Source organism: Ictalurus furcatus, unplaced genomic scaffold, assembly GCF_023375685.1.
Source record: "Ictalurus furcatus strain D&B unplaced genomic scaffold, Billie_1.0 scf1, whole genome shotgun sequence".
NCBI lineage: Eukaryota > Metazoa > Chordata > Actinopteri > Siluriformes > Ictaluridae > Ictalurus > Ictalurus furcatus.
In genome coordinates this window covers 827,318-899,112 of record NW_026521050.1, presented here as the reverse complement: position 1 = coordinate 899,112, position 71,795 = coordinate 827,318, and the positions used below count along the sequence as shown (strand labels likewise).

The 71,795-nt window shown below is 41.5% G+C and overlaps 2 protein-coding genes, 1 long non-coding RNA gene and 4 other non-coding genes across 13 annotated transcripts; 6 read left to right on the top strand and 1 right to left on the bottom strand.

Moving 5' to 3' along the window:
- The first annotated feature begins 4,562 nt into the window (after nucleotides 1-4,562).
- On the top strand, nucleotides 4,563-8,324 carry LOC128604688 (uncharacterized). Of its 2 annotated transcripts, XM_053619799.1 has the most exons (4): nucleotides 4,563-4,828; nucleotides 4,924-5,967; nucleotides 6,075-6,222; nucleotides 6,330-8,324. In XM_053619799.1, exons 2-4 carry the CDS (start codon nucleotides 5,647-5,649, stop codon nucleotides 6,893-6,895), a joined length of 1,035 nt encoding a protein of 344 aa, XP_053475774.1. In that variant the 5' UTR covers nucleotides 4,563-4,828; nucleotides 4,924-5,646; the 3' UTR covers nucleotides 6,896-8,324. The 2 variants fall into 2 exon arrangements, with proteins under 2 accessions (XP_053475774.1, XP_053475775.1); XM_053619800.1 differs by having other exon boundaries at nucleotides 4,563-5,967.
- Nucleotides 8,325-13,237: 4,913 nt separating this feature from the next.
- On the top strand, nucleotides 13,238-23,063 carry LOC128604685 (E3 ubiquitin-protein ligase UBR2-like). Of its 6 annotated transcripts, XM_053619794.1 has the most exons (10): nucleotides 13,238-13,609; nucleotides 18,216-18,264; nucleotides 18,357-18,496; nucleotides 18,637-18,739; nucleotides 18,815-18,924; nucleotides 19,412-19,489; nucleotides 19,612-19,784; nucleotides 20,196-20,401; nucleotides 20,494-20,587; nucleotides 21,583-23,063. In XM_053619794.1, exons 3-10 carry the CDS (start codon nucleotides 18,413-18,415, stop codon nucleotides 21,971-21,973), a joined length of 1,239 nt encoding a protein of 412 aa, XP_053475769.1. In that variant the 5' UTR covers nucleotides 13,238-13,609; nucleotides 18,216-18,264; nucleotides 18,357-18,412; the 3' UTR covers nucleotides 21,974-23,063. The 6 variants fall into 6 exon arrangements, with proteins under 6 accessions (XP_053475769.1, XP_053475770.1, XP_053475772.1 ...); XM_053619795.1 differs by lacking the exon at nucleotides 18,357-18,496; XM_053619797.1 differs by lacking the exon at nucleotides 13,238-13,609 and having other exon boundaries at nucleotides 18,226-18,496; nucleotides 21,583-21,627; nucleotides 21,953-23,063.
- An 8,146-nt stretch (nucleotides 23,064-31,209) lies between these two features.
- LOC128604687 (uncharacterized) lies at nucleotides 31,210-38,206 on the top strand. Its single transcript, XR_008385257.1, has 3 exons — nucleotides 31,210-35,735; nucleotides 37,371-37,496; nucleotides 38,017-38,206. It is a non-coding gene; the product is annotated as an uncharacterized LOC128604687 (long non-coding RNA).
- On the top strand, nucleotides 32,866-32,938 carry trnav-aac (transfer RNA valine (anticodon AAC)). The gene has a single exon. It is a non-coding gene; the product is annotated as a tRNA-Val (tRNA).
- A 2,240-nt stretch (nucleotides 38,207-40,446) lies between the features above and the next one.
- On the top strand, nucleotides 40,447-40,528 carry trnas-gcu (transfer RNA serine (anticodon GCU)). The gene has a single exon. It is a non-coding gene; the product is annotated as a tRNA-Ser (tRNA).
- Nucleotides 40,529-44,182: 3,654 nt separating this feature from the next.
- On the top strand, nucleotides 44,183-44,264 carry trnal-gag (transfer RNA leucine (anticodon GAG)). Its single transcript has one exon. It is a non-coding gene; the product is annotated as a tRNA-Leu (tRNA).
- A 2,356-nt stretch (nucleotides 44,265-46,620) lies between these two features.
- trnag-gcc (transfer RNA glycine (anticodon GCC)) lies at nucleotides 46,621-46,691 on the bottom strand. Its single transcript has one exon. It is a non-coding gene; the product is annotated as a tRNA-Gly (tRNA).
- Between the last annotated feature and the right edge of the window lie 25,104 nt (nucleotides 46,692-71,795).

The window sequence follows — 71,795 nt, the reverse complement described above, 5'->3', positions numbered from 1 at the left end:
TTGGATGTGTTTGCCACCTACACCTACGTGCAACTGGCCTGTGCGTGTGAGGCAAACAGGATAACCACTACACTACAGAAACCACGACAGGGCAGCCCTTTGGCTGTTGCCTATGGTCTTCTGATGAGAAGAGCACATACTTAAACTTTTGTTCACCACGGATACACGGATTGTAACTTGAAGGTTCAAGTGCTACTTTGTGGTAGTTGGCACAAAAGGAAGCAATCATCTACCTGAAAATAAATTGGTCACCTGAATGTGCCATAGTCTTCTCTGTAGGCCTCTTAGATCTCTTTCTGCTTCCCACTTGTACTGATAGTGGTTCTTTGCTGTTTGTAAACACATCATTATCCATCAGGGCACGTTTGACCCGTGAACAGGGGAGAAAATGTAAGAAGATGGGGTCTCTCAATGTCTGTCTTTTGTTAGCGACAAGCTAGCATGCAAACTGTGATGAGAGGTGTACATTTTCTGCAATCAGCCATCTATATAGTCAATGTTTTATATTTAATAAGCAAATATGTCTATATGCTGATTGGTCTTAAGCAGCGTTGTCCAGTCTTCAGGTTTTCGTTCCAATCTAGCAGGAGCCACACCTGATTCCAATTGTTTGATCTGCTGATCTTGGCTTTCAATAGACTAAAGTGTGGCTTCTGCGTGGTTAGAATGAAAACCTGCAACCACACCGGCCCATTCTGGATAAGACTGGACAACCCTGATCTAAAGCAAATAACCACTAAGGTAAGTGCCATTTTGTGAGTTCAGAATCTGTCATGCTGACTCGACGTCACTCGATGAACAGGGAAGGAACTGGTAGATGAGGAGACTTCCCACTGTTGACGTATGGCAATTTCAAGTTGAGGATGCGTTTTCTTTGCGTTTTCCTGCTTGGAGGTGGGGAATTACAAGCTGCAACCTCGAGTCAAGCGCATCATTACTCTTGTCTTCTTGATGAAGGAAAGAGCCAGGCTTCCACGTTCAGTGGAAAAGCAGAGACTGCCTGTGATTTTGCAAGCAGCTGTTATCTGCCTTGCTACAAAAGGCTCAATGGAAGGGAAACCGCTCCCAGCCTTTTCCGGGCGTAGACCTCTTGCTGATAGGTGAACTTGGTGACCAGTACTTTACGGAAAATTTTCCAGTCACGTTCAGAGTCTTATTGAGCAACGAAAGAGCCAGGCTTCCACTTTCTGTGGAAAACCAGAGACTCCCTTTCATTTTGTAAGCAAACGTTATCTGCTTTGCTACAAAAGCCCAAAAAAAGGAAATCTGCTCTGTTCAAGGTCTCGCTTTCTGGCTGTTCCTAGAGGACCTGATCCTACCGTGATGACGACCGGTCAGTTATTAAAGCAAAGTTCAAAAGTTCCTAGCTTGTTTCTGCCCGGTCTCGAACCAGGGACCTTTCGTGCAGGAGCCGAAAATAGTTATGCTTAACTTTCCCAGTTCATTCTCTCATTCGCAATATACTTTTGGCCACATGTTGAATCCATGGCGTTGTTCCTAGGCTTGGTTTTTATCACTACAGATGACTATATTTTAAGATCTCGCGAATAAACTATACTTATCGGCTTTATTTTTTCGGCTTTCATCTCTTTTTGATTAGGTCTTTTTTTCTTCCAGACGTCAAATTAACATTCATCGTTTTACCTGAGAAAAAAAGCGCAATTAGGGGGCAGGTAAAGTGAACTGTACACTTACATTTACATTCATTCATTTAGCAGATGCTTTTATCCAAAGCGACTTACAAATGACAAAATTACTTATTTATTCAAAAGAAACATCGGTATATTATGAATATCATTTGAATGGTTTGTAACTATATATGTAGGGTCAATTCAGGAATATCATTATACGCTTGTATGCCGAGTGAAATTTCTACTGTCTACTGGTCAGTGTCTGTTGTTTGTTCAGTAGTCAAACACACAGTAAAATAAAGTCTTTTGGTAACAAGTGAGCAGATACAATTATTTTAGATTAGGTTAGAATATATTAGAGTAGATGTGTATCTTTTCAGTAGTTGTATAATTAAATGTTGGGTCATTGATCTTTTAATCTAACATGAAACCTGTCAAGTCATTTTAAAAGAATCAGTTACCATAATTTTACTTTACAAAACATTAGCATAACTATGTAAATGCTTTTATATATTTATTTATGTCAATTGTTCGTGTCTATGGGTACTATTCAGGCTATCAGCATGAAGAAAAAAAAATTCCCTGGGAGAATCAACGTGTCCTTCAGGAGAGGTCCATCAGGTCATTTACTTCGGGGCTCATCTGAAGAGGCAAGAAGCATTAAAGACAGTCCTTCTTTGCAAGACAAGTCAACACCTCAAAGAGAAGATGTGGTCAGGAACAATGCCCGTTCTATTGTTTTACAGAGGTCAGGGGATGTTTCAGACAAGCAAGAAGTGTTAGGAGAATACATTCTTCAATTTGGGAAGTACAAAGGGAGGTCCTTCCGGTGGATAGTGGATTGCAAGGAGACCCTTCTTTCCTTTCTTGAATATTCAAGATGCTTTAAGGAAATTGAGGATCTCCGGCGATATCTTTCAGAGAGACCAGACCCAGTGCCAGTTTTGTCAGATGATGACAATGTTGTTGGATTTGGGGCATGAGCACAAGACACCTAGAGGAAGATCTGGAATACCAGGGCTGATGGGTATGCTGCCTTTATAATGGGGAAGAGCTGTGTTCCTGTCAGTAAAATGTACCGCTTGCAGCAATATCTTTTAAAGCAGAAAAAACAGGTGACCACAGCCCCTTCTGCTACATTGTGCTGTAGTGCTGTATTAATTCTTACAGTCTACTGATGTATTTGTTTCATTTCACAGTAATGGAGGAAGATGAGGAACTGGAGAAGATGATGCTGAGTCTGTCTCCACCCAAAAGTCCTACACAGCAGAGTAAGTGAACCAAGAGGCTGCATTAATGTCATGTCTGTTATGTCCAGAATTATCTAGTTCAACCTGTTTATGGCATATTAAATTGCACATACTAGAGTTATACTAAACAAATTCTATTGTATATTTCAGAGTCACCTGCAGCCACTGGGTGTCCAGTCTTGTTCACAACAAGAGGGTATTTTCCACATCAGTTTTGGAGGAGTATCCTATTACCCACAGATTTATCCTTCATAACTCTTTTTCACACCTTTTTTATTGTTTTGGCAGTGTTCTTGCCTGTTCTAAAACTTGTGTTCTTTTGTTATACTAACTATTGGTAAAGGTTGAACATACCAGTGATGAGGGTGAGTGCACTTCATGAATTTTATGCATGCTGTTTAACATGTTTGTATTGTCTACTCAAAGCTTTACCTCTTTTTAAAGAGTAAACTTTCAAATTAGGGTCAATTTGTGATCATTTTAATTTTTTAAATAATCTGTACAACTCAATCATATAGGTGAACATTATTTGAACTTGCATGAATGGAATTTTTAAATAAATATTCTATTGATGTAAGTTCTAACTAATCTAACAAAAGAAAAGACAGGTAAAGACATCTCATTCATGTCATTTACATGAATGTTTTATTAATTTTTTAACTTATTGTTCCATGCAGTTCTGCCACAGCCAACACCACATGTGGTCTGCCATCCTCACATACCACCACCTTCTGTGCCTAGCACTTCCTCACAGAGTAAAGCCCCTGCATCACTTCCCAGAGTACCACCACTAGCTGCACAGTCAGTACCTACAGCACCTCCAACAGCTGCTGCGCAGTCAGTACCTACAGCACCTCCAACAGCTGCTGTGAAGACAGTACCTGCTGAACATGCACCAGTGCCCTCCACACAGACAGACGCCCCTGTATTCAGTTGCATCCAAGATATTAACTGCTGGAACTGCTCCCTCCAGCAAAAAATCTGGATGAAAACAGCGATGGAAGCCATGGGACTCTGGCCCGGATCACGACCCGTGAGACACCTTATGAACATGGTTTCCTTGTGGCGTTATCCTCCTCAGCCTGAGCTTATAGAAACCAACACAGGCCTGCCATCACCAAAATACTTCCAGCTCCATCCATTCTTCATCTGGAAACCGGAGCACAGTATTATGGAAAGGCTCAGGAACAATTACATCCTGCCTTGTCTTTACAGCTGTCCACATCTTCAGGTTGTTTCCTCTGGTGTGGGAAGACCCAGAGTGGTTCTTGGTACCAGCGGGCAATATTATATCCTTTCCTCTCATCTGTGCTGTAAAGCATGCAAAAAATACTGGTTCGCTGATAAACTCCAGTGGCTAGACATGCTACCAAAGCGTTTTACGAACATCTTGCCAGTGATAGATGAACTGCGGCGCTCTGGAACATCACCAAATGATATGGCCAACCAGCTGTCTGAGCTGCTTCACCTGAAGTACGAAAGAGCCCACCTAGCCTACCTGCTCAGCATGCAGAACACCAGGGATGCTGAAGCAGGGCTGTATGGACAGAGGACCATCACTGGGGCACTAAGGAAGGATGACACACCAGCACCGTTTGGGGGTTATGAGGACACTGATGGGTGGTATGGGGTGTCTGTGACTGCACACTATGTGGTGGAGTGTCTTCTTCAAGAATATCAGCGGCAGGAGGCAGCTCTCACTCAGGTTCTACAAGGCACTTTTGGACAGGTGTTCAGTTCAGATCACACATGCAAAATTGCTAGAAAAGTGACTCTCTCATCTGGCACAATGTCATCCTACGCTGTGATGAATGAGAACTGGATGATCCTGTCCTGGGTGATGCTGCAATCTAAAAGTGAGCGGTCCTTAGAGTCAATGTACTGTGGGCTGGCCAATCGCTACAGTGCTGCTGGTATCCCCAAGACCAAGTACCAGTGGGTGGACAGGTATGTATCATCACATCACGCATCACATCAAGTAGTGTATGCGAAGGTAATGAATATATTTAACTGATTTTTTTATTTCCCTTTTGTGTACTTAGGGACTGCGGTGCCGCTTTCAGAGTCATGGACCCAGCACCTTATGAGCACCTGCAGTGGGATGCCTGGAGGACCACTGAAGCTATCGTGGCAGAGGTTACCTCAGAGAACCTCAAGAATTTGTGTGCCGCTTGCCTGAAGTGCAATGAGAACATCACTCTTAAATTGGACTTATTTCACTGTATGCGGCGGTTCACCAGGGAGTGTGTGTCGGAGCACCATCCTCTGTATAGCTCCTTCTGTCAGTTCCTCTCTGCTGCCTTCCTCTGTAGTGGATCAGAGCGACCTGGTGAAACTGAATAATGCATACATATTCTGTGGTATTGTGCCTGCTAATCCCACCAAGCAGCACATCAGACAGCACTGCAGGACAAAAGTGCCAAATCCCAGAGAGCTGGTCCAGAGAGTGGAAGAAGTGCTTCAACATTTCCATCTTGCTAAGGATCCCAACAACATCTTCCTTTTTAAACCCTCCAATGCTAAAGGTGTGGTGGATTTAGCGTGTACACATCCTTAGAGGCTGCCTGAGTGACCCTGAGGTGGAGGAAGGAATCCTCTACAGACACGGGGGAACCTTACAGCTCAATCATGTAAAGGGTGATGGAGCTGCTGTTCCCATTTGGATCCCTGTCAGAGGCACCTCACAGCAGGAGGGGTTTCATTTCCACCAGGCCCAGTGGGTAACAGGCAATCGTGTCTCTCCTGAGCTGTTCCAGGCACAGGGAATGACTGGGGTGGCACACTGGAATTATCAGCGGCTGGTGGACCTGAAGCAGCCTGGGGTCATCCTACCTGCAGTGTTTGACCCTGTGTTAATGATGAATTTAAACAGTGCCTCTGTGAGCGTGACAGGACAGCCCAAATATCCAGCCTTGCATATATCCAGCAGGGACACAGGAGAGCGGTTTGGCCTATGGTATGTGGAGCCAGGCTGTCGACCAGTGCCTCTTGACTTTGCCAAGCATAAGTGCAGGAAGTCAGCCTTAGGAGATGTGGAGATTCCAGAAGAGTCTTCATCTAGCTTTGAATCCTCAATTCCATCTAAGGTAGTCCTTTACACTATGTTTTTATTTGATAATGGACAAAAAGATTTGTATTACTTCATAATTGATTGTTTTTCTCACTTGCATACACTCATTTTGCTCAATTTCAGGAATGGTTGGATGATTCCTCTTCTGCTGAGACCCCTCTTGCTGCAGAACCAGAGGCCAGCCCACAGACTGTCATCTTTCATCAGTTTTCCAGTCCAAGTCCTGTGACAGTAAAGGAACAAAAGTCTGACGAATTTCTGTTAGATGCAGGTAATTGCATTATTCATACAGGCACTAATGTGTGTAATCTGTCTGTCTCATATATGTACACAAAGACTCAAATACTTTAATTAAGTAATTTTGTGAATCTCCTCTAGAACTGCTGAGCACACCACCACTGCCTATGGTTGCTTCTCCCCGTGCAGCTCGCATTGGACCCATAAAGACAGGTCGTCGAGTCTTTGTGTTGGACCACAACAGATGGACGGATCCAATGAGAAAGGCCATTGACGGTCTCCTGGCCAAGCACCACGGGAGCAAGGATCTCCTTAAAAGGGTGAATGCTGATTATGCTGCTATGGTACAGAGTGCCTGCACTGACCCCAACAGCCTTCTGCACTCAACCACAAAACAACACATAAACAATTACATAAAACACCTTCCTAAAAAAAAAAACACAAATGTCTCTCTCAACACCAGCCCAGAAAAGCTCCTGGAGACACAACAGTTATGGCATCGTCTTAACTCATGCAGTGAAACCATCAGTGTCCCAGTGACGATACTGCCACCCGCTCAGTTCAATCCACCTGCAAAGAGTGTTCCTGAAGACGTCCCTCTGACACAGGCAGCAGTTGAGAAGATGGTTAAAGACATCCTAGAGAAGCAGCAGGCAGCCCTGCAACAACAACAACAGCAGCAGCAGACACCAAAAAAAACAAATTAGATCCTGTTTAGCTTGTGGTTAGCCAAAGTCTCGTTATCTGGGTGATGGCTCCTCAGTGCATTTCTTTTATCAGGCTGGTGATGTTAAATACTTCTAATGCTCCAGGAAAGTCTTTGAGGCATACTCTGCAGAGGGCCTGACCAACCCCAGGATGCCATTTGAAGATTTTGCAGACACTCCCTTCTTTCAGCTGGAGCTTGAGGCCGCTAAGCAGAAGGGGGCAGAGAGGAAGAGGGTGATTGAAGAGAGAGGCAAGAGGAAATCATTAGTGGAGCATCCTTCTAGTCGTCTGTGCAGGTTCTGCCACCAGCCAATAAAACAAGGACCCAATAGCCCTCATATCCACACTGGTTTCCCTGGAGTGGCAGGCAAATACATTTACTGTCCTTCTAAAGTGCTCTCCCTGTATCAAGTACAGGGAATGAATGCAGAGACGACATGGGCAGAGTTTCAGCAGTCCCCATTCTATGAGGCTGAGAGGCAGAGGTGGATTGTTGAAAAGAGAAAATAACTTTGTTGTGAAACACAGCATTTAAGGTCTGTGCATGGCATGTCTGCTTCCAAGCCAAGCACAAGCTTGGATTTTGGTAAATAGTTACAAAGCCACAAACACTGTGTAATACTGTTGTCCATGAATCTCATTCTATTTGTTCTGCGCTCTCTCTCTCTCTCTCTCTCTCTCTCTCTCTACCATTGTGGAATTGTGTACAGACTTTGTATTTTTTTATTATTTGTCTGGTGTTTTCGTAAATATGTTTTATCTTGCTTGTATTTGTAAATGTTTTAAAACTCTTAGTCCTTATTTGCAATACATTTTCAAAAACTTACTATAACACACTCTACATATATTATTTAGAAAGTTATTTTAATTTTGACAAACTGTGAATTTCATGTTCTCCTTTAACAGTTAATTTTACACACTGAATGTGTATCAAAATAGTAAATGTTGACAATGCCTCTTTTTTAAGAAGTTACATAGTTACAATATGTAACATCTAATATAATAAAAATAAACTAAAACATGATCAAAACATCAAAATGTTGTGTGGTGTTTTAATTTTAAATATAAATATTTGAAATAGTAACTACTAATGACAATGTCCACATCAATAATGGTTTATTAATGATCATTTTTACATTTTGCTCACCTTACACAAAGAAAACTCTTGGGAAATAACTTTCATAATTTATTTTTAACATCATATTGTTTTCATATGTTCATCATATTTTTATGGATTCGACATTAAAACAAGTTTTTTTAAATCACATTTTAGCCAAGGTGGGATTCGAACCGTGTTTTTACGATAAGGTGGTCCAACCCGCCTCCTGGGTTTTCCTCACCTTCTATTGGCAAGTCAGCACTCTACATCTACGTGCGACTGGACGCCGCGTGACGGTTGGAGATACTGTCCTCTATACTAACGAGGAAAGCCTGGCGGCGCGTGAGAAGACCCATGACACTTTGGAATGTTGAGACCATGAGCGACCAAAACGTAAATGAGCCTTGGAGTCACTCTTAAGCCTTGTCTCATTCTCCATCGCGGTTACGGCTGGTAAAGAAGGTTGGCACATTGAAACGATCAAAACATAAACCATCAGAACATAAATGAACCAAGGAAATGCACTTAAGTCTTGTCTCATGCTCCCTTCCTCTGATGGCCAAGAGAAAATGGCACTGGACTTGGAATGCACTGGGGTCTCCCCTACGCAACTTGAAGCCTGCTCAATTCATGTCAACGGTCTGTGTCAACTAACTCGTGTGCTCTATCTTGCCGACTGCAGAGAGAAAAGGGCACTGGACTTGAACTACACTGGGGTTTCACCTGCGCAACTTGAAGTCTGTTATGAAATATAAACGAGACTGAGAAGTTGTTGTTGAAGAAGGGTCTAACACGGACAAACACGTCCGTCGGCTCCAGTAGAATAGCCTAGTGTTTCCTTAAACCACTTTCAGGTGTCGGACTCTAAATCCAACGGGGTTTTCTCGCGCAGGTATGAACCCTGCTTGCAGCTTTGTCAGCTGTAGGTGTCAAGTCACTGGTGCTCAATCTCCTGCTGTTTAATTAAAGCAAGTGGCACATACAGAGTGTTTAATTGGCAAAACTTTGAATCCACTTGCAAGGCCTGCTTTCTTCATGGCACAGTGTCCCAACACTGATACTGACATGCACCCTGTGGTGAAGAATGTATTGTTTTCCCCTCTGTAATACAACCACATAAAGCCCGCTTTATGTTACAATTAAACACGGGAGAGCTGTCTATTAGCGGAGTGATTTAATCTGGTGTGGTAAGAGCAGAAAAATCTGAAAAAAAGTAGAGTATATGTGTCGCAAGGAAACCATGGCTCACGGCAGACAGAATCGCACTCGGCTGAGCAAACAAGCCCCGTGGCTTTCATACAGTCGGGCCTAATGCAAAACAAACTCCCCGTCGGGGAATCGAACCCCGGTGTTCCGCGTGAAAAGCGGAGATACCGTCCATTATACTAACGAGGAAAGCCTAGCGGCGCGTGAAAAGACCCATGACACTTTGGAATGTTGAGACCATGGGCGACCAAAACATAAATGAGCCTTGGAGTCACTCTTAAGCCTTTTCTCATTCTCCATCTAGCAGTTCCATCAGGACTGTATAAAAGAATCAGGTGTGGCTCCTGCTAGATTGGAATGAAAACCTGAAGACTGGACAACGCTGCTTAAGACCAATCAGCATATAGACATCTTTGCTTATTAAATATAAAACACTGACTATATAGATGGCTGATTGCGGAAAATGTACACCTCTCATCACAGTTTGCATGCTAGCTTGTCGCTAACAGAAGACAGACACCCTATCACCCTATCACTTTCTGTGCGAGGGTGGAGTGAGTGTTTTCAGTCCCGTCTCGGGCTAAACCATCACAGCTCTATTAAAATTCTGTCATCAAGTCTGAACATTAGAACCCAGCTTCCTTTTTTTTTTTCTTCAAGAACACACTATGGCCAAAAGTTTGTGGACACCTGACCATCACACCCGTACAGTATACGCTTGTTGAACATCCCATTCCAGATGTATTTCCCCTTTGCTGTTACAATAGAGTCCACTCTTCTGGCCAGTAAAGTTCTTCTGCATCAACCTTAACACACTGTGTCTTCATGGAGCTGGGTTTGTGTACAGGGGTGTTGTGATGCTGGAACCGGTTTGGGTCTATTAGTTCCAGTGAAGGGAAATTGTAACGCTACAGCGTACAGAGACGTTCTATACAGCTGTGTGATTTCAGCTGTGTGGCAACAGTTCAGGGAAGAAGCACATGTGGGTGTTATGGTCAGGCGTCCATATACTTTTGGTTACATAGTGTATTATGTTTATGCTGTAATGAAGATTCAGTGAACTGCAGGCTGGTGACTGATTTCAGCACCAAGGACAGCACCAGCTGAGGCCTGAGTCACTATGAGAGCCTGAGAGAAACAAGTCTCTCTCTCTCTATTTCTTTTTCTCTTTCTGTCTGTCTGATTTGTCTTTCCATCTCTCTCTTGATCGGTCTCTGTCTCACTCTCTGTGTATGTGTGTCTCACTGTCGTCTCTATCTCTGTCTCTCACTTTCTGTCTGTCTGACTGCCTTTCTGTCTCTTGATCTGTCTCTCTCTCTCTCTCTCTCTCTCTCTCTCTCTCTCTGGGAGTGCGTGCGTGGGGAGGACAGAGCGCGGTTCTGAGACAAAATCTTTTCAAAATGTTTGGTAAACAGAGCAAATGATGTACTGCACACAATCATACACAAAGACCAATCACACTGTATAAAAGACAGATATATTACAGAGAATCTGCATCTAGTAAGGCACTTGTATGACCATGCGTATGACAACAAGATTGAAATGGGGTTTTTACCATTAGATCAGGAGAAAGCTTTTGACCGGGTCGAACATGTTTTTCTTTTTAACACCCTAAAGGCTTTTGGTTTTGGTGAAAATTTTATCTCAATGATAAGGCTATTATACTCTGAAGCTACATTTATGATAAAAGTGGCCGGTAGCTTAAGTACTGCTGTGAAGGCTCAGAGGGGTATCAGGCAGGGCTGCCCCCTGTCGGGCCAACTTTACAGCATAATTATTTAACCCCTGCTATATAAGCTTAGGAAAGAATTAACAGGTCTACAAATCGACACTCTAAACTGTCAACAACCCACCAAATTATCTGCATATGCGGATGATATCACAGTTTTAATTAGAGGTGATGTTAAGGTGGTAAAATACGCTCTGGAATGTTATGAAAGAGCTTCATCTGCAAAAGTCAACTGGCATAAGAGTGATGCCGTGTGGTCAAGCTGTTAAAAGTCCATCACTTCCTGGCATCATGGACTCTATCAAATATCAACAGATATTAAATGAAAACCTGACTGACTCTGCCAGAAAGATTCAAATGGGCTGTGGTTGGATCTTCCAGCAGGACAACGATCCAAAACATACATCAAAATCAACACACAAATGGTTTACTGACCACAAAATCATCAAATGAATAAAACACCACAGAGTTGTTCTAGGAAAATATATTTACTGATGGGGTGGCATGTTCTTCAGCTCAACGTGGAGTTACCAGCACATCCCAAAGTGTTTTATTCCACTTGCAACACAGCAACTTGGCAGCACTAACAATCTGTTAAAAAAAAAAAAAATAAATAATCAGCCATAACATTAAAACCACCTGATTAATGTGCAGGTCCTCCTTGTGCCGCTAATACAGCTCTTACTCGTCGAGGCATGGACGCCACAAGACCTCTGAAGGTGTGCTGTGGTTTCTGGCACCAAGACCATAGTTCCTTTAAGTCCTGTAAGATGCAAGGTGGGCCTCCGTGGATCAGACTTGTTTGTCCAGAACATCCCACAGATGCTCAATTGTATTGAGATCTGGGGAATTTGGTGGCAGTCAACTCCTTGAACTCTGTCATGTTCCTCAAACCATTCCTGAACCATTTTTTGTAGTGTGTCAGGGAACATTATTTGGCTGAAGGAGACCACTGCCATTAGGGAATTTTGTTGCCATGAAGAGGTGTATGTGGTCTGCAACAGTGTTTGGTAAGTGGTACTTGTAAAAGTATATTAACATCCACACAAAAACCAGGACCCAAGGTTTCCCAGCAGAACACTGCCCAGAACATCACACTGCCTCTGCTAGCTTTTGCTCCCCACTCGCATCAGTGAGCCTTGGGTGCCCTTGACCCTGTCACCAGTTCACCAGTTGTCCTTCCATGGGCCACTTTTGGTAGGTACAAGACCTGCCGTTTTGGCAATGCTCAGACCCAGTTATCTAGACGTCACAGTTTGGCCCTTATCGAAGTTGCTTAGATCCTTACACTTGCCCATTTTTCCCCAACCGTTCGCTTGGTGCCTAATATACCCCACCCCTTCACTGGTGCTGTTGTAATGAGATAATCAAAGTTCTTCACTTCACCTGTCAGTGGTTTTACTGTTGTAGCTGATCGGTGTATAGTTGCATTTAGTGTTGTAGAATGAAAACACATTCCCGCTCTCACTTGTTAGCATGTTGTAACAGCTGTTCTTCCCTCACCTATTGTGTTTTTTTTATTATTATTATTTTTTTTATTTAAAAAAAAAAGCAAAACTATTATTTTAATATAAAACAAAGAAAAAGTGCTGCTTGTCATGTTACCGATAGGGCCACAAAAATGTCCTCTGTGCTGATGTCTTGGCTGTATCTGAAAACTTATAACTTTACCCCTGACTTTTACTGTGTTGACACTGGAGATTCCTTTCAGAAATGCTCCATTAATGTCTCCTAACATAAACCCACTAGGACTAAGATGATTTATGCATTGTAGCACCAAACAAAGGTTTCAGTCACTTTTCTGTCTGTAAATTGTCCATCACTGTGTATGGGGCCATAGTCTTGTGTCCTTTATTCATCTCCGTAAATAGTCATCATATTAACCTGTTGACTGGTGTTTATCAGACAGGAGCCTGTGGTTTCCTACTCTGAACGCTGTTTAAGCCATGTCGACTTCAGGAGGCCCCACTCCGCCCTTCACCACCCTGTCAGTCACCCACCCAGCCAATCACATCACTCCTGTAGAGCTGCACCGACCAGAGAAACACAACACCATGAACAAGGCCTACTGGAGGTATGTTTTTCCATCAAATAAAGGACATAACTACAGGGTTTTCCAAAAGTCTCCATACCATAAGGACTATGTTTGCCAGTACCAGGTCGGTTGTGCCTTCGTCAGTGGACGTGCACTTCTCGGTTGGTCTGCAACACTTGCAGTCTTTTTGAATTTGTTAAGTTTGGAAACTGTGTTGTATGTTTGCTGTGTTCGCCATGTTTCCTGTTAGTCCATTGCAACCTTGCCACAGCTTCCTGATCCAGGCATGAGAATGATTTCAATACATTCTTCTCTTGTCAAAAGCGTTTTTAAAGGCTATCTGGGGGGAAAAAATGAAAGTATGAAAAAAAAAAAAAACTTTTTTTGGAAGACATTTAGGTAAACAAAAAAAAGTGTTAATTTCCCCCATGTATAATTCTGCTTTGTTGCATTGGACGTCTTTGTTTTGTTATATAAGGTGTTGGCTTTATACTCCATTATAGGCAACTTTGCATAATAACATCATTAGTGCTTTTTTTCCCTACAGTAAAATGATCAAATGCTTTCTTCAGCTTTGAGTATTGCTGAAGACTCAAAGTGCCGTGTGGTGGTGTTCTCGGGTGCAGGGAAAATCTTCACTGCAGGTACAGCAGTATGTCATTTTTTTTTTTTCCAGAATTAGAAATATGCTTTAATTTTTATGTGGGTTTGCAGTGCTTTTACTCTCATAGCTGTTCATTATTATAATAAGCAATGGCTCCATGTGCTAAAACCACAACACTAAGTGAAGTTCATTTAATTTAACATTTTCCTTCTGGACCATGATGCAACACAGTTGTGTATTTGCACTTTATGTAGTCTTGCGTACTGTTCTGTGTGAGACGAGTGCAACACAATAAAAACACAAAACAGCAAATACACAGGACAGTAGATACACAGGACATGGACTGTACACTGTAAGCTACTGTGTAATGTAGCAGCACATGTACTGCAGCAATACTGGCAGCAGAAATAGTTCCCTAGTATAAAGTGACTGATGCAGCTATGTAAAGTCTTACTGGGTTAGTGCGGTGTGCAGTGGTATGAGTCTTACTGGGTGAGGTGTTTGACTAGCCCAGGTGAGCACTGTAATCTGACTGTCTCAGGGAAGAAACTGTTGCAGAGTCTGCTGGTGGTGGCACGGACGCTCCTGTACCTTCTGCCAGGTGGCAGGAGGGTGAATAGTCTGTGAAAGGGGTCGTCCACAATACTGGTCGCTTTGTGGATGCACCGGTAGTTGAAGGAGGTGTGTGGTGGGTAGAGAGACCCGATGATCTTTCCAGCTGTCCTCACAATTCACTGTAGGGTCTTGCGGTTGGAGGCGGTGCAGTTCCCGTACTACACCGTGAGACAGCTGGTCAGGACGCTCTCGATTGTCCCAGTGTCGAAGGAGCATATTATTCGAATATTCAGGTGTCTGGGTATTGATTGTACCCTTTATTGGCATGAAGTCAATGAGAAAATCTGGTCAGGTCTAGCAGAACAGTTACCCCAGACATTGTGTAAGTTATAGGTGTTCATGTGCACTAAGGCTGCACGATTATGGCCAAAATGATAATCCTGATTATTTTGATTAATATTGAGATCTCGATTATTTATCACGATTATTAATTGATTTTAGTGACAACATTTTTTATTGCACTTTCACATTTAAGTTTTCTCATGCCACAATATAACACACAAGTAGGCATGAGAACTTGAGCTGGTCAATTATGACAGAATTTAGGAACATCGTGTGAGTCATGACACATTAATTTACCTTCTGATAAACTAAATGTAATATTTTCAGTTCATTTTACAGACTGCATGCAAAAAACAACCGTGAACCTGTTTGAAGTCTGCTCCTCTTAAATATATTTAAAGCTACACTATTAGACATTTCCACTGTCATGGTTCTGGGCTGGAGTCAGTTCTCGAACCGCTCTGTGTGTATTGTGTAGATATCTGAATAATCTCATATAGGATGTGATTGGGTGAGTTCATTTACCCGTCAGATGCAAAGCGCTTTAGTTTAATGGTGTTCATTAGGGATGCTCCGATCAGGATATTTACAGCTGAAACTGATCCAGATACCAATCTTTTTTATTTAAGCTTTAATCAGGAATTCTGTCATAAACAGTTAAATGTAAGCTCTCTGCTCATGGTCACTGTTAACTGAATAAAATAATAGCAATGAGAAATACTGTTGGTTAATTGATAAATATACAGCATAAAATATTTATTTTAAAATATCTTGAACAATAAAGAGCCCTAATTAAGAGTAGACTAACACAAAAATGATCCATATTAGGAAAAAGGCTGATAGCTTTCTAAGGAAATAGTGATCTAAGGTTAAGGTCAAATTGATATTAAATGCAACCCATAGTAATTAAACATTATTTCATTTCTCATTTTATTTATATTTTATGAAGTTATTATAATATCTATATTTTTATATATTAAATGATTTATTTATAACTAAGCACATTTTCTGTCTTTACATTTTAGTAGTTTTATTTTTGTTTCAGTTTTAGATCGGTTCCCCAGTACAGTGTCCATGTCTGCTGATAATATTGTGTTTTGGGGGGAATGTATCAAAACATGGAAACTGGAGTTGACTTTTCTAGTGCTATCTGGCAACCGTGAGTTTAAATGGAGTGAATTAGAGTTAGTGAAGGAGCGCTGCAGTGTACTGTATGTTTACAGACGGAACAGTTGCTACTCTTGATTATGATTGGTGAGGAATTATTTAATAAAGAAGTTTGAATTAAACCCACCTTGTAACGTTATTATTAATTTACTCCGCCCGAAGCCGCTGTGTCTACACGAGCAGGTGAAAGTTCAGATCATTTTGCGGGATCAATAAAAGATGGCGGTTGTGAGATCGGAGAGTTGAGAGAAGCAGATGATGTAGAGTCACTTCATCATAATGGTTTCTTTGCAGTATTTCCACACTTGTACAGTGGACTGAGGAGATGAAAAGCAGTGTGAAAGTAACTGTTGCGCGGTGTAGATGTATTTTGGACTTCCTGTGGTTTTAATTCCGATTGTATTATACAACTCCGAACAGGTCACTTGCACCAGTGTGAATAAATATTTATTCACAGTCGCACAAAGTACTTTTCAGTCACAATGCGAGTGAAATGGTTGCACCGTAGAGCCCCGAGTTTATCTGCAAAGTTTGTTTCCCACTCAGCGTGATTAGGTTTAATGTCCCCGACAACCTCTGAAGTGCTATTTAGCATCGTGCTAATTTCATGATTTCCCCTCGCTCTGGAGCTCGAAGCGAAGCTAGCAACTCGAGGGCTGAAATGCTAATTCCGTTTCGGGGTTTTGGCACTACAAAATGACGTCATCCCTGCGCCACTCTATGGTGATTGGCTGTAGTGTAGGAAGCGCTTGATTTGATCTGCAGTGGAGTTTTCTGTGAGCGGAGGACGGAATTTAAATGTCAATATTGCAGTCGATCATGTTCATTTAATCGTGGGCAGTCAAAATCGTAATCGCGATCGATATTCCATTAATTGTGCAGCCCTAATCTGCACTAAAGAAGTTTTGGGAGCAAGCAGTTCACATTTTCAACTATGAAGTCTGCAGGACAGACAAGTGCTACAGTACATTTACAATAGCTCTCAGTATAGCTCCATTCAAATATTCAGCAACAATGGACACATCAGCCACCTTGGGTTTGCAGATTGAGCTCATTTTAAACCAGACACTAGAGAGAGACATTAGCTGAGAGACATGAGGTCATTTCCAGTAAGGGAACATAGTGAGTATCGATGCTCCCTGGTTTTTGTGGTGCGTTGTGGGGATTTTTTAGGGAGCAAATGTTCCAGTGCACTGGAAGGATTTTGCAATTGAGACAACACTTAAAATGGCTGACTCCCTGGTCTCTTGAACCCATACCCTAAACTCAACAGGAAGTCAGCATTTTGATTTTTCTCTTCATTTTTTCCTCCGTTTTTTGCCATTTCCAGGCCTCATACTTTAACGTACTCCTCCTAGAGCTTTCATCAGATCGGCATCACATTCGGTCAGTCTCATCTACAGGCATTGACGATGCTAAATTGCGAAGCTTTTGAATTTTTGCTGCTTGCCGTGGGCGTGGCACTCTCACAAATTTAGAAGTTTCACCATGAAAAAGGAAGTTGTTATAACTCAAACATAGAATGTCCAATCTAGGGATGTCATGATACCAAAAATCTAGTAGTCGGTACCAGCAAAAATACACGATACTCGATACCACTTTGTGTATAAATAAATAATACTTTTAACTCCTTTATTTAAACACGAGCATTATAAAAAACAATAGTGGCAACAGTCACATAATATAAAAAAAAGCAATTACAAAATAGATATATAATAAATATGTAGGCATAAAATGTTTTTTCTTTGAGATGTTCTGAAATGAGGTCTGGTTTCGGTGTATAGTTTGGGGATCTCTGTATACATGAAGTAATTTTTGCCTGGTACCTGGGGTTGAACCGCTGAAGCAGAGAGAGGGAGAGAGAGAGAGAGAGAGAGAGAGGGAGGAGAAATCACATTTTAACCCAGAACCTTTAGCTTGCCTTTGCCAGGAGGTTCAGACTTGGCTTTCAACAAGATAAAGAGCCAAGCATACTTCCAAATGAACACCAAAATGCTTCAAGAAACTCAAAATCAGTGTTTTACAATGAGCTTAAAATGTCCTCCATGGTGGCATGGACCAGGACCCCTCGGTCTGCAGCATACAGGAAGATTTCAGGTTAGACATTATGGGAAGAGTCTCGGTGCTGTTATTGTCTCTGGGGCAGACATCAGTTAACATTGTGACCCCTTCCCTGGAGAGAACAGCATTACAATTCTGAAAACAGTTTTTGTAAATAATAATTCACTACTTAAAGCATGTACCCGAGCTCCTGCTACGCAGTAACTAAAACTGTCTGCAACTCACGTGTTACTTCATTCTTTAGTTCCTTCTCTTAAGTGTAGAGCCTCTGTCAGATTGTGTGATCGATAAAGAAAAGCACATAAATGACAAAGTACCAGTTTGAGTGCCTAGTGGTCTAATGAGGAAATGCTCTTTGGAAGCTCAATATATGCACTTATCCATTTGCATTTTGATTTGGCTGTTAGTGCTGAGGATGTCCTTAAGGTGATGTGCTGCTTTTGGCAGATTTAGTAAATCTCTTTAGTCACATGAGCACTAATGTTTTTTCTAAATTTTTATGTTGTTTATTTTGGATACAGGCAGAGGAAGCTCAGCGAAAGCTTAAGAGACAGAATGGAGAGGACCCAGGTAAGCTATTTCTTCAGTGATTGTAGTCATATCTGAAAATGATTGGTCAGTTGAATGCAGATTGCTGAAGTGTGAGTGTCTGTGTGTCGTAGCCCTGCCTCCATTCTGCCCACTGTTTGCCAGCTTGGTAAACATTCTGCAGTGTGACATGACGCTTGGCATGCTGGGAGCTGTGCTGCAGTGGGCTATGGAGCTCAGTGGAGGACACTGGTCTGAGTCCACGCTGCAGAGGGTAAATGTCTGGATGTTTTGTTAAAATGACATGATAGTGTAGTAAATTCAACAAAATTCCACTTGCTATGCTGTGTTCATGAGCATCACTTTTTAATGACCGAGTAGTGTTCACAATTCTGTATGTGTGTGTTGCTACAGGTGCTGCACTTGATAGGCATGGCTCTGCTGGAGGAGCAGCAACAGCTAGAGAACATTGGGGATGACGATGAAGTTACTTTCAACTTCACCCTCAAAATCTCCCGTAAGTTTTGTACATCATCTCACACAATCTCAAAACCTCAAGCCTGTAGTTAGATCTGTGGTTCTTGTATCACAGGTCCCGGTGAAGCCCCCGGCAACACTACAAGCATCCTGGCTCTGTTAGAGACCTTGCAGTGCGCGCCTCACTTGGAAGTGCACAAAGACATGATTCGCTGGATCCTTAAAGTGAAATTACATCTTGATTATGTTTGCAATTTGCCTTTCTCTCTCTATGTGTGCACCTAATATGTCCACCAGGTGGCAGCCTAGCATGTTTTACAATTCGCTCACTGTGAAGGTAGGCGCAACATACAAAAGATAAGTGTTTTTACCATGAAGTTTAAAGCAGTGCTGCATCATCAAGACCTGTTTGAAATCCAAGCAGTGCAACACTGCTCAAGGTGGCGTGGCCGGTAGGCAAAGCAGCACCTCTCACCATGGTGAAGCACAAATGCTTCACTGTCACAAAGCGGTTTTGCTGCTGATCATCTGTAGGTGGCCCTAGGGGTGTTTTGATGTGGCTTATTGTGCGTGTTACTTAAAAGCTGTGTTCTATTGAACATCTGCTTCGTTTTGCAAGACTTTGATTGTGTGTGCATATAGTTCTAACTGCACTGCTGTATCGTTTTCTTGTAAAAGTATTTTCCTAAATTATGTATCTTTTTCTACACAGATGGTTAGCATTAAAACGATGCGTGAGTGCACAGCTGCTGCACCTCCCTGTGAAGGAACAGGGCACTGTCACAAGGAGGTCAGACTTTGAGCAACTTTCTATTCCACTGACATATTAACCATCACCCTTTAAAGTGTTGAAGAGCTTAAATCTACGTGTGTGTGTGTGTGTGTGTGTGTGTGTGTGTGTGTGTGTTCCAGACTGTGTGGGACAAAGACAAAGCAGAGAGAAAAAGGAAAGCTGAACTGTGCTGGAAAAAGACCATGGCTCAAACATTAGAGAGCCAGAGTCATTTTATCAATAAGTACATAGATCTGCTCACGCAGGATTCAGAGGATCTGGACGCCTCAGCCTCTACATCAGCAGAGCATAGGTACCTAAGCATGCTCGTAGTGACGCAGTGTTCTTAATAAGTCAACTTGTATTGTATTCTCGATATCCAATCAGTACATTTATGTCAGTAAATGCATGCATCAACACTTCCTTGACTTTGCTGAGCAGTTGTCTGTTCTTTGTCCTAAAAGTTCTTGCATATAATGGTGGTCGTCACATAACATAAGTAAATTCCCATCCTTTAACTCTTTATCTTGCATATTCATTTAGAGCATTTTCTGTTGGGGTAAATGAGTAGAGAGGATCCTAGGCCATTTTTAGCAATTTCCTGGTGATTAAAAAAAGATGAACCCATTTATTCAACATTGATTATTTTAACAAATTCAGAGGGACCTTAACATAAAATGAAGTTTATAATGTACTTGTAACCATCCGTCTCTGCTTGGTACAGCCCCAGTTCATGTGACAGTGCTCTGGTGTGTGTGGGACCTCGTCGTTGGCGTGCCAGAGGAGGAGAGAGGAGGCAGATGGAGATGTGTATCCTGTGTCACGAAGCGCAGGAGATCCTACCTGATGGCACCACCATGGTGCTCGCTGCCTTTGTCCAACGCTCTACGGTCATGTCCAAGATCCGCAAAAGACCCCCTCACAATCCAGGTAAGGTTATGGTTTACAGTGTGCAAGTCAAGTAATTGGATAGGTTTGAGTAGCCAGTGTGCTTATTTCTGGAGGATACATGTGTGTTACAGAGAGCTATGATCCCCTCTTCATGCACCCTGACCTGTCCTTTGGTACCCATACCGGCAGCTGTGGCCACATCATGCACTCTCACTGCTGGCAGAGGTGAGGAGTTGGGCAAAATGTTACTTCTAGACAGCCTTCTACTTAATCCCAAATAAAAAGTTTTGCTGCTTTCAAATGTTTGTGGATATAGGCAATAGAATCAGCAACTAACAGTAAATAGTTTGTCTAGAAAATATGACCTTTATATGAGCAATTACAAATAAATTAGCTAGTATTAATCAATCAGTCTGGATGTTTTGTGACTGAAAAGTCAAAAATCTAATCTGTGATGTACAGGAAAGTCTTCATGGATGTGTGGTGATCGATAAGATGTAGATCCGAATTGGATGTGTTTGGCTTAAATATGCGATCTGCAGATATATATATATATTTTTTTTGTCCCAATACAGTGAGCTGATCATCGACACAAAGCATGAAACAAAGCTTGTTATGTGCACTTGAATATTTTTCACTGTCTTAGATCAAGCCAGTGTTACTTTCAAAGTCTGTAAACTTATTGCGCCTCATGGGGAAGCAAAGAACGTTAACCTGATCTGACCTTAGGAGTAAGTGCAGTTCAATTCAATTTTATTTGTATAGCGCTTTTTACAATAGACATTGTCTCAAAGCAGCTTTACAGAAATATCAACACGGTATACAGATATTAAAGGTGTGAATTTATCCCAACTGAGCAAGCCACTGAGTGGCAACGGTGGCGTGGAAAAACTCCCTAAGATGTTTTAAGAGGAAGAAACCTTGAGAGGAACCCGACTCAGAAGGGAACCCATCCTCATCTGGGTAACAACAGATAGTGTGAAAAAGTTCATTATGGATTTATATGAAGTTTGTATGGCCTTAGGAGCAGCCATAGAGTATCAAAAGCTAAAGAAATCAGGTGATTGAACTTGTTATATATACATCAGAATATATCCACTGGACATTATTAAAGTATAATGAGGTGGGGGTCAGAGTGCAGGCTGCTGTGTTAATGCACCCCTGAGCTGAGAGGTGTGTATCATTGATCTTATGTGTGTTTGTGTCTGGTTTATTTGCAGGTCTTTGAATATCAATGATGCAGACAGGGAGGAGAAAAATAACAGGTATTTACATACCAGTCAGTATGTGTGTGTGTGTGTGTGTGTGTGTGTGTGTATGTGTGTATATGTGTGTGTGTCTCTGCACCACTTAACTCCTGTCTCCCATTTTTACTGCATTTGTAAAACTGGAGACACTGCAGGGGGAAACCACTCAAACCCTCTAGTGTGTGAATCTCCCAGAGCTTACACATTCAAACTGAAACTACACAAGCACTACAAACGTGTGTGTGTGTGTGTGTGTGTGTGTGTTTGTGTAACAAATACAGTAACAGTAAACCGTTTTTGTGTTGATCTTGATGTATGTTTTGGATCATTGTCCTGCTGGAAGATCCAACCACGGCCAATTTGAAGCTTTCTGTCAGAGGCAGTCAGGTTTTCATTTAATATCTGTTGATATTTGATAGTCCATTACGCCATGTATCCTTTCTCTGTACCGTCACTTTGGGGTGGTAGTTACATACATCGACTTGGATAAGCAAGTTACAAGCCATCGATAAGGGAAACCTGAGATCAAGATACATCTCAGGTTTTATTTATTTATTTTCATTTATTTATTTATTTTTTAAGAACTCACTTTTTACATTCCTTCTAATAAGTCGCCTAAATGCATTCTTAAGTTCATTCTGCTTAAGGCACTCCACAAAAGCTTAGTGGAGTAGTACTCCAGCTACCAAGGAGTAGTTGATTAAAAATAGTCGAGAGTATTTGTTTATAAAACTAATTGTTGAAGCCCTAAAAAGAGCAGTGTTCCTGTGGACCTCAGGGGAAGCAGTAAGGAGCTCTGTTCATTTGTGAACTTTAAGAAAAGTAACCTGGGTGAAGCTCTTCATGAATCTGGGAGATGTTGAGTATGTGCAAAAAATTTAAATATAACATTTAAAAAGTTTAAGATTTCACAGCATATTTGTGTGTGTGTTATTTCAGTATTAATGTTCTTATTATTATTTTAAAACTTTTTTTAAAAAAAAACAAACAAACACATGTGCCAGGGTGTACAAACGTTTTTTTTTTGTTTTTCCTGGTTGCGTATTTAAAATTCTTACTTGAACCGGTACATCTATACGATATATTTTCGTCATGTGTGTGCTTGTGTGTGTATTTGCACATGTATGTGCACGTGTGTGTTTTCCTACTATAGGTGTTTAAGGACTCTTTGATCCACCAGAGGACGGGTGATAAGAAGAACCCATTTCGGTACTTCTCTAAGCAGGAGCTGAAGGAGCTTTTCACACTGGAGGACACGTACTCGTCCTCCACTCGGCTGCAGCTGCAGTCGCTCCACTCGTCTGCGTGCCGCTCCGACCCTGAGCTGCAGTGCCACATCTCCTCTCTGAAGGGCATGAATGTGTTTGGCGTGTCCCGTCATGACTTGCTGTTCTCTAATGAGGATACTCTGCAGGACGAGGACAAATATGGTCACAATTTGGCCCATATCTGTTCAGCGGCACTATATCTAGGCCATATGTGACGGATAATACCCACATGTGGCCCAAACGTACTTGCTATTTGGGATGTCTGGTTGGGGTGTGAAAATTTTAGATGTTGGATTGACAGTTATATTATTAAATAACAATATGAACAGCAAGATTATTAATTGGAGTAGCATAAGTAATGAAAATAGCAAATGTTAATATTCATAAATACAGGTAATGGGATTTAGTGTTAATAGTGCAAGAGTAAGCGTAAATATGAATCTGAAACAGATGTGGCTGTTCATCTCGGTGCTTTAATTGAAGAAAAAGTTAAAAAAATTTTAGCCATGTTGCATAACGTACATAAAGGGCAAGCAGGCGGAGCTTGTGTCCCCAAACATGATCATTGCTTGCTTTGATGTACAAAACTCCTCATATGGCATAGAGCATGCACCATACAGCATTCCTCAAACCTAGGCCTAATTCTAAACCACTTTAGCTGGAAGACCCACCCACACACTGTGTGTGTCAGTGACTGTGTCTGTACGGTTGGATGATGATGCAGGTGTGTGTGTGTGTGTCAGTGACTCAGGTGTCTGTACAGTAAGCTGATGAGCAGTTGTATCTCACTGTCTCCAGTGTTAATGTCAATGGCCTTCAGAAAAAAGTCCAGTGCTTCCTGTTTCCTCCCTTCAGACAAACACTGTTTCCCAGAATGCACCAGTGAATCAAACGATTCCTCTTGATGTTTGACATCATTTGGACTCTGCACTTCAGTGGCTGCACACTGATGCACAACTTCACTAGAGGCCAGTTGAACGTCAGTGAAGCTCTTTACCATCACCTTCCTCTTCCTCCTCGCACTCAACCATGTGTTCACTAGGCTCTGGCTCGTCCTCTGGCTCCTCCCACTCCTCTAATTTTTCCTCTTTCGTCTCTGGTTCCTCCTCTTCCTCCTCCATATCCTGCAGCTGTGACTCTACTCATGAGCGTCGTGATGCGATTGATGTGTTCATGCTGCATCTGCGGTTGGTGCCATTATTCAGCATGGATTTGGGTGTGGAAGATCTGAGGCCCATGAAGCTGCGAGCTAATGGACTGCTAGCCAAAACAGGTTTCTCCACCTCTTCTTCTTCTTCATGCCCCTCTTCCTCACCATCATAGATGACTCGCAGTTTTTTCTTCTTGGTGGGGCAGAGCAAGGACTCGTCTGCTGCAGTGAATTATACTGATTTCTGCCTACCACTATCATTGTTGGGTGTGGGGTCAGATTCATCTATAGCTCCAATGGCAGAGGTTTAGATGCATCAGCATCAAACTCGATGCAGGCTTTTGAATCAAAGTCCACCTCTGATAATGCTTTTGGTATGTTTGACTCAATTCCCAACAGAACTACAGATGAATCTGATTGCATGAAAGGAGAAATGTGCAAGGTCTGATTTGAGTGAGTGTCTATGATCGGATTTCTCCTCTATGATTAAACGCTCCTCATCATTTATGCTCTTAAACACTTGTCCAAAATAACTGTCCTGTCACCTGTGTAGATAAATCCATCACATGCTCATCCTTCACCTCCATCCCTCCATCCATGCTCATCATCTCCAGCTCGTCCGATCCTGATTGGGTGAGATCCACCACGGCAGGTGGGCTGAGGTTATGGCAGGGTGGCGTGGTTTTGACATCATCCATCGTCGTGTGTTGGTCTGGGCCCTGTTGCCATGACAGCGGGAGCCAACTGGGTCCTGAGTTCTGATTAACGCTGTCCATCATGAGGCTGTGCAGCTGTGACTCGGCCTGGACCAGGTCCTGCGCTTTCTGCACACGCTGGTCACTGTAAATACAACACATACAAATACAACAGCACGGCACACTCCCGACTTCAAAAAAGAAATTGCAAGCATTCTAGCAAAAACTTTCAAAAACAATTCCTCTATTGAGAACTGCCCTCCTGCTTTCTGGACTTTTCTTACTCAGCAAGAAAAAGAAAAGAGAAACTTCGGCTCCGGTACAACCGACCTTTTACTACGCATAGAACATCTCTATTTGAGGAAGAGTAAGAAAACATATAGTTAAAAGTAAAAATACTAAAGTGTACCGTAACCCTAAAGCTGATTGTTTGGTGGGGAGGTGTGTCTGATTGCTTATTCGGAAACAATCTGAGACGCTGTGACATTTATTTCTTCTGGTTTAGTCAAATTCAGATTAATGTTGTTTACAACACAGACAGCAGAAAATCCAGGTGGAGGAGTTTCAGTTTCTGACACTGTGGTCTCAATATCTTTAGAACGAGGAACTGAACTCTCCATACCTCCTGAACCACACCCTGATCACAAGCACTTGGTGCTAATGGGCTAGGGGTTAGGCTTTTGGAGTTAAGGGGTTAGGAGTAGAGAATATGAGTTAGGCAGTAGCAAATTACCTCTGTTACACTGTTGGTAGACTTGAAATGTGGAGTTTGTGGAATATCAGTAAGACTGTAATTCCCAGAATGCACTGCATGAGATGAGAGTGAGGAGGGTACAGGATTCTCTGCAGTGCCAGTGTATACCTCAGAGCTCTGGACTCGAAACTTTACATTCTGAAACCCTGCAAGACAGAATTGTGTCCATAGCACATTATCAGTCTTACCCTGTGTGTGTCTGTCTGTCTGTCTGTCTGTGTGGTCACTTCTTCCATAAGGCATGTGTTGAGCCATGGCTGATGGATCACAGGACCTGCCCGATGTACGTGTGACATCCTCAAATCCCTCAGAGTAGAGGTGAGGTGTGTGCGTAAATGGATTCATGAGAGTTTCTCATCTCTCTAGAGACGGATGTTGAGGAGCAGCACATGTTAACGGTCACTTCTGCTTTGCATTCGTTTCCCAGCAGCACTGAGTACTTTCACACACACTGTGACTCAGTCTCCAGCATACACCCCAACTCCGAGTCTCTCACACAGCGATGCTGCCTTTTCTGGATATGAATCTCTGCATGCAACAGAGCAGCTGGGTCCTGCTGACCACACACATGAAGGTGAGAAGTGCGCGTGCACACACACACTGTATTTCAGCCTGCCTTGCTGAATTCCAGAAGCTGCTGCTAATAAGCTAGTTTGTTCACTGTGTGTGTGTGTGGGGGGGGTATTATTTTGGAAGCACACACCTGTATTTGGACTAAACATACTAGCATGACCACAAAAAGATTCAAGATTGTGGCTCAACTGACGAGAGGCCATAAGGTTTGTGAGAACGCTGATATTCTTGTCCTGGGTTCGATGGAAACATGGTGTCAGGACGTGCGCTGGTCTGTCAATACAGTTCCCTCTGAAGCCCAGGATTTGTTTTTACTATACACTGAAGACATTTGGGTTTGAGATATGTCGGTCATTTTTAGGACATTCCAAACATGTTCCAATATTTTCGATCATTTGAAAAATGGGTAGGTTTAAACACAAGGTGCCATATTTTAAGTTGTTTGACCAGAATTTAATTTCCTAATATTTACATCTAAATTTGTTAATCAACTCCTATTCATCGTTTGATCTCGAGCCCAAATGTTTCCAGTATATAGCAAACCAAAATAATTGCCCTTGCTGTTCTAATACTTTTCTCCATATAATGGGAATAGCTCAGCAGCGGTGTTCTTCACAGTGGTTGACAGTTTTTGGTCTTGGTCTTGTCACTGAGTTGACCTGTGGAGATCCAGGGCAGGTTTCATGGTGATTTTCTCTGGCAGGTGGGGCATCTTCAAGTTACTTGGTTACAGTTATATTTCTATAGCACTTTTCTAGACACTCAAAGTGCTTTACACTGGGAGGAGACCACTAGTGTGTATCCTCCACCTGGATGATGGGACAGCAGTCATAGTGCTCCAGAACTCCCACCACACACCAGCTATTAGTGGAGAGGAGAGAGTGATGTAGCCAATTCAGAGATGGGGATTATTAGGGGGTGATCAAGGCCAATGAGGGAATTTGGGAAGGACACTGGGGTTATACCCCTACTCTTTTTTTTATTTTATTTTATTTTTATTTATTTTTATTTATGTTTTATATTTTTAATGACCACAGAGAGTCAGGACCTCAGTTTAATGTCTCATCCAAAAGACAGTGCTGTTTATACAGTAGTGTCCCCGTCACTATATTGGGGCATTAGACCCCACACAGACCACAGGGTGAGCCCCCCCTGCTGGTCTCACTATTACCACTTCCATCAGCAAGCTTAGTTTTCCCCAGGAGGTCTCCCAGTACTGGCCAGGCTCAACCCTGCGTATCTTCAGTGGGACGCCAGGCAAGAGCTGTAGGGAGAGATGGCTCTGGTTATGTATTTCTGCATTCAGTGATGGACTGGGAACCTGTTTTCTCGTAGCTGCCCTAACTGTTTAGGAGGGCGTGCTCCTCAGTGCAGAGGTACGCTTCCATATGGAGGCTCTATTCAATGACTGTACCCTGTGCTGTGATTGGCTTGCAGGTTTGGAGGCAGTGTGTTTGAAGTGCCACTGCACTACGATAAGCCCGCCTTTGAGAGTGAAACTCGCAGCTAGGAGACCAGCAAAACACACTGTGACTGTAAACACACACACACGCACATGCGTACATGTTCACATACACTATACATACATTTACAGTCACAGGTTTGGATTTAAAAATGCATTTTATTTAATTTCTGTGTGTGAGTTATTTAATGACCTCATGCTGTGGTTAATGGGAGGAAAATCTCTCTTCTCTTTTATCTCTGGGGTGTGTGTACTGGAGAAACACACAGTTCACCAGCTCCCTCTGCTGGACATGTGTTGCATTACCTCTCTCTTTCTCTCGCACACAGTCCGTATATACTGAATTTGCCATGTGACAGGTGTTCCTGGTTCAGTATGGGTGGAGCTTATGTGAATTTTTTTTCAACTTAATCATGTGACATCCGTTAGCTTTTCTTTCCACTTGTTCAGCTTGATCATCTATTTAATGCTGTATAGCGACTGCTGGGTAGGTAACGTTAATGTTCGCTATGTTAACTAGTGCTGTGGGTAGGTGACGGGCTAGCACAGCTGATATTACTAAACTATTATACTGTTTAATTATAGGCAGGCTTTTATGCCCACAAATACTAAAGAAATAAAAACAGAAGCTAGTGGTAATGTTATACAGTTCAGATTATACTTAAGCTCCGCCCTCACTTACTCAGACATGCCTGTCAATTGGCACAAAAAGCTTGCTATTTAAAAAAAAAAAACAAAAAAAAAACTTAAAATTATTCTAATTTTACAAAATATCAAAATGTGTCCTTTTATGTGTGTGTGCTTCACAATGTGGCCTTATTGGTATCTTCTGTACTCTATGAACTACTGATCTGAGCTGTTAAATAAGAGGTGTAATTTTAATCAAATTATAGTGATATGAAAATGTAAACTGTAAATAAAGTTCTTTTTATCATGAATGTGTGTGTCCACTTGATCCCTTGGCATGAGCGGGGATATTTATCTAGAGTATCAGTTACTATACGAAGTCTGTAGTAACAGCATTTCTCTGAAGATGATTTAATGGAACTTGTGTTTAGAGTGTAACTTGTACTTTAGTTTTCTTCATTTTCCCAAAATTTAACACCAGATACTTCACAGTACACGAATACCACATGGAGATACAAACTTTATAGTTGACGTGAGGGTAACACTGTTTACACAAGGGTAACAGGCTTGACACTGAGGTAACACTGTTTACACAAGGGTAATAGGGTTGACACTGAGGTAATGCTGTTTACACAAGGGTAACAGGCTTGACACTGAGGTAACACTGGTTACACAAGGGTAACAGGCTTGACACTGAGGTAACAGGGTTTACGACCTTTAAGTGTAGAGATCTGATTAATTTTATGTACATATGCGTGTTCATGAATAAAAAAACGTACTGTCGTGTCTGCTCAACTTTTTTTTGATGAGGGATATGCAAATTGAATTTAAATTCACTAGTCTTACTTAAATTTCCTATATTAACTTGTAGATTTTAATTATAAATATATTTTCTAATTATTATAGTCTCTATTGTATCACTGGAACAATGGCCCATATACACTCAGCTAATCACGTGACAGCAGCACTGTACATGAAATCATGCAGCTACAGGTCAATAGCTTTATTAATGTTCACATCAAACATGTATTATTGTGTATGGGGAGGACCGGGTGGGTGTGAGACCCAGTTTCTGTCCCAATTTCTGTCCCAGTCTGGCCCGGCTCCTTCAGGAACTACTTTATCTGATGTGTATATCAGCTGCTTATTTCTTCTTGGCCTTTACACACAGTAAAGGTTTACTGTGCTGCAGTTCTACATGTCTTTATTCTTTTGACCATTAGGGGGTCTCCAATGTAAACCCTTGAGAAATTAAACATTTTCAACACATCTATATAAAGCTGCAACTTTTGGGGTTTTGAGGGGTTTTTTTTTTTTTGGAGAGTTTTTTCAGGTTTGGAGGGTTTGAGGGGTTTTTGGACTGTTTTGGCGGGTTTTTTGGGTTTTGAGTTTTTTAGCATTTCGGAGGGTTTCAGAGGTTTTCTGAGTTTTTTTTTAATTATTTTTTTATGGTTTTGGAGGGCATTGGAGTGTGATGATGATGGTGACAATGTTGACGATGTTGATGACGACGATGATGTTGACGATGATGATCATGATGACGATGATGGTGACGATGATGATGATGACGATAGATGATGACTATGACCATGATGATGACAATGTTGATGACGTGATTATTATGATGATGACGATGAAGATGATGATGACGGCGACGATGATGATAACGATGGTGATGATGATGACAATGACGATGATATGACGGCGATGATGGTGACGATGATGATGATGATGATTACGATGATGGTGACGACGAAGATGACGATGATGGTGATTATGATTACGATGATGAGAACGATGACGATTATGATGACGATTATGATTATGATGACGGTGACTATGGTGATGACGGCAATGAGGGTGACAATGATGGCAATGATGACAATGACGACGATGATGACGATTATGAGGACGATGATGATGATGATGGTGATAATGGTGGTGATGATGGTGATGATGATCTGAAGTCTTTATTTTCTCCTACAGCGTGTATGAAGCAGTGCTGCACGGAGCAGATGACGGAATGTCTGGACTGGATTATGGCTGAATGTAAGAATTTGTATTCAAAATTTCTGCAGAGTATGGCGATCTCCTTCATACAGAAGTCAGATGGTTGAGTAGGAGTAAGGTACTTCACCGTTTTATTTCCTTGGTGAGTGAAATTAAGGCTTTAATGGAACCAAGGGGGGGGGGACACTAACCTGTTGTCTGATGGCTGCTTGATCTTGCATTCTTGGCTGATGTGACAGAGAAACTGAATCAGCTCAATCTTCAGTTACAAGGTAAAGACAAAACCATATGTGATATGATCAGTGCTGTGAAGGTATTTAAAGCAAAACTGTCATTTTACCTTCAGCAATTGAAAAACAAAAGATTGCAACACTTCCCCTCATTGGTAAAAATAGAAAGAAAGCCATGCAAATGCAACCAAAGTTTTGGATGTACTCGAGTATTGTGACCTCCTGTCCAGGCCTGGGCAGGAATCTGAGGAAAGGTTCAGTGATTTTGAGAATCTTGAGATATGTGTGGCATTTGTTGCCAAGTCTTTCATGGAGATAGACATGGATCACATTTCAAAGCAGATGGCTGAACTGTTCAATGTCAATGCTGTAGAGATGGAGTTGGAGGTTATTAATCTCCAAAATCATATCCAGCTGAAATCTCAGCAACATTCACAACATTTCTGGAGACTTGTAGACCCAGAAAACTACAAGAACATTCACCAAGCTGCCCTCAAAGCATCTGCTTTATTTGGATCTACAGACCTTTGTGAAGCAGCGTTTTCTGATATGAACGTGATCGAATCTAAATTCAGAACAAGACTGACAGATGAACATTTAAATAATTGCATAAGAGTGAACCTAAGTGCATACACACCAGCATATACCTCCCTTGTGGAATCAATGCAGTGTCAGTCAGCTCATTAACTGTAAATAAGTGTGAATGCACTTCATGTCATATTGGATATTCTGTGTTTGCAAACAGCGAAGAAGCACTAAGAAAACAAGTGGGAAGCCTGCGGCACATTATGTTGACCCATTTATTTTCAGGTAGGTGATTCCTTCCTTTTGTGCCAACTACCATAAAGCACCTCAAGAAACTCCAAGTTATAATCCGTGTATTGGCCAGGAATTGAAGCCGGGTCAACTGTTTGGAAGGCAGCTATGCTCACCTCTATACCACCAATGCCACGCTAGGCAGTTCAACTCTGCTGAACAAAAGTTTAAGTATGTGCTCTTCTCATCAGCAGACCATAGGCAACAGCTAAAGGGCACTCTTGTCGTGGTTTCTGTAGCGTAGTGGTTATCACGTTTGCGTCACACGTGAAAGGTCCCTGGTTCGAGACCCGGCAGAAACACGCTAGAACTTTTGAACTTTGCTTTAATAACTGACTGGTTGTCATCACCGTAGGATCAGGTCCTCTAGGAACAGCCGGAAAGCGAGACCTTGGACAGAGCAGATTTCCTTCTTTTGTGCTTTTGTAGCAAAGCAGTTAACATTTGCTTACAAAATGAAAGGGAGTCTCTGGTTTTCCACAGAAAGGGGAAGCCTGGCTCTTTCATTGCTCAATAAGACTCTGTGCGTGACTGGAAAATTTTCCGTAAAGTACTGGTCGCCAAGTTCACCTATCGGCAAGAGGTCTACGCCCGAAAAAGGCTGGGAGCGGTTTCCCTTCCATTGAGCTTTTGTATCAAGGCAGATAACAGCTGCTTGCAAAATCACAGGCAGTCTCTGCTTTTCCACTGAACGTGGAAGCCTGGCTCTTTCCTTCATCAAGAAGACAAGAGTAATGATGCGCTTGATTCGAGGTTGCAACTTGTAATTCCCCACCTCCAAGCGGGAAAATGCAAAGCAAACGCACCCTCAACTTGAAATTGCCATTCGTCAACAGTGGGAAGTCTTCTGATCTACCAGTTCCTTCCCTGTTCATCGAGTGACGTCGAGTCGGCATGACGGATTCAGAACTCACAAAGTGGCACTTACCTCAGTGGTTATTTGCTTTAGATCAGGGTTGTCCAGTCTTATCCAGAATGGGCCAGTGTGGTTGCAGGTTTTCATTCTAACCAAGCAGAAGCCACACTTTAGTCTATTGAAAGCCAAGATCAGCGGATCCAACAATTGGAATCAGGTGTGGCTCCTGCTAGATTGGAACGAAAAGCTGAAGATTGGACAACGCTGCTTAAGACCAATCAGCATATAGACATATTTGCTTATTAAATATAAAACATTGACTATATAGATGGCTGATTGCGGAAAATGTACACTTCTCATCACAGTTTGCATGCTAGCTTGTCGCTAACAAAAGACAGACACGGAGAGACCGCATTTTCTTACATTTTCACCCCTGTTCACGGGTCAAACGTGCCCTGATGGATAATGACGTGTTTACAAACAGCAAAGAAGCACTAAGAATAGAAGTGGGACGCAGAAAGAGTTGTGGGAGGCCTGCCGAGAAGCCTATGGCACATTAGGTTGACCCATTTATTTTCAGGTAGGTGATTCCTTCCTTTTGTGCCAACTACCATAAAGCACCTCCAGAAGCTCCAAGTTACAATCCATGCATTGGCTGGGAATCAAACCCCGGCCAACTGCTTGGAAGGCAGCTATGCTCACCTCTATACCACCAATGCCACGCTGGGCAATTCAACGCTGCTGAACAAAAGTTTAAGTATGTGCTCTTCTCATCAGCAGACCATAGGCAACAGCTAAAGGGAGGTCCTGCAGTGGTTTCTGTAGTGTAGTGGTTATCACGTTTGCCTAACACGCAAAAGGTCCCTGGTTCGAGACCGGGCAGAAACAAGCTAGAAATTTTGAACTTTGCGTTAATAACTGACCGGTTGTCATCACGGTAGGATCAGGTCCTCTAGGAACAGCCGGAAAGCGAGACCTTGGACAGAGCAGATTTCCTTCTTTTCTGCTTTTGTAGCAAAGCAGGTAACATTTGCTTACAAAATGAAAGGGAGTCTCTGGTTTTCCACAGAAAGTGGAAGCCTGGCTCTTTCGTTGCTCAATAAGACTCTGTGCGTGACTGGAAAATTTTCCGTAAAGTACTGGTCACCAAGTTCACCTATCGGCAAGAGGTCTACGCCCGAAAAAGGCTGGGAGCGGTTTCCCTTCCATTGAGCTTTTGGAGCAAGGCAGATAACAGCTGCTTGCAAAATCACAAGCAGTCTCTGCTTTTCCACTGAATGTGGGAGCCTGGCTCTTTCCTTCATCAAGAAGACAAGAGTAATGATGCGCTTGATTCGAGGGGTAGGGGTAGACATGGCCAGGGAATAAGAGAAACAATACAGAGCAGCAAGTAGTTACACAGACTCCTGAATGTTCTCAATAACCATACATTTCATGTAAACACCAACCAGAAACACTGAAAATATATGTACACACTGTATTTCACAATAATTAACAATGGTCAAGTCCATCAATAACGCAAATGTCCAAGTCTGTTAAGTTCAGTACCCCAACTAAACTTTCTAAATCTTACGGTTCGGTCCCCATTTGGGCGCCACTCTGTAGCGTGGTACCTTATGGGGTTTGGACGCCAGACAGTTCAAATTAACAGTCACTTATAACTTATAATTTGGACATCACTCAGAATAAGGCTACTCAATTCTTACAAAATAAGTTTATTATTATTTATGCAATAAACATAAGAAAATACAGATTGTTTCAGTCATAGAAACTGAAATAATGAAAACCAAAAAGTTCCCCTACGTGGGATTAATAAACGCACCCATAAGGAAACAAGGCTCTATTCATAAAAGAAAATTTTCACACACAAAAGGCAGAAAAAAAACATGTAACTCCAAAATAATTCTTAACCAAAACAAAAAAGTTGTTCACTTTAAAAGCTGCACTTCAATGGTGGTGATTTAGGCGTACGGGAGTTCGTGAACCCGAAAGCATGGGAAACCGGCAGTCAGATTCCGCTTAACACTCGGAGTTCTTTACAGACAGTAACATCCAACGATTTAAACATACTGGTTCTCCACAAAAGTATTAAAGAAAGGATCTCAAAACCGTGATGTGCCTCCGAACCCTCAAAACTCCGCTCGCTCGTTTATTCACCTTGGTAGAATATTCCCGAAGTGTTCGCCAGCCTCCTGAATCAATATCCACAAGGTTATAATCCACAGTAAGAGCATTAGCATGGTCCTTGGCAAACGCACACCATCAGTTCCGCCATTCCCACCTGGCTCTCATTTCCGCGTCCCGCTTTCTCTCACCTAGTCACCTGTTCTTTTCATGGCTTCCTAAGACCCCACCCTTCTCTTCATCTCTTTTTTTACTTCTGTTAATTAAAACACCACGGAATGGAACGGACTCCGCTTCTGCATCACTAAATGGTAAAATGGTAAATGGCGCACTTATATAGCGCTTTTATCCAAAGCGCTTTACACTGTGTCTCATTTACCCATTCACACACCAACAGTAGCAGAGCTGCCATGCAAGGCGCTAACTTGCCATCGGGAGCAACTTGGGGTTCAGTGTCTTGCCCAAGGACACTTTGGCATGTGGCGTTATGCTGGCTGGGAATCAAACCGCCAACCCTACGATTGGTGGATAACCCGCTCTACCACCTGATCCACAGCCACCCCTGTCACTGTGCAGCTATCTGTTACAAATGAATGGGAAAATATCCTTGGCATCCCTGCAATTCAAGGATGTTGTAATTGGTAAGTTGTGATGTCAAAAGTATCTGTACCAAGTTGATACTAAAATTTTAAAAAGAATGATACGATAAGTTTTTTTTTCAGTACCGGCAGTACCAAGTATTCTCCTGCTTTCTGATTGACTTTCTTTTGTAGGTATTAATTAACCGTGATTTCCACTCAGCCATCTTACTGGAATTTGTGTAGGTTAGGAATAAGACTGAGGATGGAGTTGTACAGTTTTGTAGTGTGTATCATTTGTAAATATTGTTAACTTCTTTACCATAGCCATGCTGAGGGAGGTGTTGACTAAATTAGAGATGGTGCTGGACCAACAAACCACTGAGCTTGCTTCAACTACAGGTGTTCCAGGTGCAGTCTTTGGATACTGATGAAGATTTACTGCCCTGCAAGATCTTCCTCAACTGCATAGTCTGGAGCAAAGGATGCAACAGAGCCCAGATTGCAAGCAAAAACTGGTGAGAATTTTTTTCTTTTTTTGTTAACAATTGCTTGCACAATTACACAGCTACTGAGAGTGTTTGTTTTCTCAAGGTGACACACTCGTACTCAAAGCACAACATTCAACACCACTTTGATATGAGGGAACAGTTATGACCTAATCTTTGGTAGAGGAGCAAAACATGGAAAGCACACAGGGCAGGGTAACTGCAGGAGTAGTGAGAAGCACTGACACAGTTGACAAGGCAATACATGCTTATTAATTATTTATATTTTATATTATTTTATATTATATTATTGTTTTAAAAATCATCGGTTTCGGGTAAACTGGTTGGCGCTTATTGACAGGGCAGATGTGCTTGACTGCACCTGGCGCATATTGAAGAGGGTGATTGCTAACTCCCTGGCAAAGAACCTCAATTGGAGGGGAGTCAATGGAAAGACTTCACTGGCCACTCTCCAACTTGGAGAGGTCATGATTGGTAAGTATATCTGTTTACATACAGAAGAGAGAAGATGTAAACATCTGTTTACATCTGAGAGAGACATACATGTCTCTCTCAGATGATATGTAAGGGGTAATAGCTAGATGTGCATTAAACGATTTTAGTGCATGATGTGGAGGAAAAGAACCACTCGTTCAAATCGTCACCTAGCCATGGATTACCCCGCTTATACCATGGTCTTTCCACAATTAATAACATTAAAGCTGTCATTGATTTTAGAAGCACAAACTTTGATTAGAAGTTTAAAATGACAGTTAATTTCTATTAGTTAGGTCGTTAGATCTGGAATTTTGCCCGATATAAATCAGACACAGAGATAAAGTAGTGTGATGAGATTACATTTATTTGAATGAATTGACAGATATCTATCAGAGACAGAGAGATTAAGCATATATGAATTTCCTGCATCATGTGCCTCTCAGCAGTCAGTCAGTGCGTGTACATGGACAACAACAATCCACTGTTAACCCGATTAAGACGATACTTTGATTAAGAAACTACCATGTAAACAGCAATTTTTAATTACCTTAATCTGATTAAAGTCAAGTTACTCGAAGTAAGCACTAATCGAATTAAGACATGTCGAGTACTCCTGTTTTAGTCGCATTATCAACGTGTATTACAGACATGTAAACACCTGAATCACATTATTAACGTCGTGTGAGTTTTCACCACATTTTGCGACAGGACACGTACACACACGGCAGTGCTCAACATTTTACGGCGAACAAGAGAGCGCGGCTGCGTCCCAAACCGCATACTCGCCTACTATAGGCCTGTAGTGGGGAAAATACATCTATCTCAGCTACTATAGAGACGCTAAGTGCACGGTTTGGGATGCAGCTCACGGCTTCAAGCAGTTGTCTATTTGCACGTACAGCATGACAAAAAAATAACTGCGCTTAAAGCGTTTATAAAAAAATTAAATAAAAACACCCAAAACTGTATACTATACCATAACGAAGACGAACTGTATGTTGATACGTGAAATTCTGGAGGGACGTCGGACGGCGTGGCGCGGTGACGTAATGACGCGGGCTGTTAATCTAATTATGTTCTATAACATGTAAAATGGGAACATGACAGGAGTATTCTAAAAGCGACTCATGTAAACACCTTAATCACGTTATTATCTTACTCAGAGTAAGGTCAATAATTAGATTACTGCTGTCCATGTAAACATAGTCAGTGTTGCGCAGCAGTAGTGTAGTAAAACTGAGAGTTGAATTACTTCACAAACAGTGATGGTAACACCTCATTGCTGAGAAATATAATGTAACTTTTCACCAGCAAAGCTATTTTTTTTGTTAAAGTTGCAGACAGCGCGGGCAAGAAGTGTCTGTGTGTATGAATGTGTGTTCACGAATGTCTCTGTGTGCTCGAGTGTCTGTGCGTGTGTGTGTGTTTGTGTGTGCATGTAGGCTGCGCGTTGATTTAGAAATGCTCACAGTGATCAAACTGACTGGAACTACCTGTGCAATAAACGGTTATAATGCACACCTTCCAGCCAATCAGAATCCAATATTCACACTGACCATGGTATAAACGTAATTAATGCTTAAGATTCATAATAACCTTACGATATGTATTGCTTTCTTCCAATGTTCATAGAAACCTCTTCACGGCTAAAGCTGCAGAGATGGAGGTTGAGGGGACCATGAAGAGGTGGCTCCAGCTGGCATCAGATCAAGAGTGCGGGCGCAAGAGAAGACTTTTGAAAACTTTTGCAAAAAGAAGGTATTTAGAGTGTTTTAACTGTGGTGTCTTTGTTAATTTGTTAAAATGTTCATATTATAGTCTATTTTTGATTGTTTATAAAAGTCCTTGCGGTTTTTAAGTGGTTGAAATTGTGTGTGTGTGTGTGTTGGTAGCTGGGTGGGTATACAGTTGCGGTCGGAAGTTTACATACCCCTTGCAGAATCTACAAAATCTTAATACTCTTAACAAAATAAGATTGATCATAAAAATCCTAAGTTTCTTATTTAGTACCACCATGAATAAGCTATTTCACATAACAGATGTTTACATATAGTCCACAAGATAATAGCTGAATTAATCAAAATTACCCCATTCAAAAGTTTACACACGTTTGATTCTTAATACTGTGTGTCGTTACCTGGATGATCCACGACTCTTTTTATGTGTTATGATAGTTGTTCATGAGTCCCTTGTTTGTCCTGAGCAGTTAAACTGCCCACTGTTCTTCAGAAAAATCCTCCAGGTCCTTCACATACTTTGCTTTTCCTGCATATTTTAGCCCTTTCCAGTAGCGGTTATATGATGTTCCGATCCATCTTTTCACACTGAGGACAACCGAGGGACTCGTACATGACGATTCCAAAAGGTGCAAACATTCACTGATGCTCAAGAAGGTTACAGCATGCATTAAGAGCCTGGCTGTAAACGTTGTAAACAGGATGATCATGTAAATTTTTTTGTCTTCTGGGATACTTCTTCTATGCTGTATTAACCATCTTTCTGTAATAAACCTTTTTCACCTCAGAGGACGAGTATGTAAGTGTTGTCTAATTTCCACGACACAACTCAGTTTTTACATTTTTTTATTTTATTTTTAAGAAAAATAATTAAAATTCAATAACCTTTTGACTGTATGAGGTACCGGTAAATGAGAAAAAACATAGTACTACTTTCATAAAATGTCATGTGCAGCTTGATGCTAATTATAGTAATGTATAGTAATTCTGAGTCTTGAACAGTAAACTCTCAAGTGTCATTGTCATGTCACAGCAAACCAGCGACTCCGTTTCCCAGAATGCACCTCAGACTACAAACATGGCAAACACAAACTACAACTCCGAACCAACACACCGACATTGTTAACCTTCTCCAGAATACTAATCAGACAAACCTGTTACCAGTGAACCCACTACATTAGAGAAGGAAATACTGGATGTGAAGTGTAGTAGTGCTAGTGTGTGTGAATAGACTATCAGTTTAGATACTGACCCTGAACACTACTAACATGCAGTGCTTTCTTGGGGTGGTGCTGAAGATGGAATTGAACCGGTAAGAACGATATTAGAGAGAGGCTTCTTTACACTCCTGAGGATGTTCAATTAGAACCTGCACCAAACTCACCTGATTCAAGTCATCAGCTAATCAAGCGGCCTGCACGAGCTGAGGTGGGTGATTTAGAGCAGATAAAACACCAAATGTGTTAGATAAGAGTTCAGAGCCTGTGTTCTAGACACATGATTTAGAGTGGAGACTTAGGCTTAGACCTGAGCTTTGGAGTTATTCTGATTATAGGTTTCAGTGCGGAAGTGACTGAAGTTAAGGAGAGGAACTGAAAATAAAGTTATAGTCTTTCTGAGTAAACAGAATAAGGCTATATTAGTGTTACCGGGGAAAAAATAAGCTTGTAGCAGTGCTGATGAAATACATGTACATGTCAAAAACTGCTAGAATGCTTTTTGGCCACAGCTGCTGTAAACCCACCCACATCCTAGAGATGAAACTGTTCTGTAATGAGGGATGGGCTAAAATTCCTCCAAGCTGACGTGCAGGACTGATCAACAGTTACCGGAAACGTTTGTTTGCAGTTGTTGCTGCACACCGAGGTCACACCAGATACTGAAAGCAAAGGTTCACATACTTTTCCACTCACAGGTATGCAATATTGGATCATTTTCATCAATAAATAAATGACCATGTGTAATATTTTTGTCTGGTTTCTTTAATTAGGTTCTCTTTATCTACTTTTAATACTTGTGTGAAAATCTTATGATGTTTTAGGTCCTGGTAATGAAGATGTATAGAAGGTTCTAAAGGGTTCACAAACTTTTAAGCACCACCGTAAGTGGGATGTAAGGTCATAGCAGAAGGGCTCTTCCGCAAACACTACCGATGTGACCGTGGACCATGGGTTCTTAAGCCTAGACGAATCGCGTGCAAAAGACCACGCCTTAGCTCTGTCTTCAGCTGGAAATGGTTAGATGTCTCTGCCAGAGCTGGTTAAGCGAAAGGCACTTGAGTCTCACAACAGCCCATTTGTCGCGCCCATGCCAGATTTCTTGTTGTCTGGTGGAATGACCCGGTCACCTTCTTACCACGGACGGGTAAACCACCACGTTGTCCTGGGATAGTGTGGCCGAGTGGTCCAAGGCGCTGGCTTTAGGCTCCAGTCTCTTCGGGGGTGTGGGTTCAAATCCCACTGCTGCCAGGGTAGTTAGCTTATGGTGGGTGATGTCTTGTCTCCAAAGGCTTTACGCAGGTTTTTCTCCCACGCTTTCATGCTATACACCATGTAGCATGCTGCCTCACGAACGTCCCAATTCATGCCCCCTTTTTCCACAGTTGTTGTGTATATCCAGGTAAGAATAAAAGTTACATTTCCATCCATCCATCTTCTATGCTGCTTAATCCTTTTCAGGGTCACGGGTAAAAGTTACATTTTCCAAAGAAATTTAACTCACTGAGACGGGCAGTCCATAGGTAGTCGGTACCTAGCCGCCCAAGGACTGGATTGCATTGCGCCGGCTCAACTAGGGAATTGTCCCGTTCTGTGAGACCTTTGGGCCGTCTCGCCGCATCGTCACCCTTCAGTTTATATGACAGCACAGCTCGTACCTCAAGACTTGACTAAAATCTATTTGAGAAGCAGTCATCTAGTCAGCTAACATTAAACCCTAATTTGCATAGTTTTCGTTAAAAGCAGCAGGCCTCGGAAAAGGTGGCCGAGAGGTTAAGGCGATGGACTGCTAATCTGTTGTGCTCTGCACGCGTGGGTTCGAATCCCATCCTCGTCGCAAACTTGTTACTTTGCCTCCTCTTTACAACAATGGCTGGCTTTGTTGCAACAATGTGTGTCTCCCACCTACAAGGCCTACAAACGGGAAGCTTTGTACAGGTCCCTGAGCTAGCACTAGAGAGGGTGGAGAAATGTGAAAAGCTAGCACTGTGGCTATGTGTTTTGCAACCGTGAGCTGTATTTCAATGCTTTTTGGCCACAGCTGCTGTAAGGCTCTTGCGTCTCTGGAGGTCCGTCAACGCAGAACGCATTCCGCAGTGCAGACGACAGGGGCAGAGAACCTGCACCGACACCTCTTTTTTGCTCCACACACTGGGATGTAATTTCATACGCGTGAACTATGTCAGCAAGAGGTTAAGGTGATGAACTGCCAAACCACTGGGCACAGCCCATGTGCGTTTGGATCCTATTTTTCTTGTAAAGACCTTGCTTAAGCGCATTCTGTAAAGGAAGCGTGCATGGTGCAGACATTGTTGGCGTCTGCATGAGCAGTTAGTCTGAAGGGGAAATTAGGGTCAGGTGTTTTCAATCAACGGGATGACAATCAGGTGTGAGTGAGCACCCTGTCTTATTTGTAGAACAGGGATCTATCAAAGTCTGATCTTCACAACACATGTTTGTGGAAGTGTATCATGGTATGAAAAAAAGGAAATTTGTGAGGATCTCAGAAAAAGAGTTGTTGATGCTCATCAGGCTGGAAAAGTAAAAAAAAAAAAAAAATCTCTAAAGTGTTTGGACTCCACCAATCCACAGTCAGACAGATTGTGTACAAACGAAGGAAATTCACGAGCATGGTTACCCTCCCCAAGCGTGGTCAACCAACAAAGATCACTCCAAGAGCAAGACATGTAATTGTCCACGAGGTCACAACAGATCCCAGGGTAACTTTTAAGCAACTAAAGGCCTCTCTCGCATCAGCAAATGTTAATGTTCATGAGTCCACCATAATGAGTACACTGAACAACAATGGAGTGCATGGCAGGATTGCAAGGAGAAAGCCACTGCTTTCCATAAAGAACACTGCTTCCTGCATGCAGTTTGCTAAAGATCACATGGACAAGGCTACTGGAAAAAACGTTTTGTGGACAGGTGAGACCAAACTAGAACTTTTTGGTTTAAATGAGAAGGGTTATGTTTGGGGTTAGGAAAACACTGCATTCCAGCATAAGACCCGTATCCCATTTCTGAAAAATGGTGGTGGTAGCATTACAGTTTGGGCCTGTTTCGCTGCATCTGGGCCAGGACGGCTTGCCATCATTGATGGAAAAATGAATTCTGAATAATACCAGCAAATTCTAAAAGAAAATGTCAGGACATCTGTCCGTAAAATGAATCTCAAGAGAAAGTGGGCCATGCAGCAAGACAATGCTGGCCCAAATTTAGCCTATTACCCAAAAACACTTAAAATTCAATATAGAAGCAAATACTCACATCTGTGAACCCAGTTGGAGATAGAAAAAAAGACACCAGCCGTGAGTGAGAAGAAGCAAGGGTCCAGATTTATTGGTTCCGTTCCATCACACGAGATCCACACCAATGAGAATTCTCAGAAGTGATCTGACACCTGGAGCTCAAGCTCCAGTATTTATACTGTATTTACACAGTAGATAACCAATATATTTCAGAAAGACTATGATATCAATACCAATAGGGTTAAAAAAGAGCTCATCTACATTACCATTATGTTTTGAAAGAGGCTTATCAAATTTACCATTATGTTTTGAAAGAGGCCTTTCTGGATACCATTAGGATTGAAAGTGGGAGAGAGACAAAACAATTTAGAGAGACCTTGGTCTCATTATTATCTCGCGGGGGCAGCTTGACTCAGCTACCCTTATAAATGGCTCCTCATGGTTTTCTCTTAAAATTAAGGCCTCCGTCGTCTGAGGCAAGAATCTTCACCATCTGAATTATGAGTAAGTTTCTTTTACATTTTTCTGTATTTCTGGTTTATAATTTATTTTCATATTTGCTCTATATCTCTATTTTATATATTTATACTGCTTGCAAATTGTTTACTGTACTTCCTACTTCATAATATCATTATATTACCCTTCTAATATACTACATATCCTACTACTCTTTATATTACCCTTATAATATCTTAATACTCCTTTTTATTATTCTTATAAAGTTATAATGTTATGTGTGTGTGTGAGAAAGAGAGAGACAGAGAGAGTGTGTGTGTGTGTTATGTCTGCATGCCTGCCCTTGACTGTACGAGAGTGTGTGTTTGCACTCCTCAGCTCTTATACTTCTCTGTGACTAATAAACCATAGTGTGTTACTCTTAAAAGATCTTAAAGTGTGAATCCAATTCGTCAATATCCGCCTAATACCGCTTCTGTGTGTCTAGGTGCCCGTCGTCATTTTTTCTTCTCTCCTTTACTGGAGGGGCTGGATTTGGATCTGAACACTCACTATCAGCTCGCGCATCTCACTGCTGACATCATGGTGCTACTTAACATTCTTCGCAGCACCCCCTCTGGAAATGGAAATGCGGCGTCCCCCCCCCCCCCCCCCAGATACAGAATCTACCCCGTGAATGTGTGTATTGACGCCTCTACACAGACAGACCCTCCCTCCAGCTTTCAGTCTGAGGATGGTGTCACCTTCTCTGTTCTGGGCTCTGACCATTCTTCCCTCTTCTCACCTGTCCGTCCGCCGTACTCTCAGTGGTCTCCTTATTTCACCTTTGCTGACTATCCCATGTCCCCAGGACACACCCCATTTTCTTCCCCCTACCGCTCTCCTCAAGATTATGCACCCACCAGTCCTGTGAATTTTCAATAAAATTACATATTACTCATACTAGGTCTCCCTCATGTTTATTTCATGTCATTTTTATCCAGAATAACAACAACCCTAAGCACACAAGTCGTTCTACCAAAGAATGGTTAAAGAAGAATAAAGTCAATGTTTTGGAATGGCCAAGTCAAGGTCCTGACCTTGATCCAATAGAAATGCTGTGGAAGGACCTGAAGCAAGCAGCTCATGTGAGGAAACCCACCCACATCCTAGAGATGAAACTGTTCTGTAATGAGGGATGGGCTAAAATTCCTCCAAGCTGACGTGCAGGACTGATCAACAGTTACCGGAAACGTTTGTTTGCAGTTGTTGCTGCACACCGAGGTCACACCAGATACTGAAAGCAAAGGTTCACATACTTTTGCCACTCACAGATATGCAATATTGGATCATTTTCATCAATAAATAAATGACCATGTGTAATATTTTTGTCTGGTTTCTTTAATTAGGTTCTCTTTATCTACTTTTAATACTTGTGTGAAAATCTTATGATGTTTTAGGTCCTGGTAATGAAGATATATAGAAAGTTTTAAAGGGTTCACAAACTTTCAAGCACCACCGTAAGTGGGATGTCAGGTCATAGCAGAAGAGCTCTTCCGCAAACACTACCGATGTGACCGTGGACCATGGGGTCTTAAGCCTAGACGAATCGCGTCCAAAAGACCACGCCTTAGCTCTGTCTTCAGCTGGAAATGGTTAGATGTCTCTGCCAGAGCTGGTTAAGCGAAAGGCACTTGAGTCTCACAACAGCCCATTTGTCGCGTCCATGCCAGATTTCTTGTTGTCTGGTGGAATGACCCGGTCACCTTCTTACCACGGACGGGTAAACCACCACGTTGTCCTGGGGTAGTGTGGCCGAGTGGTCCAAGGCGCTGGGTTGAGGCTCCAATCTCTTCGGAGGTGTGGGTTCAAATCCCACTGCTGCCAGGGTAGTTAGCTGAAAGTAGTTCTGCTTAACTTTCCCAGAACGGAAAGTAGTTATGCTTAACTTTTCCAGTTAATTCTCAATGGTAGTCCTTATCACTACGGATGCAATATATATTTCGCCACGTGTTGATTCCATGGCGCTGTTCCGAAGCTTAGTGTTTTTTTTTTTGTTTGTTTGTTTGTTTTTTTGAAGATCTACATTTTGAATTGCCTCCGCTATCACGAAAACCAGTTAATACTTTATTGGCTTTATTGTTTCGGCTTTCATCTCTTTTTGTTTATTTCTTTTTTCCCCAGACAGCGATTAACATTCATCATTTTACCTGAGAAAAAAGCACTATTAGGCGGCAGGTAAAGTGAACTGTACACTTACATTTACATTTATTCATTTAGCAGACGTTTTTATCCAAAGCGACTTATAAATAATAAAATTGCTTATTTACTCAAAAGAAACATCGGTATATTATGAATATCATTTGAATGGTTTAAACTACATATGTAGTGTCAATTCAGGAATATCATTATACGTTTGTATGCCGAGTGAAATTTCTAATGTCTACTGTTCAGTGTCTGTTGTTTGTTCAGTAGTCAAACACACAGTAAAATAAAGTGTTTTGGTAACAAGTGAGCAGATCACAGTTATGTTAGATTAAGTTAGAATATATTAGAGTAGATGTGTATCTTTTCAATAGTTGTATAATTAAACTTTGGGTCATTGATCTTTTACTCTAACATGAAACCTGTCAAGTTATTTTAAAAGAATCAGTTACCATAATTTTACTTTACAAAACATTAGCATAACTATGTAAATACTTTTATATATTTATTTATGTTAATTGTTCGTGTCTATGGGTACTATTCAGGCCATCAGCATGAAGAAAAAAAAAATCCCTGGGAGAATCAACGTGTCCTTCAGGAGAGGCCCATCAGGTGATTTACTTCGGGGCTCATCTGAAGAGGCAAGAAGCATTAAAGACAATCCTTCTTTGCAAGAGAATTCAACACCTCAAAGAGAAGATGTGGTCAGGAACAATACAGCCACCCGCTCCGTTCAATCCACCTGCTAGTGGTATTCCTGAAGACGTACCTCTGACACAGGCAGCAGTTGAGAAGACACCAAAAAAACTAATTAGATCCTGTTTAGCTTGTGGTCAGCCAAATTCTCGTTACATGGGTGATGGCTCCTCTGTACATTTCTTTTAGCAGGCTGGTGATGTTAAATACTTCTACTGCTCCAGGAAAGTCTTTGAGGCATACTCTGCAGAGGGCCTTCTGGTCATCTGTGCAGGTTCTGCCACCAGCCACTAAAACAAGGACCCAATAGCCCTCATATCCACACTGGTTTCCCTGGAGCGGCAGGCAAGTACATTTACTGTCCTTCTAAAGTGCTCTCCCTGTATCAGGCACAGGGAATGAATGCAGAGACGACATGGGCAGAGTTTCAGCAGTCCTCATTCTATGAGGCTGAGAGGCAGAGGTGGATTGTTGAAAAGAGAAAATAACTTTGTTGTGAAACACAGTATTTAAGGTCTGTGCATGGCATGTCTGATTGCAAGCCAAGCACAAGGTTGGATTTTGGTAAATAGTTACAAATCCTGTGTAATACTGTTGTCCATGAATCTCATTCTACTTTTTCTGTGCTCTCTCTCGCTCTCTCTCTCTCTCTCTCTCTCTCTCTCTCTACCATTGTGGAATTGTGTATAGACAACATTGTATTTAAAAAAACAAAACAAAATTGTCCTGTGTATTTGTAAATATGTTTTATCTAGCTTGTATTTGTAAATGTTTTAAAATCTTAGTCCTTATTTGCAATACATTTTCAATAACTTACTATAACACACCCTGCATATATTATTTAGATAGTTATTTTAATTTTGACAAACTGTTAATTTCACATTCTTCTTTAACAGTTAATTTTACACACTGAAAGAGTATCGAAATAGTAAATGTTGACAATGCCGCTTTTAAAAAATTACATAGATACAATATGTAACAGATAATATAATATAAATATTTGAACCTATGTTTTTACGTTAGGTTCGTCCGACCCTCCTCCTGGATTTTCCGCACTTTCTATTGGCTAGTCAGTGCTCTACACCTACGTGTGACTGGCCCCCGCGTGGCAGGTGAGAATTCTACCACTGAACCACCAATGCTTATCTTAACGGATCAACGACAATGCAGAGTGTGCTTTTCATTAAGTATTGTTCTGATTAAACAGTTTGGTTTCAAAATAGAAAAGGAGCATCCTAAGTCTCTTGTGTATTTCAGCAGCATGGAGTTCGTCTAGTTTGGGCAGAAATGATAAGGTTTGTAATGTTCTTTTGGTGAAGGCTTAACTTTCAAAGGTCCCTTCTGCATTGGCCGGGAATTGAACCCAGGCCTCCCGCATGGCTGTCGAGAATTCTACCACTGAACCACCAATGCTTAGTTCAATAAGCTAAAGACTTCGCAGAGTCTGCTGTTCAGGTAAGTATTGTGGTGCTTCAGCAATTTGGTTTCAGAATTGAAAAGGAGCATCCTAAGTCTGTTGTATATTTCAGCAGCATGGAGTTCGTCTAGTTTGGGCAGAATTGATGAGGCTTGTAAAGTTCTTTGGGTGAAGGCTCAATAGTCAAAACTCTGCTGTATATTGGTTGGGAATTGAACACGGGCCTCCTGCATGGCAGGTGAAAATGTTACCACTGAAACACCAATGCTTATTTTAAAGAACCAAAGCCTTTGCAGGGTGCGATTTACAGATGAGTATTGCGTTCCTTCAGCAATTTGGTTTAAAATTCTAAAGGAGAATTTCTTGTATATTTCAGCAGCATGGAGCTCATCCACTACCCTAATTTGGGCAGAATTGATAAGGCTTGTGAAGTGCTTTGGGTGAAGACTCCATATGCAAAACTCTGCTGTGCATTGGTGGGGAATCAAACCCAGACTTCAAAGTGTGCTTTTTTTCAGGTAAGTATTGTGGTGCTTCAGCAATTTGGTTTCAGAATTGAAAAGGAGAATCCTAAGTCTCTTCCATATTTCAGCAGCACGGAGTACCCTAGTTTGGGCAGAATTGTTAAGGCGTGTAAAGTTCTTGGGGTGAAGGCTCTTGCACCACAAACGTCTCCAAAACTCAGTTGTGCATTGGCCTGGAATCTAACCCGGACTTCACAGAGGGTGCTTTTCAGGTAAGTATCGTGCTGACTTAGCAATTTGGTTTCAAAATTGACAAGGAGCATCCTAAGGCTCTTGTATATTTGAGCAACATGGACTGTGTCTGCTACCCTTTTTTTGGGCAGAATAAATAAGGCTTGTGGAGTTCTTTGGGTGAAGGCTCAATATTCAAAACCCAGTTGTGCATTGGCGGGGAATCGAACCTGGCCTCATGTGTGGCAGGTCAGAATTCGACCACTGAACCACCAATGCTTATCTTAAAGGATCAACGACAATGCAGTGTGCGCTTTTCATTAAGTATTGTTCGGATTAAACAGTTTGGTTTCAAAATAGAAAAGGAGCATCCTAAGTCTCTTGTATATTTCAGCAGCATTGATAAGGCTTTTAAAGTTCTTTGAGTGAAGGCTCAATATTCAAAACTCTGCTGTGCATTGGCCTGGAATCAAACCCAGACTTCAAAGACTTTGCAGAGTGAGCTTTTCAGGTAAGTATTGTGCTGATTCAGCAATTTGGTTTCAGATTTGAAAAGGAGAATCCTAAGTCTCTTCCTTATTTCAGCAGCAGTCACACACTATATTTCCAGGTACTGTATAATATTATAATATCTCCTCTCTGCTCAACACGCATGTAATACAGTCTACATACCGTAGAGCAGTGTTTTTCAACCACTGTGCCGTGGCACACTAGTGTGTCGTGAGAGATCGTCAGGTGTGCCGTGAGAAATTGTCCAATTTCACGTAGTCTTAAAATTCTTTTTTATTAAAATTTATTCATTATTATCTGCAAATAATAAGCCATGGTTGAGTGTCTGTGCTGTAATATAGTGACTGGCAGAGTAATGTAATATTCGTCTAGGTGGCAGTAGGTAATTGCCTCCTACCTTCTTAGAGACAAGAGAATTAGTGACGCATGCGACAGGTCGTGGTGGCAGTGATGGAGAAGTTTTTAAAAAGGAAAAATGCAAACTCCAAACTGGGCCCTGGACAAGATTGTGACCCAGGTGAAGGGCCTAGTATGAGTGGTGGTAAAAAGAAAGCAAAGACGGTGAGCTCGAGGCAATACAGCGAAAGCTATCTTTCGTTAGGATTTACTTTCACCAGCAATGAGATGACCCCGACTCCATTATGCTTGGTGTGTGGCGAGAAGCAGTCCAGTAGCGCCATGGTGCCGAGCAAGCTTAAACGCTATCTCCAAGCGAAACACCCGTCGCTTCAAAACAAGCCGATGGACTATTTTGTTTGCCTGCATGAAAACACCGAAACAGGCAACATTAATGAGAAAAACCACAAAGGTAAATTAGAAAGCCCTCAAAGCTAGTTGCTGAACTTGTAGCTAAATGAAAAAAGTCCCACACTGTGGCAGAGACGTTAATACTACCTGCCCGCAAAGACACTGTCAACGAGATGCTCGGCCCTGACGCAGTTAAAGACATATCTAAACTCCCGCTCTCAGATAACACAATCGCCAGACGTATTGATGACATGTCTACAGACATCGAAAGCCATGTTTTGGAAAAGATACGCATCAGTAGGAAATTTGCGTTGCAACTTGATGAGTCTACGGATATTCTCAGCTCTTGGCCAATGTGCGTTTTGTGGATGGAGATGCCATTAGAGAAAACTTCCTATTTTGTAAGGCACTGCCAGAAAAAACAAACAGGAGAGGAAATTTTTTGGGTCACATGAGAATATCTTGACCAGGGAGGACTTACGTGGGAAAATTGCACAAGTGTTTGCACTGATGGAGCTGCAGCCATGGTCGGGCACACCTAAGGCTTCGTTAGCAGAGTGAAGGAAAGAAACCCAGATCTTATTGTTACACACTGTTTTCTGCACCGTGAGGCTTTCGTTGCAAAGACTTTACCAGCAGAACTAGTTCCTGTGTTGGATGATGTTGTGCACATAGGGAACTTTGTAAAGACACGACCTTTGAAAAGTCGTATATTTGCATCTTTGAGTGAGGAAATGTGAGCGGAGCATAAAGCCTTATTGCTCCATACGGAGGTCCGATGGTTGTAGCGTGACAAGTTGCTGGCCCGTGTGTATGAGCTGCGGGAGGAACTTAAAGTGTTTCTGACAAATGAGAGGTCTAATTACTCAAATCTGTTTGCAAGTGATGAGTGGTGTGCAAAGCTGGCATACCTGGCAGATATATTTCATCATCTGAATGAACCGAACACACGGATGCAAGGCCAAAATGAGAACCTGCTTACAAGCATGGATAAAATAAATGGATTCCATTTAAAGGTGCACCTCTGGCAACAACATGTGCAAAGTGCCAACCTTGAGATGTTCCCACTCACAGAGGAACGGCAAGATCACCCTGCTGCACTGTGCGAGGTAATAGGTAAACATCTGAAAACTCTTGAGGAGAAGTTGTCATTTTATTTCTCTTCAGCCTCCACCGAATGCCTTGACTGCTGTTGGAAAGGACATGACTTTACAGGAGCAGGAGGAACTAACTGAACTGAAACAAGATCGTGGTTTAAAGCTAAGATTTGCTGAACTTCCTTTGGACAGTTTTTGGTTGACTGCTGCCAAGGAATTCCCCATTCTGGTCAACAAAGTTTTGACATTGCTCCCATTTTCCACAACATATGTGTGTGAGCTGAGCTTTTCAAGCCTAACTGCTATAAAAACTAAAAACAGAGAGAGACTGCAAGCTGTTGAAGAAGAGCTTCGTGTATGCCTTTTTTCAATTCCTGCCAGGATATCGGCTTTGTGTGGGAGGTGTGTAAAATGTGGGAAACAGCGCAAAATTTTGTAGAAAAGCACCACCCGAGTAAGACTGTAGCAGTGCGAGCGATGAATCTGTTTAACGACAATGTAATGTCACATTTCCACGAAATCCTTAAAAGGAGGCAAAAGCAAGTGTCACTGGATAGGTTCCTTGTTAACGTTGTACAAAAAGAAAAAGATTCCGGTGGGCCAACAGACAGCAGTGATTCCATTAGTAACAGTGAAAGTCCCCCTACACAATAATGAATAAATTTGATTACTTTATATTAAATTTAAATAATAAAAATATAAAATGGTATTTTGTGTTAATCATTATTATGTATATGAATATTTTTGGGTTTTGGAACAAATTATCTGAGTTTCCATTATTTCTTATGGGGAATTTGCTTTGATATACGAGTGTTTTGGATTACGAGCACGTTTCTGGAACGAATTATGCTCGCAATCCAAGGTTTGACTGTACAATTAACTGACATTTGCAAATTCTTTGCAACTAAAAAGCTGTAATTATATACTATATAACTTTTTTTTAAAGCATTTAAAGTATATAACATTAGCACCTTGTAATGTTATACCAGAAGAAAAGTAAAGAATCCTGGAACATCTGAACATCCATAATCTGAAAATCTTGACCCTAGTGTCAATCGAGTCAATCCAATCTTTCTTGTGTGCGTTTAGCGGTATTCTGTCGGACCTCTTTCCTGGTGTGGGCATCCCCGAGCACGACTACGGCGCGCTTCAGTCGAACATCGAGGCAGCTCTATGCGCCCGCTCCCTGCAGCCCGTCTCCAGCATGACCGCCAAGGTGATCCAGCTGTACGAGACCATGCTGGCGCACCAGGGCGTCTTGCTGGTAGGCCCTACAAGAGGCGGTAAGACCTCGGCGTACCGTGCCCTCGCTGACGCACCCTCCACGAGACAGAGGGCTGCGAGGTGAATCCCTTCTACAAGCCCATCGAGACCTACATGCTCAACCCACAGTCAGTGAGCATGGACGAGCTGTATGGTGAAGACGACCCTCTCACACTGGAGTGTAGTGCCGTCAAACCGTCCCTCGGCAGTGACACCGCCGACACGCACAAGTGGGTGGTGAGTGACGTACCTGTGGACGTGCCTGTGGATTGAGAAAATTACTGCCGTTTTGGACAACAAGACGACACTCTGTCTGGCTAATGGTGAAAGGATCAAGCTCACACCTTCTACACACGTTATTCGAGGTGTTACCCATCAGACACATAGCACTGGTCCTAAAAACCATCACAAACAAGCCCAAGCATGTCATTTCCAAGAAGATTTTTTTTTTTTTACATTAAACTTCCTGATGGAAAGGTCACACATGAACGTATCTTTAAGACTTCACTCTTTCACACGCCTATAACGAGCGATAAACGCATTCGAAGCATGTTATAAAGCCTCCGTAATGCATTATGCATAGTATTTAAATTAATATTATTACAATAACATGCACTACACTACATTATGCACAACAGATTTGAAGTCTTGGCTGACTCTGGACCAATAAGGGAACCTGCAAATGTAAGTGAAAACCAAATTCAAGGTGTCTCAAATCAAAAACTGCTGTAGATTTAACATTGACAAAATATTTCAAATTGTTACAGGCTCTACATCATTCAGAAATTCTGGCGGCCACAACACCGGCTAATCCTTATCCACCCAGTGTGTTCAGACAGGTCACAAAATCCTTCATTAAACTTTCTCCAAACCAGTCAACACTGGAAAAGGTCAAACAAAACAGCACAGTGGATGGACAATAATACAGAGATCTTAAAAGAACACTACAATGAAGTAATAGCAACCATTTTGTCTGAAGTAAGAGAATTGGACATCCAGGCTTTCAACAGAGCAGTAACCTGGAGCAAAACAAGATATAGAAAGAAATTCACAGCGAGTTCAGCACAGAGCCTGAAATCAATGTTAACAGAAATGCCAAAAAAGTCACTCACCCCATTGGCTGAATCCTTCAATGACCCTGAATCGTTTCCACCTCTTAAACCGAGTACGCAATCTGTTATGGGTTCCTATGCGGGGACCGTAAGGGAAAATAGGGGGTTCGGTAGAGAGAGGAAAGCCAGACTTTCATTAACCCCAACACAGGCTGGCCCTAAAGGAAAAAGGGGAGAAAGGAACTTAAAACAACATGCAGAACAAACAGTAGAAGTGCCTATGGTCACAGATTTAACTAAGGAACTACAAATAATAATGGAAGAGAAACCAGTTAGTTTACCATCAACCTCTACTCTACTGAGGGAGGACCTGGAGAGCAGGAAACAAACCAAGCAGCTTGAACCATACAGCAATGTAGTGCGTTAGGAAAGTGGTTTCAATGGTATGAAGTCCTGCTGGAGGAACTTGCAATCAGAGATGTTCCATCACATCTGTGGAATTGTGATGTATTTGGCCTACAAGATCAGTTTTACTCTACCCGTGTGGTTGGGGAGGTGGGTAAACCCTGTGTTGAGGTTACTGCTGGGGAGAAAGGAGAGACCACGACAGTCCTTCAGCATTCAATGCAGCGGGAACATTTAGGGTGTGCTGTTGTCAGTGCAACTCATTGTACCACGAGAGCTGTGGAGATGTGCTTTCTATTAAATGAAATATATTTACGGTGTTACTGCTATGGCACACTGAACACAATAGTGTCAATTTACTGTTAAAATTAAGATGATTTCAGTCAAAATTACCTGTTATCTTTTTATATTGGCCCATTTTAACTGAACAACCGGCCCAATTTGCCTGAACATTGGACTGAACATTTTAAGAATTCATGCTGGTTTTATTTTCTAATTTATTTGACTTTTTTTATTCTATGGTATGCTGGTATGGCAAGAAATCAATTATAAATGCTACTTACCTTTTAATGGTGTTTTCAAACTCTGTGTGTGTGTTTTTACATAATCTGTTTACAGTGAATTCTATAAAAGATTGGGTATGAATGTGGATTTAAAGATAAACAGCTTTAATCGCTATGATTACATGAACACAGTACACTAAGTAAAAATCTCTGCATACGGGTGGACTGAAAATGAGGAGATGGGGCAGGCTCAAAAATCACTTCTTTATTTTCCTTCACTATTTATGTCTCTTTTCAGGAATTTTATTTCACTATGCACATATCTAGACATGGCTGTCCTGTGTCTGTCCTCTCTCTCCCCGTTTTATCCTGCTCATTGAAACATAGAACACCTGTTACAAAATCCTGCACAGGTGTAGATCCTTACCACTCACTTTTCCCTGGCTCCGCCCTCCATTCACAAACCGGTGTTCAACCAAACCCCGCCTCCACAAATAAGTAGTAGGCAACTTCTATATTTCCCAGTCTACCTCATTTCCCTGCTTATTATGATGTTTCATAAAAACACCATTTAATACAGATAAAATCCATCAGTCCATCATTTAACCACCAACCCATCATTTAACCATAGGTGTGAGGTGTTTCATGCATCTCTTCCTGTAAATCCCTTCACTTTTCCTTTCTTCACTTACTGTATTTCCAGTCTTTCCCAATTAACCTGAACCATGTTGTCTAGAATTACCAAACCATGTCTGAAAATGATTCAACTATAAACATATGTACATGACAGATTATTAATCATTATGCTTACTGTTTACAGTAATTACATACACTTTGTTAGTGTTTAGTGGTATTGCCTGTTCATTGATTGAACTTGGGGTAGCCTTCCACAAGCTTCTCATGATTTGCTGTAATTTGTGCTCATTCCTCCTTGCCTTGCTTTACATTTTATTTTTCCCCAATAACCTGTGTTCAATTCCCCTTACTCGCCCTACTAGGCCAAAACCAGTGTGCACTTGCAGCATGAGGAGACGAGTGTGTAGTAGGGTGTTGTTTTTTTTAAACTACTATATTTTCTATAGTTGCTACCTAAAATGACCTTTAATACAGAGGAGGTGGACTATGGGGAGGTGCAATAACAGTACCGACATAGAGGTTCTCTTTTTTTTTTGGTGTACAGACAATACTAATGTTTCCTCTTCGTTACTTGACAAAGTTGTTATTTTAGCTGTCGAACACAGTATACTGGAGAAATGAATATGGATATTATTTTATTTCCACTCCAATATACTGTGGTAAAAATATATATTTTTAAAAACAATAACTTTGCCAATGTCCAAATATTTATGAACCTGACTGTATCTGCTGGGTCTGCAAAAATAATGTAATTAATAAAATTAAAAAACAGCTTGGATGGTCACGCCAGAAAATTCTACTGAGCTTCGTGCCACTGCAAAATTAATTTTTTTAAACTTATGGCTCAACACTAAACCTACCAAATGTTTCTCACTCCCATTTTCTGTCCGCCAGATCATTTAATAAATAAGCTAAAAATCTACAACAGAAAGCAAAGTTAAAACCAACCATTTCTTTTCAAAGGTTATGTAAACATCTCAAAATATACTGTACCTCTGTTAAACATTTCACAATAACCAGTAGGAATAAGTGGAACTAAATCTTGTACAAACTGTACATGAACATGGTCAGAAAGATTCCAACAGGAATTTGAAATGTGAACCTTCGATTAAAACTGGAGTACGTGAGTGAGGGGTGCGCTGCTGTTAAGGTATAAAGTTAGCATGTTTCCATAACTCCATGCCTGACTAGCACCCCAGCCTCGGTGCACTTTGTCGATGCAGCCACCTCTTTCTCACACTGAGTGACGAACTGTTCGTAGAGGTAAAGGCTTTTCCAGCTTTCAATGACATGGTGCTGCTGCACTCTGCTGCCTTTAACTACACCAGTCATGGTATCCTGGGGAATGATCATCACACTTCCCGGAAGCTCCATGATGGATACGTGCCTGCCTGTACTCGTGGGAAAGAATGTTGTGTTGAGTAAGGTGTTTACTGTGGAGAACACATTACAGAACATGTTTTAAAACACATTTTGGATGTCAGCTTTAGACCTCATTACTCTGAAATTCCACAAAATGCAAAGTAGCAAGATTCAATATCAGTCCTTACAGGATTTCCATTTTTTTTTTCTGATTTTTGCAGCAATAAATGCGTGATCTCAAAATGTGCGATGCAACCTGTGGAGTTTATTATACTTTTTTGTGGAAACCTACTTGAATTGGTGAAATTTTTAAGTGCATGACATAGTTTTGAACGGTCTTTCGCAGTGATGTTTGTTGGGAATCAGAATCAGATTTATTGTCAAGTACGGTGGGTTTACATGTACAAGGAATTCGTCTTGGTGTACTGGTGCTTAACAATAACAGTACATACAAGAAATAATATAATATTAATAAGAGAGAGTTAGGAAGTTATGTTTTGGAAGGTTTAGGAAAATAAAAATAAAGACATTAACTGTACATTAGTACAGTATGTGTTGAACACAGCAGTCTGATTTGTGTGTTAATGTAACGCATATGAAACAACAATGTGGGGATGTGTAAATGTTCATGGAGGCGGATAAGAGACCATGGTGGGTCTTCAGTGTTGTTAATGAGGCCAGTTGTCGATGGGAAAAAACTGTTTTTGTGGCGTGGGTTTTTGGACTTGATGGACTGCAGCCTCCTCCCAGAGGGGAGTGCCTGGAAAAGTTTGTGTCCAGCATGAGAGGGGTCAGCCATAATCATGACTGCCCACTTCAGGGTCCTGCAAGTGTACAGGTAATGAAGGGGTGGCAGATTGCAGCCAATCACCTTCTCAGCAGAGCGAATGACATGCTGCAGTCTGTCCTTGTCCTTGGCAGTGGCAGCAGTGTACTAGATGGTGATGGAGGAGGTGAGTATGGACTCACCATACTCATGATGGAGGTGTAGAAGTGCACCATAATGTCTTTGGTAGGTTGAACTTCTTCAGTTGCCACAGGAAGTACACTCTCTGATTTTTTTAATGAGAGACCTGATGTTCAGCTCCCACTGGAGGTCCTGGTGATGATAGTTCTCAGGAAGCAGAAGGAGTGCACAGTATCGACTGGGGAGTCACACAGGATGATGGGGGCAGGTGGGACTGGGTTGTTCCTGTTTAAAAAGTTTAAAATTTAGGAGGTATGCATATTGTCTTTCAGTCATTCCATGACACACTGTAAGTGAAACGCTAGAGTGGCTATAAAATAGAAACCGAATCAGTGCACACTGTCCATCACCATTAACCAAAAAATAAGGTTTTTAAGAAAACAATAAGACTTTATGAAACAGATTCTTGCTTGAATCTAATGAGATTTAATTTGGGTTTTTTTTTTTTTTTTTTAACATACTCTCAGTTCATAAAGTCGGAGCTCATAGAAAAATATGAGTTCTGGTTATACTTTCATGTGCATTCACCTCGTAATTATGACATTTTCAACAGGAATTGAAGCCACATTATGTGAGTGTAGTCAAAAGCAAGCAGGAAGTTGACCCCAAAAATCTTAAGCTAGGAAAAATTACATGCTTTGACTATTTTTTTTTTTTATGAGGTCATGACAATTTGTATATATGTGTCATGACAAATATATACCACACATGTATCATGCATATATGTATAAGATGTACTTCTGTAAAGTTAGTTAAAATCATACACAGATGTTTATAATTGAATAATTTTCAAGCTGTCCAAAATTCCCAAATATGGTTTGATCATTTTAGATAGCATGGTTCAGGTACATTGGGGAAAGTCTTAAAATACAGTTTTAAAATACAGTACAAGCTGAGAGAGGAAAAGTGATATACACTGATCAGCCACAACATTAAAACCACCTGCCTAACATTGTGTAGGTCCCCCTTTTACTGCCAAAACATGTCATGACAAATAATATTCATGTATATAATGTATGAATAAGATGTACTGCTGTAACAAAAGAAGCATGAAGTTAATTCAAATCATGTACAGATGTTTATAATCTAATCATTTTCAAGCAGTCCCAAATTCCTAAACATAGCTCAATAATTCTAGACAGCATGGTTCAGGTACATTGGGAATGTCTTAAAATACAGTAAGTGGAGAGATATAAAGTGAAGGGATATAATGTATTATTATTATTATTATCATCATCATACATCATCATCATTTTTGTGTTACGCTGGTATGGCATGAAATAAATGATAATGTTACCTTTTAGTGGTCACTTTTACTTTATCTGTACACAGTGAATTGTACTGGTTTCTCCCTACATGTGACAACAATCTCCCAAATTCTTCATATCTCTGGGCTTTGGGGTAGGGTGGCAAGACGGAAGCCTTTTATAACCAAAAAGTACATAAAAATACATCCAATCTCCCCAAACCATGTGAAATAATGTGTTATGATACCTGATAAGACCAAAATTGAACTTTTTAGCCTAAAAGTTACAGCTTGTTATTATTAATTGGAAACGGACTCTCTCGTGGCTCCACCCACCACGCACGCTCGAACCAATCATATTATCCTCCCTGGCGTCCGTGGGCGTGGCTAACCGCGTCGGTCTGTTAAAGGTAGCAGGTTGTACATGGCGCGTGGTTTACTCACTCAGGGCTGGTGATTGGTGTAATGGAAGCCGTCTCTGAACCGCATTTAATGACGGAGAACTACAGAAGTGGAGAGAAAACGCAGCATTGAGCAACTTGTAGACTTCACACCCGACTGTAGGTGGGTAGGTGAACGCGTTTGGCCTTATTTATTCGCTAAGCTGCTAGCTTGTTAGCTCTGCGGCTGTTTTAGTATAAAGAACTAACTTGAGTTAACTCGGTGGGATTTTATTTAGCGCCGGATAAACGGTGAACTGGTTAGTTTAGTAAATCTGACGCTTCTCGTGAACTTGTAGTTTATTCGCCTCGCTGTCTGTGTGACGCAGAGAGCAACTGTTTACCAAGTGACTTTATTTTCAGTGCTTTTTGAACTGTCTCTCAGCCCTAAATAGTTCCGCGGTATTTGTGTGGAATTGGGATGAACGTCTAGTTAAAGGGTTGATGTCTCGCTGGCGCAGTGATTTGTTCTTTAGGAGTGTTTTTCTCTTGAACAGCGCTCCGTGTGGAGACTTGAGGTAGTTCTGTAGTCACAGGTGCACAAATCAGTCACACAGCTCCAGCTCCACCTGCGCCTCTCGCAGGGAAACGGTTTCTGTGCACTGGCTCCGTCCCAAATCACCTTGTATGGAATCTCTATCTCTAGTGCACTAGGTGCGGTAGAGACTCCGTTCGTTCAGACCGTGTGTAGTGTACCTAGATACGCAGTCGTGCAGGATTTGGGCACAGGCCACGCTAATGAAACATCATCCATTTCAAGTCAAGTTGCTATTGTTAAACATTTCACTAAAACCTGTATGGAAACGTTGCTGTTCAGTTGTTCTATAAGCGCAATTTCAACCAAATACAGTGGAGTGTAAAAGTTTGTACCCCCTTTTGGTTTCTTTTGGACGGAAGGGTGTTAAATGTCCTAAACACTACAAAATTTGACTGTAAGTAGAAGTTAATTTTATTATCAGACTCGGATATCCATGTTAATATTTTTAATACTGCTCATTAGTGTTAAATGACTTGATGATTTTGTGGTCAGTAAACCGTTTTTGTGTTGATTTTGATGTATGTTTTGGATCACTGTCCTGCTGGAAGATCCAACCACGGCCCATTTTAATCTTTCTGGCAGAGGCAGTCAGGTTTTTATTTAATATCTGTTGATATTTGGTAGAGTCCATGATGCCATGTATCCTAGCAAAATGTCCAGGTCCTCTGGCAGAAAAACAGTCCCAGTACATTAAAGATCCACCTCCATATTTAACCGTGGGCATGAGGTACTTTTCCATATGGCTACCTCTCTGTGTGCTTCAAAACCACCTCTGGTGTTTATTACCAAAAAGCTCTATTTTGGTTTCATCTGACCATAGAACCCGATCCCATTTGAAGTTCCAGTAGTGTCTGGCCAAGTGAAGACACCTGAGTGTGTTTTTGGATGAGAGTAGAGGCTTTTTTCTTGAAACCCTTCCAACAACTTGTGGTGATGTAGGTGACTTCAGATTGTAGTTTTGGAGACTTTCTGACCCCAAGACACAACTAACTTCTGCAGTTCTCCAGCTGTGATCCTTGGAGATGTTTTGTCCACTCGAACCGTCCTCTTCAGTGTGTTGAGACGATATAGACACACGTCCAATTCCAGGTTGATTCATAACATTTCCAGTAGACTGGAACTTCTTAATTATTGCCCTGATGATGAAAATGAGCATTTTCAATGCTTGTGCTATTTTCTTATAGACACTTCCCATTTTGTGAAGCTCAACAACCTTTTGCTGCACTTCACAGCTACAGTGGTGCTTGAAAGTTTGAACCCTTTAGAGTTTTCTATATTTCTACATAAATAGACACAAGATTTTCAGACAAGTCCTAAAACTACACAAAGAGAACCCATTTAAACAAATGTGACACAAATTATACTTGGTCATTTATTTATTGCAGAAAATAATCCAATATTACATATCTGGGAGTGGCAAAAGTATGTGAACCTTTTGCCTTCAGTATCTGGTCTGACCCCCTTGTGCAGCAATAACTGCAACTAATCATTTCCAGTAACTGTTGATTAGTCCTGCACATGGGCTTGGACATCAGTTTTGGCCATTCCAAACCAATAACTTTATTGTTCTTTAACCATTCTTTGTTTTGGGCCATTGTCTTATTGCATGCCCCACTTTCTCTTGAGATTCAGTTCAGTTCCTGGGTTCATTCTTGTCCTGCGGTTGTGGAACTCACCACTACACTAATTATAATCTTTCAGATAGCTTGGAGATTTAGTACATGTAGACCTTCTCAACTCAGGGTTTTCCATCCCAAGGAAAGTTTCTGACACAGCCACTTCAGAAGTTCCTCCCAGTTTTTGTTTGTGACTTTCCTCAGAGAATGAAGAACCTGAGTCTTTTGTAGAAGGCACTGGAATGTCAACATCTGGCTGTGAAGTGTCTTACAACTCTGGTGCTATTGATGCATTGTGCCTGTCTCTCACCTGATCAATGTCAGTGCACTACTTGCCCACTTCCCAATGCTACTGTGCACCATACAGGACCAGTCTTTTTCTGAACTGTTCCTGGAATAAAAGTAGGTCCAGAGCTGAAGTTCCTAGTATACACTGGGTCACCCACCACAAGATATCTTTCCTTTCCATGTTGGTCATGGTACCATTTTTGTCTCAATTGTTTGTGTCTCAATGAGACCCTGTGTAGACCAGTTTCCTTCCACGCAGCAGTTTAGCGGCTGATTTGCCAGTGGTCGACTGTGGCGTCGTTCGGTAACTGAACAGCACTCTGGCTAGCTTTTTCAACAGACTCTCCAGCACTCTCTTTCCTCAGGGTTTTGAATGTTTGAACGGCCCTTTCAGCCAGACCACTGGAAGATGCATGGTAGGGTGCTGTGCTTGTGTTTAATTCCGTTTCTTTCCATAAACTCTTGGAATTCAGCACTGGTAAAAAACAAAGAAACTGCTATGGTCTGACATCACTACTTCTGGTATCCTGTGTTGGCTAAAGGTTTGTCTTAAGCACTGAATGGTAACTGTGGATGTAGACTTGATTAACAGATAAGCCTCTATCCATTTTGAGAATGCCTCTACCACGACCAAGAACATTCTACCCATCCACAGTGCACCGTAATCAATGTGAATCCTTCTCCATGGCTGCTCTGGTAACTCTCACGCGTGCAGTGGTGCGTTTGCCGGAGCGTTTCTGTTTTCCTGACAGACTGCACACGATTTGACCAGTGCTTCCACCTCTGCATCCAAGTGTGGCAACCACATATAGCTACACACCAGGCCTTTCATCCTGGTAATTCCCGGATGGGTTTCGTGTAGATGTCTTAGAAGAGCCGCACGCCGCGGAGGTGGAATCACTACGGAAGTCCCCCATCAGACAAAGCATCCCTGTATGCAGAGTTGATCCTATTTCCTTACATATTCGGGATGTCACGATACCAAAAATCTAGTCGTCGGTACCGATACCATCAAAAGTACACGATGCTCAATACCACGATGTGCTTTTTACTAAAAAAAAAAAGGGGGAGATTTAAAAAAAAATTATAAAATTAAAAACTCCTGGAGGACATCCTCCTCTGGCTGATACTGGCAGAGAGAGAGAGAGAGGGATATTTTAGTTCAAACATTGTCTGACCATGACTAATAAGTGCTAAGGTGCACTCCTAAATGCACGCACACACACCCCTTATACTCTGAAAGCAAGCATTAGTTTAAATTCACTGATAAGGTGGCAGGATAAAAAGATTTATTAAAAGCATGAACATGTGTATAATTATTAGTGACATGAGGCTACATTTAGTTGACAGGACACGGGCTGAATGGCGATGCATGGTGGCCCATTAGGAGGTAGTTTATAACATTGCAATGCGTTAGCATTAACAAATAACTGGATATTGCTAACATTACATGGAGCATAGTGTCCGTAGTGTATGAATGGGTGTGTGAGTGTGTATGTGATTGTGCCCTGCGATGGACTGTCCAGGGTGTACCCCGCCTTGTGCCCGATGCTCCCTGGGATAGGCTCCAGGTTGGATGGATGGATGGATATATATATATATATATATATATATATATATATATATATATATATATATATATATATATATATTATATATATATATATATATATATATATATATAATAACTTAATTAAATATAAATGAAATGAGAAATGAAATAATGTTAAATTACTATGGGTTGCATTTAATATCAATTTGACATTAAGCAGAGTTCGCTATTTCACTGAAAGCTATTAGCCTTTTTCCTAATAAGGATCACTTTTGTGTTAGTCTACTTTTAATTAGGACTCTATTGTTTTTAAGATATCTAAAAATAAATATTTTATGTTTGTTTATTTATCAATTAACCAACAGTATCATTGCTATTATTTTAATTCAGTTAACAGTGACCATGAGCAGAGAGCTTACATTTAACTGTTTATGATAGACTGTATGATTAAAGCTTAAATAAAAAAAGATTGGTATCTGGATCAGTATCAGCTGTAAAAATCCTGATCGGAGCATCCCTAATGAACACCATTAAACTAAAGCGCTCTGCATGTGACGGGTAAATGAACTCACCCAATCACATCCTATATGAGATTATTCAGATATCTACACAATACACACAGAGCGGTTCGAGAACTGACTCCAGCCCAGAACCATGACAGTGGAAATGTCTAATAGTGCAGCTTTAAATATATTTAAGAGGAGCAGACTTCAAACACTGAACATTGAGGTTTATTGTATTTGTTTACGAGGTAAACAGGCTCACGGTTGTTTTGTGCATACAGTCTGTAAAATGAACTGAAAATATTAGATTTAGTTTATCAGAAGGTAAATTAATGTGTCATGGCTCACACTATGTTCCTAAATTCTGTCATAATTGACCAGCTCAAGTTTTCTCATGCCTACTTGTGTGTTGTATTGTGGCATGAGAGAACTTAATAAATGTGAAAGTGCAATGAAATATGTTATCACTAAAAAATCAATGAATAATCGTGATAATCGAGATCTCCAGTATTAATCAAAATAATCCGGATTATCATTTTGGCCATAATCGTGCATCCCTAGATGGCACTGATCCAGGACCTGATAGCAGCAAAAAACAAAACAAACGGTGGCTCAGCTATCAGAGATAACAGAAATCAAATCATGTAACTGATGCATGTAAAAGAGACGTGACTGTTCTTTCACTAGGATTGAATTCATTATATTCGTACTTTATGTATGGGTTTCTGTATGAAAGTTTAATGGTAAACGAGTGCTTCAGTTAAAATAATGAGCGTTGTAGATCTTAAAGAAAACAATATCGCATGGGTATCGGCTGATACTCAAGCTTTCCATTAAGGAAAATAAAAGCTAGTATCATGACACTTCTAGTAAATAAGTCAAATGAAACTGTTTTTATTTATTTATTTAATTTTTAAATTGAATGTTTAAGGATATTGCTGTTTGATTTTCTTTGTTAAAGTCGTTTCACCTTTTGTGATGTGACACACGCAGTGCAGTGCAGCTGCTTCTATGTGATTTTTGTCACAGTATATCCTTTAATGGGTCTAAGCATACGGCATAAGATAATTTCAGATTAACAGCCTCAATCTACAGATTACCATTACTTCTTGTTCTGAAGCACTCACTTTAAATCATGTGTGTAAGGTGGTTGTGATCCTGTCAACCAACCGTAAGGATAAATACGATTGCGTGAAGAAGTACCTGTGTGTGGACTGTCCCACTCCAAGCCAGTGTGTGGTGGCTCACACCCTCAGCAGACCTCAGACCCTCATGACCATAGCCCCAAAGATCTCCTTGCAGATGAACTGCAATATATAAATATATAAATATCTGATCTTGTAACTGATCAACAGTGGCACCTCCTAACCCTGATGTTATTCTATTAAAACATTGTTTTAGTGACTTCTCCTGCTCTTTCAGTTGAAGCACCTGATGATGTTGGTATTGACTGCTACCACGACAGTGCCGCAGGAAAGAGATCCATCGGTGCACTGGTGGCCAGCCTCAACCCGGGCATGTCCAGGTACTTAAAGCATGACTTGTGTGGACTCTGTAAACAGCTTTAAGAAGGGTTGTGTTTAATGAACTAGATTTTAGATTTGAACTTTTCCCCCAGTCTTCAGAAGAGAGGGCATTACCCTTTGTGGTTCATCGTAACTTTAGGAGAGAGAAAAAGTACAATATCGTTCCTTTAATGATTAAAATGTTTAATTGTCAAATTGCTGTGGTATAAGGAATAAAAAGCATCAGGAAGACCTGTTTAGCTCAGTGGTGCCGTCACATTACACCATCCTGTCATTGTCTATCTTTCTACATATAGCAGCATGCTCATGGTTTCTTAATTTGTTGATATTTTTTAATCCCTCGTATATCTGCATATTGTTACTACTTACAAATGATCAGTAAAGATTATGAATCCAACAAGAGTTTTTCAGCTCAGTGGTGGGAAATTTCAGAGACTTTTAACACTACTTCCTGCATCTCAGGATTCTTTACTCAGGCCTGAGCTGGTTCTCTTAATCGCACACCACTGTTCTCTGTATTTCCATTTCCTTCCAATCGAAGGACAGAATCACAATTTTTTAGTCTTGAATCCTCTGAACGTTGTTTTCCTCGCTGCTACCCCCACCTTCATCCTCCTCATAAAGGGTCTGGGCCATGCTCTGTATGCTATGTGCTCTGTATGCTATGTGCCACTGCTCTGTAACCATGAGAGCACTGTCCTTCTCTCAGGTGGTTTTCAAAGTGTGCAGGGTATGAAATGCACTCTGGGAGGAACATCATGCTCATAAATGACCTCGTTACACTGCAGTCTCTTTGATTCCGACTTTACACTCAGGATGAAATACTCACACTGCAGTCTGACGGAACGTGGGAGAAAAAGCGAGCGATTTTAGAATTGTCGCTTCAGTTAAGAAGCGCATTAAGACATGGCTTTTTGTTTTGATTTCTTTTCATCAGCTGTGCTGAAGGCCTACTTCAAATACAACGAATGTTTGCCGTCACGCATCGTGGTGTATCGAGACGGCGTGGGCGACGGCGTGCTGCTGAGCGTAGTCGACTACGAAGTGCCTTAGTTCACGCAGTCCATCAAGGCCATGGGTGAAGATTACGCGTGAGACTCGACACATCTCGATAAAACAGATTTGACGCACGCTTTTGGGTTTTCCCTCAGCCATCAGTGTTTCTGTGTACGGGCCCAAACTGACCGTGTTGGTGGTGAAGAAACGCATCTCTTCCAGATTCTTCGCTCTCCTCGACGCCAGACTGAGCAACCCTCCTCCCGGAACGGTCATCGACGCCGAAGTCACGTGACCCGAGTGGTGTGTTCAGGCATAGTTCATCCATCTTTTTCTCTTTTTCTAGCGGTCTTTCTGATCGCAGCTTCAGGTTACGTTCGAACGCTGATGGCTTGATTGGTCAGGTACGACTTCTTCATCGTGAGTCACAAAAGTGCGCTTCGGCAGTGTGGCCCCCACTCACTACAACGTGGTGTACGACAGCAGTGTCCTCAAACCAGACCACATGCAGAGACTCGCCTACAAACTCTGCCACCTGCTATTACAACTGGCAGGTAAAAGCCACACACACACACACACACGTTCATACGGGAGGGAGGGTTGCTCAGTCAACTATTTTCATTATCGATTATTATCAACTATTATGGATTAGTTGTTGCAGCTCTATTTGCAACACATTATACTAAGAATTGTGTGGTATTTTAAGATGTTTGTTTCAAGGTAATGCAGTTAATACCCATTGCAGTTCTTTATACTTCGGGTTATTACTCAGATTTATAAATGTATTTGAGTGAGGACATTTATCACCTGTGTGCTTTTTCTGCATTGTTATTAGCATATGTACTGTATGAATTTAGTAAAATAATCATTAGCCATTACGTTGTTATTCTGATTACTCTGGGTGTGTGTGTGAGTGAGTTCATGCTCTTGGGTGTGTGCTGTGTGCTGCACTTCCTCTTTTTGGTCAGGCCCTAGGCCTTGCTGTAGTTAACTTTTAAGAGACATTGTCTATAAGGAAGAGAGCGTGACTCTACTCTTTCCCTTATTCTCAATAAAGTCTCATTCTCCATATTTTATTGCCCTTGTGTTTTATTTCTATCAAAAATCTTCTCCAACACTGATAACGATCGGTCTGATGAGACCTGAGCCAGGAGAAGACCGTTCCCTTAATGCCAACAACATTTTCTAATCTATCTAGCGCAGAGGTGCCCAAACTTTTTCCTGCTGAAGGGCCAAGTTTGGCCCGCAGGCCCTAGTTTGGGCACCTCTGATCTAGCGTTGTAGCGGAGCGTTGATTCGGTCGCCTGATCGAGTTCTGTCGGATCAGACGGTGATCCAAATCTAACTGATGTCTGTGCGAGTTATTGATGAAGCTCGGTGCAGTAGCTGATGTGAAAGTACATTTTATGCGGTGGCGAGGTGGGAAATATGGATCCATACGTATTATGAGTGAGATAAGAATGATCGGAGACAACTTCAGACTGTGGGAAGTGTTACAATATTTTCTATATTTAATCCGTACGTATGAGGGTCAAGAGTGTGACCACCATTATGAGTAGGCCCGATTACGTTCTGATTGACCTCTACTGAATCTAAGATGGACACAAACCGCTGTTTCTCAGAGGGTCTTCTGGGTTATCAAAATGAATATTAAAATCACAGACGGTTAATGCTTTATCTACAGACACAACCAGGTTTGAGATAAAGTCTGCAAATTCACTAAGAAATTCAGCATATGGCCCTGGGGGGTCTGTAAATAATAATTAGAGGAATTGACTTATTTTTTGTGGCTACATAAGTTATGCTGGTATAAAGAATTTCAAAAGAATTAAATTCATGATTAGGTTTTTGTGTGACGACTAGATTTTGACTATGGATGAGACCAACACCTCCTCCTCTACCAGTTGAACGAGGCTGATGTACATAACTGTATCCAGGAGGACTGGCTTCATTTAATGCTATGTACTCGTTTGGTTTAATCCAAGTTTCCGTTAAACACAGTAAATTACATTCCTGATCAGTAATGATGTCGTTAACAATAAGAGCCTTAGACGTAAGAGATCTAATGTTTAATAGTCCTAGCTTCAGATTAAAGGTGCTGGATGTATGATCTAATTTAAGGTTAATTAGGTTACTAAAACAAACATTCTGAAATTGTCTATGTATTTGTGTAGCTCGGGGAACAGACACAGTCTCTATAGTATGTACTACAGGTGTTGGACTATTAATTGAACATTGCTTATGATGAACGTTGTTATTGTAGAAGATGTGCTTACGGTAGACAGTCACTTGGTGGTGTAGCGTCTTGGAGATGTTGTCAGACAACAGTTCCGCTCCGAGGCTGCTGGGGTGCAGGCCCATCAGGACGAAACAACCTAGGACGCTCCCAGAACAGATTCCAGTTATTAACAAACACCAGATTCTGTTCATTACACTGTGAGGGAAATTACTCATTTTTACTTTGAAATAGTTTTATTCTTGTTCTGTTTCATTCTCATGTGAGGATAACGACTCAGAAGGCCATGTGATGTCACTGAGATCAGTACAGAATGTTTATCTGCTTACAGAGACACAAACATGTTCTTCTGTTCAAGGTTCGTCTAAACATCATCTAAGATCCTAAAACAAAGCCTGTTTGAACTGCCTCAAACTGCTTCTTATCGCGTACACAGAATGATGTCATGCTCCGAGTTTTCATATATATAGTAGTGGTTTAGTACCAAGGACTTCAGAGCGCTCTCATTATTCTGTTCCTGCTTTATTCTATCCTGTTATTAAACCATCTGAGAGAGGGGTTGTCGCTGCAGGGGTCCCGGCTCAGGAGTATGGGGGCGCTCGCAGGTCTTTAGTTTATTTATCGAAAACATTGGATTTGGTGGCACAAGGATCGCCAGCACGTTTGCGTGCCATGGCTCGAGCTGCTCTCTTAGTACAGATCACTGGGAAAATTGCTCTCACACATTGATCTTACACTCATCACACTAGGTCACTTCTATTTTGAATTAGATCCACATGCAACACGACAGCTCATCAAAGAACAGGATATGAGTTATTCTATGTGTCACCCAAAATTTTAATATTAAACCTATCAGTGTGTCTAATACACCAACTGTAGTGTTGTATTGTCTAATTAATTCTGTGGAGCCAGTCACTGAGAACACTCACGATTGCCCTAGCCGAAATTCATATTTCCTCGAGCCAAAGTTGAACTTTTTAGACGTTCCCATCTGGAATATTTTGTGAGCACCCTGTTCTGCCCAATTGGCCAAATTAAAAGCTATCACTACAGAGTGCGAACTGGTTACGGGTAGAATTGCTAATATATATACTGACTCTGATTATGCCCATGGATTGTGTCATCTGTTTGGAGCTGTTTGCATGCAGTGAGGTTTTAGTAAAAGTGCTGGAACGCCACTTTAACATACCGAGCAAATAGTTTAATCGAATTCTGATTGTACCTACTGCACTTCTCACTGTATGAATTTCAGATGCACATGGTTTTAACCAGTGCGCGAGGGGGAAGTTATGGGAAAAGATAAAACAGCAAGAGGACTGGTCTCTGGACTTACAGGCAATTATGGATAATTATTATTATTTTTTTAAACTTGCAGGCAATGGTGAATAATAATCTGAGTGTGAAATTTATGCTCAAAACAATGTCAGAAAGGGAAAATCAGTATCGATAGGGCTCATATCAATGCCAGAAGGACCGTTTAAGCACTTGGTGATAGACAGGTTTAGCAGATGGAGGGAGGCAATGCCACCAGCAGACTAAACTGCTGGAACAGTGATTCAATTTTTAACCAGAGAGGTAATTCCTAGAGACGGCATACCATCTCAGATTAGCTCTGACAATGGCTCAGCATTCGTTTAAAAAACAGTGTTACAGTAACTGTGATTAAATTAAAATTTTGATGTGTTTATCACCCTCAGTCACAGGGAATAGTGGAAAAGGTAAGTGGTACCTTTAAGGCTAAGCTTAACGCAATTTGTGCTAACACTAAACTCGTTTCGGTAGATGCTCTACATCTTGCACTAATGACCTATCGCATGCAGACTAACAGAAATATGCATCTAACACCGCATGAAATGCCTACGGGTCGATCCATGTCTGTGTCATACCTGAGAGGTCCTTATGAAGAACTGCCGCTGAAGTAATTACAGATGGGACTAAGAGCATATATGTGATAACTAACTGCTATGTATGAAGCTATCTATTCACAGGACCAGAGCTGGGGACCGAGAGAGGAGACAGAAGTTCCATGTCCTGTGACTCCTGGAGAACAGGTGTACCTAGGGGTGTTCCAGCCCAGAAGGGAAGGGCCATACAAAGTGAGCACCTAGATTAAGACCTAGGAGAAAGGAGGATCAGCTGATCGAAGGGGACGATCCAGTGGTTGACATTGCAGAAGAAAGAACAAGACAAGACATGAGAGAGGGTCTAAATGAAGATAAGGGAGAATGGCAGTCTCAGGCGATGGCAAAGAAGAAGGTCTGTCAGGGGTCGTACCAACAGAGCAGGAGGAAAGAAGGGCTCCTGCTGCTGAGAGCGGTTCTGACGAGCCTGATACACCTGCTGAAGGAGAAAGAGGCCCAAGCAGACGTTCCTTACAGGACGACTTTTCCATAATTGACTTTTCAGCCCTTGACTAGTCTCCAAAACAGTACTGAACTAAAACTGAATGAGACAATCAGTGAGCCAGATTGGAACTCTGATCGGCTGCAACAGGAGGGAACAGATTCCAGCTATATGTGCTTAATCAACTGTGTACTCTACATCACGATGACAACCACAGGCAAGTGCTGAACCAAACGCATACTCACACTTACAAACAATGTCTTGATTTTTGTGGGGAGGGAAAGAGACAGAATCTTTTACTCCTTTCTAGCCAATGGGAGAGGAGATGTTTGTTTCTGGTCTCCAGAGAGAGTGGTTTCAGGATTTGGTCATTGGTAGAAGGCTGACGTGGTCATACATTGATCACTAGTTGGAAGGGACTGGATTGTGAGATTACTCTCTCTAGCTAGATGGGGCTTAGTAAACCCCAGAGGGGGAGAATATATGGAAAATATCTGAAGTGCAAACAATATGTGTAACTGACATTTGGATATGTTAATGAAGTGAATTCAATATGTAACCAACATTTAGAATTATTACTTGCGCATTATCGTATAATCAATATTGGTTAAAAAACATCATCTATATGTATAATCAACAGTTAGAAGCATAATCTAAATCCATAGAACAATGTTTGATCAGGTTCTATTCTGAGTGGATTTGAGTTGAATGAACTCTGTGTTTCGGTGCACAACAATTGTTCTTCTGTATTAGCTGGCTCCTGTCTCCACAGCAATAAAAATTGGCAGTAGATATTCGCATGCGTGAGTAAATAACTTTGAGGCAGATACAAATTAGGGAGCTAGGAGAGGGCCTCGGGAAAGGAGGCAGATATCAGCGGGGACAACTGATAGAGACAGACAGATGCTCATTGAGGCCTAAGAAGGGAGTCAAGGTCAAGACACAAGCCTGTGTGAAACCTTTTTTTGTAAAAGAAACCTTGTCCTCATGAAACCTTTTCAAGAAAAACAACTAACTGCGCATGTTCCACAAATTTAACATAACACATAGACATGAATATTTAATTGTGGCAAAAGAAGATTGGTCTATTTTCAACGAGGAAAAGCAAAACTGCACCTACAGAGACTATGCTGTGGAGATAGGTATATAAAGACATGTTTGTGTATGCATAATTCAGACACTCTGCAGACTGTCACACTTTATTGATTTTCAATAAAGTTTATTTACTTTTTGACATCTACTAAACTCTCTGTCTCTGAAGTTTTTGACCTAGGCTAAAAGGCTGATTTTATTCATGACACTCGCAGGCCACGATGGGTTCTAAAATTTGACAGAGGGGCCGGGCCAGGAACAGACGGATGGAGTGTTTCTGTGCACTAATATAAATGACATGTAAAAGCCATTACATGAAAGGATTTGGCCTTTAACAGGTACCAAAGCATGAATATGCAAGGCTCATTGTACCAATTGTTTCCCAAATGCATTAATTTGAGAACACAGTAGAGAAACTCGCGTCCAGTTTCAGTGGGAACAGTGTTGTTGATCTCCCTTTTTTGCCAGTGCATCAAACTCTGGAGTTAGTTTTGTTGTGGCAATTCTCAGGATAGATCCGAGGTGTTGGTCAGTTAACCTGGATCTGTGAGGGGCTTTGTGATGTTCATGACGCTGAATGTCTGCTCACATACGTAGGTCGAGCCAAACCATGTCAGCATCTTCTGTGCCGTCCTCCGGAGGTTTGGAAACGTCTCTTCATTAAGTGAAGCATAAAAGTCATTCAGTTTAAGAGAGTTGAACTTCTCCTTTAAGACGGAGTCAGACTGAAGATCGATCAGTTTCCATTGCAGCTCCTGTGGTGCTGTTTCAGGGTCTTGTGATGGCGGACAGGACACCAGCTGAACCGACGGCAGAATTCTCTGTGCAGGTCGCCCAGTGATTTGCTGTATTTCTTCACGTTTCGGACGCCTCTTTCTGCATGGCTAGTGTGGGGGAATGAGAGAGAGATTTGTTTGAAATTTGACTGGAGAATAAAGTCAGCTTGGATTTGAAGGCTCTAACATTTGTTGTACATGTCGTGCACAAACTGATCTTTCCCCTGTAGCTTGATGTTCAGCTCGTTCATGTGTGAAAATATGTCCACAGCAAACGCAAAGTCACAAAGCCAGTTGTTGTCGCTTAGCTAAGAAAATTCGTCGGATTTCCCCATTAACTCCAAAAATGCGATAATTTCCTCTTTGAGCTCCCACACTCGTTGAAACACTTTGCCCAAACTTAACCAGCGGACCCGAGAGCGGTAGAGGAGTCCTGGTGATCCGCATCAGTTTCCTCCAGGAACGTAAGAAACTGACGATGCTGAAGTCCCCTTGCTCGTATAAAGTTAACAAGTTTTACGACTGGATTCACAACATGATGAAAGCTGCAATATAGACTTACACAGAGATTCCTGATGAATGATGCAGTGAAGGAAAATAACATCCTGCTCAGGGTTTTCCTCCTTCACTTTGTCCTGGATTCTTTTCAACAGCCCAGTGTTTTTTCCAGTTAAATTTGCCGATCCATCCGTGGTGACATTGGCAAGTTTA

Coding starts and splice junctions, on each gene's coding strand:
- LOC128604688 (XM_053619799.1), top strand. CDS start 5,647: ATGACTGGGGTGGCACACTGGAATTATCAGCGGCTGGTGGACCTGAAG. Junction 5,968..6,074: donor AATCCTCAATTCCATCTAAG/GTAGTCCTTTAC, acceptor GCTCAATTTCAG/GAATGGTTGGATGATTCCTC. Junction 6,223..6,329: donor CGAATTTCTGTTAGATGCAG/GTAATTGCATTA, acceptor AATCTCCTCTAG/AACTGCTGAGCACACCACCA.
- LOC128604685 (XM_053619794.1), top strand. CDS start 18,413: ATGACGCTTGGCATGCTGGGAGCTGTGCTGCAGTGGGCTATGGAGCTC. Junction 18,497..18,636: donor CTGAGTCCACGCTGCAGAGG/GTAAATGTCTGG, acceptor GTGTTGCTACAG/GTGCTGCACTTGATAGGCAT. Junction 18,925..19,411: donor TGATTCGCTGGATCCTTAAA/GTGAAATTACAT, acceptor TTTTCTACACAG/ATGGTTAGCATTAAAACGAT.